We start from the raw sequence: 70,842 nt of genomic DNA, 5'->3' as shown, positions 1-70,842 counted from the left end.
CCAGAACGGGCCTGCATAGTCGACGTGTACCCTAGACCACGGTTTGGAGGGCCAAGACCATAAACTTAGTGGCGCCTCCCTGGGTACATTGCTTAACTGCGAGCACGTATTACATCTGTGAATGCAGGACTCTAAGTCCGCATCAATTCCGGGCCACCACACATGGGATCTGGCTATCGCTTTCATCATTACAATGTCTGGGTGGGTACTGTGGAGGTCATTGATGGAGGTATCTCTGCCCTTCTTGGGGACGACTACTCGATTGCCCCACAGAAGGCAGTCTGCCTGTATAGACATTTCATCTTTGCGCCGCTGGAATGGCTTTATCTCTTCCTGCTTTTCCACTGGGACACTGGACCAGCTCCCGTGAAGCACACAGCTTTTGACTAGGGATAATAAGGGGTCCTGGCTTGTCCAGGTTTTGATCTGCTGGACAATAACGGATGATTGCTCACTCTCAAATGTTTCCCTATCCATGGCTAGATCTACGTGGTGGGCAATGGCAGCCTACTGAGAACATCGGCGCAGTTTTCTGTGACTGGCCTGTGGCGGATGGCGTAGTTGTATGTGGACAACGTGAGCGCCAATCTCTGGATGCGGGCTGATGCGTTGGTATTTATCCCTTTACTCTTGGAGAACAGGGATATAAGTGGCTTATGTTCAGTTTCCAATTCGAATTTTAGCCCAAACAGGTATTGATGCATTTTCTTTACCCCATAGACACACGCTAACGCTTCTTTCTCAATCATGCTGTGGGCTCTCTCAGCCTTAGACAGACTCCTGGATGCATAAGCAACCAGTTGCAGCTTCCTGAAATCATTAGCTTGTTGCAATACACACCCGACGCCATATGACAATGCATCACATGCTAGTACCAAACACATACATGGATCATACAACACAAGCAATTTTTTGAGCATAACAATTTTATTGCTTTTACAAAGGCATTTTCTTGGCTTTTGCCCCAAACCTATTCATCCCTTTTTTGTAGTAAGGCATTCAGTGGTTCTACCAGTGTGCTGAGACCTGGTAAGAGGTTACCAAAGTAGTTCAGGAGTCCCAGAAACTACCGCAGCTCTGTCATGTTCTGTGGCCTCGGTGTGTTTGTCTTCGCGTTGGTGGGCTTGATGCCATCCGCCGCAATCCTCCTTTGCAGCAACTTCACTTCAGGCACCAGAAAACTCACTTCGAGCGTTTTAACCTGAGCCCCATGCGGTTGAGTCGACTAAGAACCTCCTCCAGGTTCTGCAGATGCTCGACTGTGTTCTGACCTGTGACCAAGATGTCGTCCTGGAAGACCACGGTTGCGGGACCGACTTCAGTAAGCTTTCCATGTTTATCTGGAATATCGCCGCCGCCGATCGGATTCCAAACGGGCATCTGTTATAAACAAAAAGACCTTTGTGCGTGTTGATGCAGGTGAGGGCCTTCGATGATTCCTCTAGTTCCTGTGTCATGTAGGCTGAAGTCAGATCCAGCTTCATGAATGTCTTTCCTCCCGCCAGCGTTGCAAAGAGGTAATCGGCCTTTGGTAGTGGGTCTTGGTCCTGCAGGGAGAAATGATTGATAGTTACTTTGTAATCGCCACAGATTCTGATGGTGCCGTCTCCCTTGACGACTGGGACAATAGGACTGGCCAACTCGTGGAACTCGATCGGTGAAATGATGCCCTCTCTTTGCAGCCGATCTAGCTCGATCTCTTTCTCTCATCATGTATGGTACTGCTCTCACCTTGTGATGGATGGGTCATGCCCCCGGAATGAGGTGGATCTGCACTTTTGCTGCTCGGAATTTCCCGATGCCTGGTTCGAACAGCGAAGGAAATTTGTTTAAGACCTGGGCACACGAAGTGTCGTCAGCGGGCGATAGCGCTCTGACGTCATCCCAGTTCCGGGCCAGTTCCTGCCGAGCAGCGTGGGACCATCACCTGGTACCATCCAGAGTGGTAGCTTGTGCATCGCTCCATCGTAGGAGACCTTTACAGTACCACTGCCGATTACAGGAATCCGTTCTTCCATGTAAGTTCTTAGTTTCGTGCGAATTGGAGTTGAGACTGGCCTTGAGGCCTTGTTGCACCACAATCCTTAGTCTTTTTGCCCATGATGGACGGGTTCGCGCCCTTATCCAGCTCCATTGACACCGGGAGTCCATTTAGTTCAACATTCAGCATTATCGGGGGACAATTCGTGGTGAATGTGTGCACCCCCATGTATCTCTGCTTCCTCGATCTGAGGCTCTGCTTTGTCGTGATCCTCTGTGGATCTGTCCTCCTCTGCAACATGGTGGTTTGCAGGTTTAACAGGCTTAGCAGCTCACCTGCACACTTGTTGGAGGTGTCCCATTGTTCCACAGCCCTTGCAAATGTACTCTTTTTAAATCAGCATGAATGGAAACGATGATCACCCCCACAGTGCCAACAAGGTATTAATGGCCTTGCATTCATCACTCTTGATGGTGGACTCGACATCTGCGGACGTGTAGCTGCAGGTATGTGTGACCTGCCATGAACGTTACGATTCAAAAACATCACTTTGTTCAAAGTACTAGTAGTAGGACTTGTGTGCTGAGAGATTTGCTTCGTATTGTCACTGGTGGCAATGAATGCCTGGGCTATCGCTATGGCCTTACTCAAGTTTGGGATCTCTACAGTCAAATGTTTGTGAAGTATGGTTTCGTGGCCAATGCCAAGTATGAAAAAGTCTCTGAGCATGTGCTCCAAATGTCCTTCAAATTCGCAATGTCCTGCAAGGTGTCTTAGCTCGGCGACATAACTCGCTACTTCCTGGCTTTCAGAGCTTTTGTAGATGTAGAACCAGTACTTTGCCATCAGAACGCTTTCCTTCAGGTTCAAATGCTGTCAGACCAGTGTGCACAAATCATTATATGATTTCTCTCTGGGTTTCGCTGGAGTGAGCAGATTCTTCCTGAGGCCATACATTGGTGTCCCACAGACGGTGATGAGGATCGTCCTTCATTTGGCAGCGCTCTCTTCCCCCATCTAGCTCGTTGGCCACGAAGTATTGGTCGAGTCGCTCCACAAAAGTTTCCCAATCATCTCTCTCCAGGATGCCCACTGTTCTCTGCATCTTTTGGTTCACTATCTGTATCTTGTCGCCAGTTGTTGTGCATGGAGAAAGAGTCAGACTGAACACTGAGCTCAAAGTAAAGTGTGACCGTAGTCTTTTATTGCAGGTCTCCAGAGTGCCTTTCCAACCTGTGAAGCCTCCTTAAATATCTGCTCCCAAGGGATTATGGGATCCCTTGGGACTCTAGGGGATGAGCCCTCTGGTGGCTGTACAGAGTAAATGCATGGTTACATCTATCACAACTGATCTCTGCCCTTGCTGAGAATAGGCTCCTGAGGTATGGAAAGTGGTCCACTGTTGATGACTGGGGGGCAGTGCTGTTTGGCGGGGTCAGGTTGGTGGAGGACCTTTGTCTTATGGATGTTTAGTGTAAGGCCCATGCTTTCATACATCTCAGTAAAGATGCTGACTGTGACTTGGAGTTCAGCCTCTGTGCGCAGACGCAAGCGTTGTCCGTGTACTGTAGCTCGATGACAGAGGTTGGGGTGGTCTTGGACCTGGCCTGGAGACAACGAAGGTTGAACAGGTTCCACTGGTTCTGTAGTTTAGTTCCACTCTGGCGGGGAGCTTGTTGAGTGTGAGATGGAGCATTGCAGCGAGGAAGATCGAGAAGAGGGTTGGCGCGATGACGCAGCCCGACTTGACCCCGGTCCAGATGTGGATTGGGTCTGTGGTGGATCCTTTAGTCAGGATCACAGCTTGCATGTCGTCGTGGAGCAGGCGGAGAATGGCGATAAACTTTTGGGGGCATCCGAAACGGAGGAGGATGTTCCATGGTCCCTTGCGGTTTAGTGTCAAAGGCCATGTACAAGGATTGGTGCTGTTCCGTGCATTCTCTTGCAGTTGTGGCGCCGTAAAGATCAAGTCCGTTGTACCCCGTTGTGGACAGAATTCGCAATGTGACTCCAGGATGAGCTCCTCAGCCACAGGGAGAAGACGGTCGAGGAGGATTCTAGCGATAACCTTCCCAATGGCAGATAACCGGGAGATTGCTCTGTAGTTGTCGCAGTCAGACTTGTCCTCTTTTTGTAAAGATGGTCACAATTACTGCATCTCAGATCTCCCGGCATGCTCTCCTCCTTCCAGATTAGAGCGATGAGGTCATGCATTCATGCCAATGGTGCCTCTCCGCCATAGCTGACTGGCCTTTTCGACCTCGTGCAGGGCTGGGGTTTTGCTGAAATGGTGGTGAGTAGCATACTGCGGGATGGAGTCGAGGACACTCGAGTCAAATGCAGAGTCTCGGTTAAGGAGATCTTCGAAGTTTTCCTTCCAGCGAGTTCTGACTGCCTCAGTGTCCTTGATGAGTGTTTCCCTGTTCTTGGCCAGCAGTGGGGTGGGGCCTTGGATGTTTGGGCCATAAGTGGCCTTGACTGTGGTGAAGAATCCTCACACAACATGGTTATCAGCCAGCTGCTGAACCTCCCTGTGCTTTCTCCACTCACCACCTGTTCTTTAGCTCGCGGGTTTTTTTGTTGGACATCGGCCTTAAGCCGTCTGCAATGCTGCTTTGCTGCTTCCGAATTGAGTTGTTTTAGGTTCAGAAATGCCCTGTGCTTGCGATATATTACCTCTTGGATCTCCTGGTCATTCTCATCAAACCACTCCTGGTGTTTCCCAGTTGAGTGACCAAGCGTCTCTTCACAGGCACTGGTTATGGTGGCTTGGAGGGAAGACCAAGCACTGTGGGCATTCTGCATCTCGGGGTCATCAAGGGTCGCCAAGTGAGCAGTGAGGCGCTGGCTGTACAGGGCTCTCTTAGCTGAGTTTTTGAGTGCCCCGGCATTGGCTTTTTTGCAGCATTGCTTCTGCTGCCGTCGCAGCTTTGGGGCTATGTTCATGCCAATGATGAAATGTATTAGGCGGTGGTCTGTCCAACAGTTGTTAGCTCCTGTCATGGCGCGGGTGATGCACACATCTTTGCGATCCCTGGCTCAAACAATGACCGAGTCGAGCAGGTGCCAGTGCTTGGAGCGAGGGTGTTGTCACGATGCCTTGTACTTGTTCCTCTGGCGGAACAAGGTATTGGGGTGATGACAAGGTCGTGTTCTAGGCATTTTGTCAGAAGCAGGATAGAAACCTAGAAAGATAGAAACTAGGGGCAGGAGTAGGACATTCGGCCCTTCGAGCCTGCACCGCCATTCAATAAGATCATGGCAGATCATTCACCTCAGTACCCCTTTCCTGCTTTCTCTCCATACCCCTTGATCCCTTTAGCCGTAAGAGCCATATCTAACTCCCTCTTGAATATATCCAATGAACTGGCATCAACAACTCTCTGTGGTAGGGAATTCCACAGATTAACAACTCTGAGTGAAGAAGTTTCTCCTCATCTCAGTCCTAAATAGCCTACCCCTTATTCTAAGACTGTGTCCCCTGGTTCTGGACTTCCCCAACATCGGGAACATTCTAACCTGTCTAGTCCCGTCAGATTTTTATATGTTTCGATGAGATCCCCTCTCATCCTTCTAAACTCCAGTGAATAAAGGTCCAGTCGATCCAGTCTCTCCTCATATGTCAGTCCAGCCATCCCGGAAATCAGTCTGGTGAACCTTCGCTGCACTCCCTCAATAGCAAGAAAGTCCTTTCTCAGATTAGGAGACCAAAACTGAACACAATATTCCAGGTGAGACCTCACCAAGACCCTGTACAACTGCAGTAAGACTTCCCTGCTCCTATACTCAAAACCATTAGCTATGAAAGACAACATGCCATTTGCCGTCTTCACCGCCTGCTGTACCTGCATGCCAACTTTCAATGATTGATGTACCATGACACCCAGGTCTCGTTCCTAATTTGCCGCCATTCAGATGATATTCTGTCTTTGTGTTTTTGCCCCCAAAGTAGATAACCTCACATTTATCCACATTATACTGCATCTGCCATGCATTTGCCCACTCACCTACTCTGTCCAAGTCACCCTGCAGCCTTTTAGCATCCTCCTCACAGCTCTCACCGCCACCCAATTTCGTGTCATCTGCAAACTTGGAGATATTACACTCAATTTTCATTCATCCAAATCATTAATGTATATTGTAAAGAGCTGGGGTCCCAGCATTGAGCCCTGCAGCACCCTACTGGTCACTGCCTGCCATTCTGAAAAGGACCCATTTATCCCGACTCTCTGCTTCCTGTCTGCCAACCAGTTCTCTATCCACTTCAGTCATTATCCCTGATATCATGTGCTTTAATTTTGCACACCAATCTCTTGTGTGGGACCTTGTCAAAAGCCTTTTGAAAGTCCAAATACACCACATCTACTGGTTCTCCCTTGTCCACTCTACTAGAATTTCTTGATATAACTAGAAGATTTGTTAAGCATGATTTCCCTTTCATAAATCCATGGTGACTTGGACCGATCCTGTCACTGCTTTCCAAATGCGCTGCTATTTCACCTTTAATAATTGCTTCCAACATTTTCCCCATTACTGATGTCAGTCTAACCGGTCTATAATTACCCATTTTCTCTCTCCTTTTTTAAAAAGTGGTATTACATTAGCTACCCTCCAGTCTATAGGAACTGATCCAGAGTCGATAGACTGTTTGCAAATGACCACCAATGCATCCACTATTTCTAGGGCCACTTCCTTAAGTACTCTGGGATGCATCCCATCAGGCCCTGGGGATTTATCTGCCTTCAATCCCATCAATTTCCCTAACACAATTTCCCACCTAATAAGGATATCCTTCAGTTCCTCCTTCACACTAGACCCTCGGTCCCCTAGTACGTCCGGAAGGTTATTTGTGTCTTCCTTCGTGAAGACAGAACCAAAGTATTTGTTCAATTGGTCTGCGATTTCTTTGTTCCCCAATATAAATTCACCTGAATCTGACTGCAAGGGACCTACGTTTGTCTTCACTAATCTTTTCCTCTTCACATATATCTATAGAAGCTTTTGCAGTCAGTTTTTATGTTCCCAGCAAGCTTTCTCTCATACTCTATTTTCCCCCCTCCTAATTAAACCCTTTGTCCTCCTCTGCTGAATTCTAAATTTCTCCCAGTCCTTGGGTTTGCTGCTTTTTCTGGCCAATTTCTATGTCTCTTCCTTGGATTTAACACTATCCTTAATTTCCCTTGTTAGCCACTGTTAAGCTACCTTCCCCATTTTATTTTTACTCCAGACAGGGATGTACAATTGTTGAAGTTCATCCATGTGATCTTTAAATGTTTGCCATTGCCTATCCACCATCAACCCTTTCAATACCATTTGCCAGTCTATTGTAGCCAATTCACGTCTCATACCATCGAAGTTACCTGTCCTTAAGTTCAGGACACTAGTCTCTGAATTAACTGTGTCACTCTCCATCTTAATGAAGAATTCTACCATATTATGGTCACTGTTCCCCAAGGGGCCTCGCACTACAAGATTGCCAATTAGTCCTTTCTCATTACACATCACCCGTTTAGGATGGCCAGCCCTCTAGTTGGTTCCTCGACATAGTGGTCCAGAAAACCATCCCTAATACACTCCAGGAAATCCTCCTCCACCGTATTGCTACCAGTTTGGTTAGCCCAATCTATATGTAGATTAAAGTCACCCTTGATGACTGCTGTACCTTTATTGCATGCATCCCTAATTTCTTGTTTGATGCTGTCCCCAACCTCACTACTACTGTTTGGTGGTCTGTACACAACTCCCACTAGCGTTTTCTGTCCTCTGGTATTCTGCAGCTCCACCCATACCGATTCCACATCATCCAAGCTAATGTCCTTCATTTACTATTGCATTAATTTCCTCTATAACCAGCAACGCTACCCCACCTCCTTTTCCTTTCTATCTATCCTTCCTGAATGTTGAATTCCCAGCCTTAGTCACCCTGGAGCCATGTCTCCGTGATGCCAATTATATCATATTCATTAATTGCTGCCTGTGCAGTTAATTCCTCCACCTTATTACGAATACTGCTCGCATTGAGGCACAGAACCTTCAGGCTTGTCTTTTTAACACGCTTTGCAACAAAATTCTAAAAGGGCAATGTGGCCCTTTTTGATTTTTGCCCTTCACTTTTACTCTTCTTTCTATCTTTTGCTTCTGCCCCCATTCTACTTCCCTCTGTCTCCTTGCATAGGTTCCCATCCCCCTGCCATATTCGTTTAACCCCTCCCCAACAGCACTAGCAAACACTCCCCCCCCCCCCCCCCCCCCAGGACATTTGGTTCCAGTCCTGCCCAGGTGCAGACCGTCTGGTTTGTACTGGTCCCACCTCCCCCAGAACTGGTTCTAATGTCCCAGGAATTTGAATCCCTCCCTTCTGCACCACTCCTCAAGCTACGTATTCATCTGAGCTATCCTGCGATTCCTACTCTGACTAGCACACAGCACTGGTAGCAATCCTGAGATTACCACCTTTTTGAGGTCCTATTTTTAAATTTAACTCCTAGCTCCCTAAATTCAGCTTGTTAGACCTCATCCCATTTTTGACCTATATCATTGGTACCTTTATGCACCACAACAACTGGCTGTTCGCCCTCCCCCTTCAAAATGTCCTGCAACTGCTCCGAGACATCCTTGACCCTTGCACCCGGGAGGCAACATACCATCTTAGAGTCTCTACTGCGGCCACAGAAACTTGTATCTATTCTCCTTACAATCGAATCCCCTACCACTATAGCTCTCCCACTCTTTTTTTTTTTTCCTGCCCTCCTGTGCAGCAGAGCCACCCACAGTGCCATGGACTTGGCTGCTGCTGCCCTGCCCTGATGAATCATCCCCCACCCCCACCCCCGAACAATACCCAAAGTGGTGTATCAGTTTTGGAGGGGGATGACCGCAGGGGTCCTCTGCACTATCTTCGTTTCACTGCTCTTCCTGTTGGTCATTCGTTCACTATCTGTCTGTGTAACTTTTACCTGCGGTAAGACCAACTCACTAGGCGTGCTATTCACGACATCCTCAGCATCGCGCATGCTCCAGCATGAATCCACCCGCAGCTCCAGTGCCGCAATGTGGTCTGTCAGGTGCTGCAGTAGGATACACTTCCCGCACATGTAGTCGTCAGGGACACTGGAAGTGTCCGAGTTCCCACATAGCACAGGAGGAGCATGTCCAAGCTCTCCTGCCATGACTTAACCCTTAGATTAACTTAATTTGGCAACAACAATGATGAAGGTTGCCTACTGATGGGGAAAAGAAAAACTACTCGCCAATCACTTACCCCCTTGACTGTGACATCAGCTTTCGATTTCTTTCTACTTCTTTGTTTATCTTCTGCCCCTGCTGCAGCTGCACCGGCTAGCCGCCTCCGACTCCTGTGCCTTTTTATAGGCCTCTCTGACTCTGCCCGAACTCCCGCTGCTCAATCTCCCGCCTCTTCCGACTCCTGGGCCTTTTATAGGCCTTTCCGGGTACCACTGGAGTTGGCTTTCTCTCCCGTCCCCCCGTCCCCCCGCCAACCGATTACGCCTCCCCAGAGGTCTGCGTCCTTACCGACTCTTGCGTTGAAGTCACCGAGGAGGTTCAGTTTGTCGGCCGTGGGGACGCAGGACAGGGATTGTTCGAGGCTGGAGTAAAAACCCTCTCTGACCACATCAGTTGCATCGAGTGTTGGGGCATATGCACTGATGACTGTGACACATTGGTTCCGGAATAGGGTGAGTTGAAGAATCATGAGGCGTTCATTAACCCCGCAGGGGGAGTCTTTGAGGCAGTCGACCAGCTCGTATTTGATGACGAAGCCGACTCCGTAGAGGCGGCGTTCTGCCTCTGGTTTCTCTTTCCAGAAGAAAGTGTAACCTCCACCTTCCTTGAGCTGGCCTTCTCCGGCCTGCCAGGTCTCGCTTAGGGCGGCGATGTCGAAATCAAAGTTTCTAAGTTCCCGGGCAACAATGGTGGTGCGGTGTTACGGCCTGTCTCTGTTGGAGTTGTCCAGGTCCCGAAATTCATATTGAAGGATAGAAGATGCGTGTGTGTGAGTTCTTTTAACGTGGGGTGGCCATTGCACACCAGCTACCACACGGGCTTAGCTGAGCAAGGTTTTGGTCCAGTGGCAAGGGGTCCGAGACGACTGGAGACCAGCCACTGCTGTATGAGCCTAATTGCCTATGGTGAGATGCGGGCCTTAAGCTCAGTGCTGGGCAACACCCTTTGGTAAGAAAACCGAGGCCTGGATGAGGGCAGGCATTAGGATGGTCAGCAGTCCATTTTGTGGAAAGAGGTGTCCGAGTGACCACAGCCATTGTGCACACCACGTGCTCGACAGAGACCATGCCGTTGAGTGGGGCCAGCGGCCGAGGGGAGGTCAGGACATCGCAGGAGGGCAGGCTCATGCGAGGTAGGCCCAAACCTGTATTTGAAGCTGGTCGGAGGCTCACCACCATTGAGATCTCCGGGGGTCGGTTGGAGCAGCTGAGTCGGCCGTGAGGAGTGAGAAGCGAGGGTCCAGCTGGAGGGACTTGGCAGCGGAGTGGTCGGCCTAGAAGGGAGGTTGGGGGACGGGCAGTGGGCTCTTGCAGCATGAGATTTTAGGGTTTTAGGGGTAGGTAGAGTACTTTGAGGTTCAGAGTTTGGGCCAGAAGGGGCTTAGACAGTGAGGGCGGTGGGGGTGAGGGAGAAAGAGGTGGAAGATGGCGTCAGATGAAGGTTTGTTCGGGGAGAGCTCCCTTGGGAGCTGCTATCCCATCCGCCATCTTGTGTGCATGTATCCCTGCAGTGCTGTATCACTGACACCAGATGGCGATGCTGGCTGCAACCAGTTGACAAACTGAAGTCAGATACTACCTTCGCCTATCAATCACTCAGCCAACTGTGAACCACTCCCTCACCTGTCCAACACTCTGACACCTGTCAATCACTCACAATGTGTCGGCCGTGGCTCAGTCGGTAGCACTCTCTGCAAGTCACAATGTTGTGGGTTCAAGTCCCACTTGAGCACATAAATCTAGGCTGGCATTCCAGTGCAGTGCTGAGGGAGTGCTGCACTGCCTGAGGTGTTTTCTTTTGGATGAGATATTAAACCGAGGCCCCGTCTGCTCCCTCAGGTGGATGTAAAATATCCCCACGGCACTATTTTGAAGAGCAGGTGAGTTATCCCCTGGAGTTATCCTGACCAATATTAATCCCTCTATCAACATCACAAAAACACATTGGCCCTGAATCCCGGTTTCTCCCTCCCACGGGCGTTCGACTGGATTCTAGAAAAATGAAGCGCACTTACCTGAAGCTGCTGTGCCCATGCGAGTTCCCGGTCCTGAGGCCTCCACTGACTGCGCATCGCAGCACGTGCATGTCAGGACATACGGTGGGCTGGAGCTGCAGTCATTGGCTGCCCAGAGCCATATCGGGTAAAGTATGTTCTCATTCCGTAAGTTGGAGCGCCCATTATTATGAATGAGAACCTCCCCCCTCCCCACAAACACACACATTAATTTAAAAAAAAAGAAAAAATACACTACATATTTAACATTAATTTAAATTAAAGTTATGTATGTATTAAAAAATATATTCTGATTTTTTTTTAAAATTCTGCTTTAAAATAAATTAATGTAGTGGGCAGGTTTTCTAAAAATAAAATGTGTTTATTTTAATTTTATTATGTTTTAAGTGTGTTTTAACGCCTGGAAAAGTAGGCTTTGCGCCTGCTTTTATCAGGCACAAGAGTTTTGAGGACATTCTCTGGGCAAGATACGGGTAAATACCGCAATCTTGCCCTTGCGAATGCCCTCACTGTGGAGATGCAGAGGATCTGTCAAGCTCCAGTTTGACAGATCAGAAAAGCGCATGCGCATTGTGCGCTGATAACCGGCTTTTGCGATGCCTTCCCGAATCCGTACGGACCCGGGGAGGACGGGATTTCTGGGCCATTATCTGGTCATTATCACGTTGCTGTCGGTGGGAGCTTGCTGTGCGCATGTTGGCTGTTACATTTCGCACATTACAACAGTGACTACACTCAAAGTACTTCATTAGTTGTAAAGTGCTTTGGGACATCCTGAGGTAGTGTAAGGCGCTATATAAATGCAAGTCTCTTTTTTTTAAATCACAGAACTGTCAATTATTCGTCTCCGCCTGTCAGTCGCTCCCTCCGCCTGTCCGTCACCCCCGGTTGCTATGACTCGCGATTGTTACGCAAGCTCCGCCCCGCCCTCCCGCCCACGTGCCCCGGGCCCCGCCCCATAGGTCACCGAGACGTTGCGGAGGGCCGGTGGTGAGTGCGCGCTGTGCTGGGGCCCGCGGCGACAGTGACAGCAGGCGGAACCTCGCCTGTCTCTCGGGCAAGGGCCGGGGGCAGCATCCTGTCCCTTTAAATAGGAGGGGGGGGCTTCCAGGTGAGGGGGAGTGTCCCGGGGGGAGGGGGTCTCGAGGGGAAATTTCTCCCCTCCCCGGGGGGAGGAGGTCTCGAGGGGCAATTTTCCCCCCTCCCGAGAGGAGGGGGTCTCAAGAGGCAATTTTCCCCCGGTGGGAGGGGGCTGAGCCCCAGGAGAGGGGAGGCCCCAGGGAATTAGATAAATACGTAAAGGGTTCACCCCTGCTGGGCTGTGGGTAAAAGTCAATGGAATGGAATTAATTGTTTACCTTGTTCAAAGAGTTGCGGTAGGAACGATGTACTGTTTCATTGTATGACTCTATCTGTGCCTTCAGCTATAGATTTCCCTGAAGTGCTGTTTTAGTGTCTGCAGATGGCGGATCCTGTACCTCGATCTGGCTGCAATGAGTTGACAAACTAAAGGTAAGAACTGAGTCAGATACTCCCAAACTTGTCAATCGCTCCCAAGGTTGCGGAGGGTGGGGGATGAGGGTAGGATCCCTGTCTGGAGAGAGAAGTGGGACATCCCTACCGGGGGAGAGAGAGGGGACTACCCTAAAGGACATTAGTGAACCAGATGGGTTTTTAAAACAATCTGATAGCTTCGTAGTCACCATTACTGATACTGGCTTTTTATTCCAGATTTATTTAATTAACTGAATTTAAATTCCACGGCTCCCATGGTGGGATGTGAACTCAGGTCTCTGTATTACTAGCTCAGTAACATAACCACTATGCTACTGTTCCAGACAGTTTGCAACCTTTGTGTCCAATTTGACCCTGAAAGGAGCTTTTGACCATAATTAAAACCGCCTATTTCCAACTCCATAACATCGCTCGTCTGCTCCCTTGCCTCAGCTCATCGGCTGCTAAAGCCCTCATCCATGCCTTTGTTACCTTTTAGACTCGACTATTCTAAAGCACTACTGGCTGGCCTCCCACATTCTACCCTATGTAAACTTGAGGTCATCCAAAACACGGCTGCCTGAGTCCTAACTTGCACCAAGTCCCGCTCACCCATCCATCCATCATCATCATCATCATCATCGGCAGTCCCTCAAGAACACCAATACAAGAAATAGGAGCAGGAGTGGGCCATTTGACCCCTCAAGCCTGCTCTGCCATTCAATAAGATCATGGACTCAGGTCCACTTCCCTGCCTGCTTCCCATAGCCCTTTATTCCCTTATCACTCAAAAATCTGACTACCTCCGTCTTAAATATATTCAACGACCCAGCCTCCACAGCTCTCTGGGGCAGAGAATTCCACAGATTTACAACCCAGAGAAGAAATTCCTCCTCATCTCAGTTTTAAATGGGCGGCCCCTTATTCTAAGACTATCTTCCATGGTTTTAGTTTCCACTCTGAGTGGAAATATCCTCTCTGCATCCACCTTGTCCAGCCCTCTCATTATCTTATATGTTTCGATAAGATCACCTCTCATTCTTCTGAACTCCAATAAGTATAGGCCCAACCTACTCAACCTCTCTTCATAAGTCAACGTAGTCAATCTCCGGAATCAACCTAGTGAACCTTCTCTGAACTGCCTCCAATGCAAGTATATCCTTCCTTAAATACGGAGTCCAAAACTGCATGCAGTACTCCAGGTGTGGCCTCACTAATACCCTGTACAGTTGTAGCAGGATCAAAATCGAGGAAGACTTGTTTCCACACTAAAAGTGAGTTCTCAGGTGACCGTACAGTCCAATACAGGAATTACAGTCTCTGTCACAGGTGAGACAGACAGTGGTTGAAGGAAGAGGTGGTTGGGGAGTCTGGTTTGCCGCACGCTCCTTCCGCTGTCTGCGCTTGGTAAACTGCGCGACAACCACAAGAGAAATGCAGGGAACAGCACCAACCCTTCTACATGGCCTTCTTTGACCTCACCAAGGCCTTTGACGCTGTTAACCGTGAGGGAGTATGGAGCGTCCTCCTCCATTTCGGCTGCCCCCATAAGTTTGTCACCATCCTCCACCTGCTCCACGACGACATGCAAGCCTTGATCCTGACCAACGGATCCACCACCGACCCAATCAACGTCCGGACCGGGGTCAAGCAGGGCAGCATCATCGCGCCAACCCTCTTCTCGATCTTCCTCTCTATTTATCCATCACCCCTGTGCTTGGTGAACTACATTGGCTCCCGGTTAAGCAACGCCTCGATTTAAAAATTCTCATCCTTGTTTTTGTCTCTCTCCGTGACTTCGCCCCTCCCTATCTCTGTAATCTCCTCCAGCTCTGCAACCTTCCCCGCCATTCCCCCCCCCCCCCCCCCCGGTGATGTCTGCGCTCCTTTAATTCTGCCCTCTTCAGCATCCCTGATTATAATCACTCAACCATTGGTGGCCGTGCCTTCTGTAGCCTGGGCCCCAAGCTCTGGAATTCGCTCCCTAAACCTCTCCACGTCTCTACCTCCCTTTTGGTCACCTGCCCTAATTTCTCCTTGTGCGGCTCGGCGTCAATTTTTAAAATCTCATAATACTTCTGTGAAGCGCCTTGGAATGTTTCACTACATTAAAGGTGTCTATATAAATACAAGTTGTTCCCTGCAATACATGCAGGAAGACCTGATTTCCTTTGTCATAGTGGTTTGTTACATGCTTCATGGTCACCATTACCGACATTAGCTTTTTATTCCAGACTTGATTAATGGACGTGTTTATTTCTGCTGCCAAAATGGCTGCCATGCTCCACGCATTGTTTGATTAGTCCCCTTGGAGGGTAAGCCACACCCTGAAGTTTCACAGGAATGTATCACTAGAACCGCCCATCCCAAGATCTCACTGACTTTGCAAATTGTAACTCGATCCACTTTGACTTCCTGAAGCGACAGAGGACAGAGCACCCCAGAAAATAGCAAGGGCCAGCCAAAGTCCCATGCCCCAGTAAAAGTACATCCTTCCCAACCCCCCCAACCTCACCATAGATGGCGCATTGTGTACGGATTGTTAATGGGTTTATTGGGTATGAAGTGAATAGTGACAGTGGCGTGCCTTCTGGATATCATCCATTCCAACGATGTCCCGTGTAGGGGGCTGGAAGAACGGACGGCTGTATGTCAAAGAAAAGTGCAGTACAAATAGTTATTTTGTCATTTAATTAACTGTATTGAAACTTCTCAGCTACCATGGTAGGATTTGAACTCGTGTCTCTAGATTATCAGACCAGGCCTCTGGATTTGTGGTCTAGTAAAATGACCGCTATGCTACAGCTCCCTGTAATACACACAGGAAGACCTTAGTCCCGCGAATCAGGAGGCTGCCCTCTGCCTGGACTCCAGATCTGCTCCATCAGCCACACCACGGAGAATGAAGACCCGGCCAGATGCAGCAGGCTTCGGCTCCTGCTGTCTGGATTTATGTGCTCAAACCCCTAGAGTGGGACTTGAACCCACAACCTTCTGACTCCAAGGTGAGTGAGCTACCCACTGAGCCATGGCTGACACCAAATTTCAGCTGACACCTGAGTTTACCCAATTGTGCTCGTTCCACCATCCCTCCCCCCACCCCCAACCCCCCCCCCCGATTCCTGTTTCAGGGGAGTCCGGGGGATGTGCATCAGTTGTAGCTCTGTGGGTAATACGCTCGCCTTCGAGTCAGAAGGTTGTCCAGAAACTTGAGCACAAACATCAAGTGATGAGGGAGTGCTGCACTGCCGGTGGTGCAACCTTTCGATGAGATGTTAAACCCCACTGTCTGGTCTCTCGGGTGGACGTAAAAGATTCCACGGTCACTATTGGAAGAAGAGCAGGGTAATTCTCCGCGGTGTGCTGGGGCCAATATTTAGCCCTCAACTCGGGTGTAGGGAGCAGCATTGCAGAGTTTGCAGGTGATATGAAACTTGGCAAGGTAGCAGATCATTTGAGGATAGTTTTCAGCTTCAGGCTGACACAGGATGGTGAAACAGGCAGAAGCGGGGCAAATGGAGTTCAGTGTGGATAAGCGTGAAGTGATGCACTTTGGGACAACTAATATGGAAAGACACTATACAATAAATGGCAACTGTAGGTGAGCAGAAATACACACATCCTTACAAGGTGACAGGACAAGATGATAAAGTGGTTAAAAAAGAACATGAGTTATTTAGGTTTATAAATAGAGGAATACAATAGAAATGCAAAGTCTTTTTACGTGGGCCAGCAGGCGAGAAACAGCTGTGGGATCTACCTCATCCCACTCCCTTCACCCCTTGGTCAAATAACCAAGCACCAGTCATGGGATGGGCTGAAACAAACAAGACATGGCCACAGGGTGAAGTGCCGGAGGGTGGCCGGTGCCTGTGGAATCCTCACCCCAGCATAGGTCAGTGCCTTCCGGAGGGAAGGGGTAATCCCAGCTGTTAGAGTACTGCGTGCATTTAAGGAGGGATATACTTGCATTGGAGGCTGTTCAGAGAAGGTTCCTGAGGTTGATTCCTGAGATGACGGGGTTGTCTTATGAAAAAAGTTTGGACCTGTACTCGTGGAGTTTAGACAAATGAGAGGTGATCTTATTAAACATATAAGATTCTGAGGGGGCTGACAGGGTAGATGCAGAGAGGATGTTTGCCCTCATGGGGGAATCGAGAACTAGAGGGCCTAGTTTCAGAATAAGTGGTCGCCCTTTTAAGACGGCGATGAGGAGGAATTTCTTCTGAGGGTTGTAAATCTGTGGAATTCTCTGCCTCAGAGCTGTGGGGGCTGGGTCATTGAATGTATTTAAGGTGGAGATGGACAGATTTTTGAATGATAAGTGAGTCAAGGGTTTATGGGGAGCGGGAACAAGAAGAACATAAGAAGTAGGAGCAGGAGTCGGCCATAAGGCCCCTCGAGCCTGCTCCGCCATTCAACAAGATCGTGGCTGATCTGATCATGGACTCAGCTCCACTTCCCCGCCCGCGCAAGTGGCCAGAACTGGAGAAGCGCAGAGATCTCTGGGAGAGGGGGTGCGGGATTGTGGGGCTGAGAGATTAGAGATAGGGAGGGTCGAGGCCATGGAGTGATTGGAAAACAAAGTTGAGAATTTTAAAATGAAGGCGTTGCTTAACTGGGAATCGATGTAGGTCAGCAAGCACAGGGGTGATTGGTGAGTGGGACTTGGTGCGACTTAGGACACTGAGTTTTGAGTGAGCAAGTTTATCAAGGGTTGGAGACCGGCCAGGTGTGCATTGGAATAGTCATGTCTGGATGGGTGCCGGTCTCTAAATTTAAAGGGGCCGCTCCCTACCACCCGTCTGCAGAATGGCGGCAGGTCGCTGGCATGTGGTTGGGTTTTTACTCTGTTATTCGTCTCTTGTCTTCTCAGTGCTCCGAGACTGGTGACCGACAGAGGCAGAATGGAGACCGACAATGGCGGACTGACTCGTCCGACGCCCGGGCACCGCTCCAGACTCGCCAACCTCGGCCTCGCCGAGCCGGCGAGACATCGACTCATCTTCCACAGCCCGGCCCTCTCGACTGGGCAGCTGCTGACCCCGAGCATCAGCTTGGACAACAGGTTCCTGACCACCTCCTCTGGCAGTTGTACCACCTTCCTGGCCGTCTCCTCGACTCTTCCCCTCCACTTCAGCCAGTCCTTGAGCCCCAAGTTGCCCCAGACCCTCTGCCCTTTGACCTCCCTGCAATGGACCCTCTGCCCTTTGACATCCTCTTCCCTGAAGAACAAGGTTGTCTCACCATCACCCTCAGCGGAGAGTGATCGCCAATCCCGGGCACCGACCATGGCCCCTTTCAGCACCGGACAATGGGTAAGAGAGTCATAGCATACATCATCAGGCAGGCTAGAGGGATGATTATAGAGAATAACAGATACCTGGGAGTGAGTTACAGGCTGGAATCTAATCGAGGGGTTCGGGGTGGGGGGAGGGGGGGAGGGTTTATATATAGAATAACAGATACCTAAGAGTGAGTTACAGGCTGGAATCAAATCGGGGGGTTTTCAACATAATTTACCAGCTGCAGTTTTTAATGTGTTTCTCTCTTTCAGGCAGCTGAGGACCTAACCGAGGTGACTGTGCTGATGCCCAGTTACAACCTGTCAGCGCAGGAATATGAGGATCTGGAGCAGGCACGAGGGGCACTGGTCGCTGAGGAGCTCTGTGATGTTCCCGAACCTTCACAGAACCAGGATGTCAAACTGCGAGAAAAGAAGGTAAGGGGAATAGTAATCTGGTCATCCGGAAGCCCACCTACCCTCTCCCCGTATCCTCCAATCCCACCTTCTCCCCATATCCCTCAATCCCTCAATCCCACCCTCTCTCCGTATCCCTCAATTCCACCTTCTCACAGTATCCCTCAACCCTTTGTCTCTCTTAACAAACCCATCTACTTGCCCCTTGACCACGTTTATTATTTTGCCCATTTCAACGTCCTTCCCTGGGACTTATCCTGTGGCCGATGACCCTTTTTAGACCATGGGGCATAGTTTAAAAAAGTTAGAGCCAGACCTTTCAGGAGTGAAGTTAGGAGAAACAAAGGGTGGTAGAAGTTTGGAACTTTCTTCTTCAAAATTGATGCTAGATCAGTTATTAATTTTAAATCTCAGATTGACTGATTTTTGTCAACCAAAGGTATGAAGGGTTTGGGGCACAGGTGGAGTTGGGTCACAGATCAGCCATGACCTCATTGAATGGCAGAACAGGCTCGAGGGGCTAAATGGCCTACTCCTGTTCCTTTGTTCCTCCGATGTCCCTCCTCACTCCTAATGTCCTCCTCTGTAACCGGTGTCCCCTGAGCTTTCAACTGTGCACAGTCCATGACTTGTCTGGATTAGCTCAATCCAAATCCCTTTGTAATCTTCAGCACTTTGATTGTCCGTGTCAGCCGTGGCTCAGTGGGTAGCACACTTGCCTCTTAGTCAGAAGGTTGTAGGTTCAATCCCAATCCAGGGACATGAGTACAAAAATCTTGGCTGGCACTCCAGTGCAATGTTGACGGAGTGCTGCACTGTCAGAGGGGCAGTACTGAGGGAGCGCTGCACTGTCGGAGGGGCAGTACTGAGGGAGCGCTGCACTGTCGGAGGGGCAGTACTGAGGGAGCGCTGCACTGTCGGAGGGGCGGTACTGAGGGAGCGCTGCACTGTCGGAGGGGCGGTACTGAGGGAGCGCTGCACTGTCGGAGGGGCAGTACTGAGGGAGCGCTGCACTGTCGGAGGGGCAGTATTGAGGGAGCGGTGCTGACTTTCGGATGAGACGTTAAACCGAGGCCCTGTCTGCCCCTTCAAGTGGATGTAAAAGATCCCATGGCACTATTTTGAAGAACAGCAGAGGAGTTCTCCCCAGTGTCCTGGCCAATATTTATCCTTCAATCAACAGAACAAAAAAACAGATTATCTGGTCATTATCACAATGCTGTTTATAGGAGCTTGCTTGTGTGCAAATAGGCTGCCACGTTTCCCACATTACAACAGTGACTACACTCCAGAAAGCACTACATTGGCTGTAAAGCACTTGGAGACGTCCGGTGGTCCTGAAAGGTGCTATATAAATCCAAGTCTTTTCTTTTTATTGGGTCACAAAGTTTCTGCTCTTCATAGAATCATACAGCACTGGAGGAGGAGGTCTCTCTGCCCCTGCACTTCTTTAATGTACCATTTAATTTATATTGCCAATCCCTGGATATACTTGCATCAAGGGAGTGCAACAAGGTTCACCAGACTGATTCCTGGGATGGGGGGATTGTCCTGTGGAGAAATTGAGTACACTAGGCCTACATTCTCTGGAGTTTAGAAGAATGAGAGGTGATCTCAATGAAACATACAAAATGCTTACAGGGCTTGACAGGGTAGATGCAGGGAGGATGTTTCCTCTGGCTGAGGAGTCTAGAACCAGGGGTCACAGTCTCAGAATAAGGGGTCAGCCATTTAGGACTGATTAGGAGAAATGTCTTCATTCAGTGTGGTGAAACTCTGGAATTCTCTACCCCAGAGGGTTGTGGAGGCTCAAACATTGAGTATATTCAAGACAGAGGTCAATAGATTTTTGGATATCAAGGGATATGGGGATGGTGCAGGAAAGTGGGGTTGAGGTAGAAGATCAGCCATGATTTTATTGGATGGTGGAGCAGGCTCGAGGGCCCGAATGGCCTACTCCTGCTCCTATTTCTTATGTTCTTATCCCCCACCCTCTAATGCTGATGGCTCTTTTTTACCTTTGTTCCAGGAGACCCTTTTGAACGGGGTCTGCTGCTCCCTGATCGAAGGGGCCAATTTTACAGACACACAGAATCCCACTTGCCTCCACCTGCTGAGCCTGTGCCAGGAGATCGCGGACCAGGACCCCGAGTTCATCCTGAAGGTACAAGAGGAGTAGAATCTGGGAGAGATGAGCTGGAATGTTTAGGCCTTTGAATGTTGGAGGGAGATTTCCTGTGATGTCAGTCTCTGCCCAACTGTCCCACCTGGTGTGGTTTTCCGCACGGAGCAGCAAGTGGCCAAGGTTCCATCCCCACCCACTGCCGGAACCCAGTTAGATGCTAAAGTGTGAGAGAGGGGCCACCCCAAATACAGGAGCATGACCAAGATTGGAGGAATCTCCCCAGATACAGGAGTGTGAGGGGTTAGAGGGACCTCTGCAGATACAGGAGGGCAACAGAGGGACCTGCACAAATACAGAAGTGAGAGAGAGGGGCTAGATACATAAGAACATAAGAAATAGGAGTAGGCCACCTGGCCCCTCAAGCCTGCTCCACCATTTAATAAGATCATGGCTGATCTGATCATGGACTCAGCTCCACTTCCCTGCCCGCTCCCCATAACCCTTTATTCCCTTATTGCTCAAAAATCTGTCTACCTCCGCCTTAAATATATTCAATGACCCAGCCTTCCCAGCTCTCTGGGGCATAGAATTCCATAGATTTACAACCCTCAGAGAAGAAATTCCTCCTCATAGTTTTAAATGGGTGGCCCCTTATGCTTAGATTATGTCCTCTAGTTTTAGTTTCCCTTATGAGTGGAAATATCCTCTCTGCCTCCACCTTGTCAAGCCCACTCATTATCGTATATGTTTCGATAAGATCACCCCTCATTCTTCTGAACTCCAATGAGTATAGGCCCAACCTATTCAACCTACCCTCATAAGTCAACCCTCTCATCTCCAGAATCAATATAGTGAACCTTCACTGAACAGCCTCCAATGCAAGTATATCCTTCCTTTAAATACGGAGACCAAAACTGATCACAGAAACTTAAAAAATAGGAACAGTAGTCGGCCAGGCGGCCCTTTGAGTCTGCACCGCCATTCAAAATGATCATGGCTGATCCTCTATCTCAACACCATAGTCCTGCTTTTTCCCCCATACCCCTTGATGTCTTTCATTTCTAGAAATCTATCCATCTCCCTCATAAATATATTCAGTGACTTGGCCTCCACAGCCTTCTGTGGTGGAGAATTCCACAAGTTCACCAACCGCTGAGTGAAAAGATCTCTCCTCATCTCGGTCCTAAATTTCCTACCCCATATCGTGAGACTGTGACCCCTTGTTCTAGACTTCCCAGCCAGGGGAAACATCCTCCCCGCATCCAAACTATCCAACCCAGTCAGAATTTTATACGTTTCAATGAGATCCCCTCTCATTCTTCTAAACTGTAGTGAACACAGGCCTCGTCGACCCGATCTATCTTCATACGACAATCCAGCCATCCCAGGAATCAGTCTGGTGAACCTTCGCTGCACTCCCTCAATAGCAAGTATATCCTTTCTTGGGTAAGGAGACCAAAACTGCACACAATACTCCAGGTGCGGCCTCACCAAGGCCCTATATAACTGTAGTAAGACATCCTTGCTCCTGTACTCAAATCCTCTTGCAATGAAGGCCAACATACCATTTGCCTTCCTAACTGCTTGCTGCACCTGCATGTTTGCTTTCAATGACTGGTGCATAAGGACACCCAGGTCCCTCTGTACATCGACACTTCCCAAGCCATCACCATTTAAATATACTTTGTTCTTATATTTTTCCTACCAAGTGGATAACTTCACATTTATCCACGTTATACTGCATCTGCTTTGTGTTTGCCCACTCACTCAACCTATCTAAATCACTTTGCAGTGTCTTTGCATCCTCCTCACAACTCACAATCCCACCTAGTTTTGAGTCGTCAGCAAACTTGGAAATATTACATTTGGTTCCCTCATCCAAATCATTTTTACATGCACACATATATACACACACATACACACATATATACACATATACACACACACACACATACACATCATTGTGAATAGCTGTGGCCCAAGCACTGATCCCTGTGGTACTAGTCACTGCCTGCCACCCCGAAAAAGACCCGTTTATTCCTACTCTTTCTTGTCAGTTAACCAATTTCTAATCCATGCCAATACATTACCCCCAATCCTATGTGCTTTAATTTTGCACACTAACCTGTTAAGTGGAATTTTATCAAAGGCCTTCTGAAAATCCAAATACACTACATCCACTGGTTCTCCCTTATCTATTCTATCAGTTACATTCTCAAAAAACTCCAGTAGGTTTGTCAAACATGATTTTCCTTTCATAAATCCATGCTGACTTTGTTTAATCCCGCTGATATTATCTAAGTGTGCAGTTATCACATCCTTTATAATGGACTCCAGCATTTTCCCTACTACTGATGTTAGGCTAACCGGTCTGTAGTTCCCTATTTTCTCTCTCCCTACTTTTTTAAATAGGGTTACATTTGCCACCCTCCAATCTGCAGGAATTGTTCCATAATTTATAGAATTTTGGAAGATGACAACCAATGCATCTACTATTTCCATGGCTACCGCTTTTTTAATACTCTGGGATGCAGATCATCAGGCCCTGGGGATTTATCTGCCTTTAGTCCCAATAGTTTCTCCAGCACTATTTTTTTACTAATAATCATTTCCTTTAATTCCTCTTGCTCACTGGACCCTTGGTTCCCAAGCATTTCTGGATGTTATTTGTGTCCTCTTCCGTGAAGACAGAACCGAAATATGTATTTAATTGTTGTGCCATTTCCTTGTTCCCCATTACAAATTCTCCCATTTCTGTCTGTAAAGGACCTACATTTGTCTTCACTAATCTTTTTTTTCTTTTTACATACTTGTGGAAACTTTTGCAGTCAGTCTTTATGTTCCTTGCAAGTTTACTCTCATACTCTCTCTCTTTTTCCCCTCAATCAATCTCTTGGTTCTTTTTTGCTGAATTCTCAACTGTTCCCAATCCTCAGGCTTGCTACTTTTTCTGGCAACTTTGTATAGCTCCTCTTTGGATCTAATACTATCCTTAATTTCTTTTGTGTAGCCATGGTTGGGCCACTTTTCCTTTGTGTTTTTACGCCAGAAAGGAATGTATAACTGTTGCAATTCATGCATTCGTTCCTTAAATATTAGCCATTGCCTATCCACCGTCATGCCTTTTAATGAATCTTCCCAATCTATCATAGCCAATTCATTCTTCATATATTCGTAGTTTCCTTTGTTTAGATTTAGGACCATAGTTTCAGATTGGACTACTTAATTTTCCATCTTAATAATTCAATCATGTTATGGTCACTCTTCCCTAAAGGACCCCGCACAACAAGACTTAATTAACCCTTTCTCCTTACACAATACCCAATCTAGGATAACCTGTTCCCTAGTAGGCTCCTCAACATACTGGTCTTAAAAAACCATCTCGTACACACTCCAGGAATTCATCTGCCACAGTATTATTACTAATTTGGTTTGGCCAGTCTATATGTAGATTAAAGTCACTTATGTTTACTGTAGTATCCTTGCGATATGCATCTTTAATTCCCTGTTTGATGCCATCCCCTACACTACCACTACTGTTTGGAGGCCTATAGACAACTCCCACCAATGTTTTCTGCCCCTTGGTGCTCCTTAGCTCCACCCAGATTGATTCTACATCTTGACTTTCTGAGCCAATATCCTTTCTCACTATTGCTCTGATTTCATCCTCTGATTTCAATGCCACACTACCCCCTCTTCCTTTTTGCCTGTCCTTCCTAAATATCGAATATCCTTGGATATTCAGTTCCCAACCCTGGTCACCCTGCAACTATGTCTCCGTAATTGCAACTATATCATATCCGTTTACATCTATTTGCGCTGTTAATTACAGATGCTTCATGCATTCAGATACAATGCTTTTAAATTTGTCTCTTTAACATTATTAGTTTGTATTCTTACCTGGACCCTATTTGCTAGTGCATTCTTTTGTTTGTATGCTCTGTCCCTTCCTGATATAACCTGGTTATCCTTACTGCAATCACTTTCCTGCATTGCTTACTTTTCTTTTCTCTTTTAGCATTCTAGATTTCCCTCCACTGGGACCCCCCCCCCCCTATTTAGTTTAAAGCCCTGTCTACTTCCCTAGTTACACCAGTTAGAACTCTGGTCCCCACGGAACAGCTCTCTTTCCTGAGTATTGGTGCCAGTGCCCCACGAATCGAAACCCTCTTCTCCCACACCAACCTCTGAGCCATGCATTCATCTCCCTGGATCTATTGACCTTATGCCAATTTGCTCGTGGCTCAGGTAATAATGCAGGTGGGTCTGCTTTTCAATTTGGTCCCTAGCTGTTCAAACTCTCTCAGCAGAACCTCTTTCTATGTCATTGGTACCTACGTGTACCACGACAATGGGATCCTCCCCCTCCAGCCCAGAGGATATGTCCTTTAACCTGGCACCGTGTAGGCATCACAGCCTTCGGGACACACGCTCTCAGCTGCAGAAAACCTTATCTACCCCTTATCTATACTGTCCCCTACTACAACCACCTGCCTCTTTACTCCCCCCACTTGAATGGCTTTCTGCCTTGGTCAGTCTGCTCATCCACCCCGCAGTCTACAATCACTACCAACCACTTGCCTGCCTTACCTGCGATTTCACACAGCAGAGTTCTCCTCACCCGGAGCTGTGCGATCTCCCTGGGACAGGCAAAAAAAACAGATTTAAAAACCCAGGCCAATTGGGGGAAAAATCTGGGAAAATTCCTCTCTGACCCAACCAGGCAATGGAAACTAGTCCAGGAGATCACACTGGCCATATGCTGTGCTCTGCTGTGGCCTTTATCCCCACTCTCGGGCCTTGGTCTGCTCCCACTCAGGTATGCTGCCAATCTGCGGAAAAAATTAGGAAAAACAAGGCAAAGCAACACCTCCCGCCTCCACTTCACTGAACTCTCCCACTTAGCAAACTCTTGTTATCTCACTCTGAGCTGATGCACTCAGTACTCCAGGTGTGGCCTCACCAATACCCTGTACAGTTATAGCAGGACTTCGCTGCTTTTATACTCTATCCCCCATTAAAGGCCAACATCCCATTTGCCTTCCTGATTACTTGCTGTACCTGCATACCAACTTTTTGTGTTTCAAGCACAAGGACCCCCAGGTCCCTCTGTATTGCAGCACTTTACAATTTTTCTCCATTTAAATTATAATTTGCTTTTCTATTTTTTTTCTGCCATCAGCAAACTTGGCTACATTACACTCTGTCTCTTCATGCAAGTCATTAATATAGACTTGGATGAAGGGACAGAGTGTAATGTAGCCAAGTTTTCTGATCCCTGGGGCACCCCTCTAGTCACTATTTGCCAACCGGAAAATGACCCATTTATCCCGATTCTCTGTTTTCTGTTAGTTAGTCAATCCTCTATCCATGCTAATATATTACCCCCAACCCATGAACTTTTATCTTGTGCAGTAACTTTTTATGTGGCACCTTATTGAATGCCTTCTGGAAATCCAAATATACCATATCCATTGGTCCACCCTGCTCATTACATCCTCAAAGAACTCCAGCAAATTTGTCAAACATGATTTCCCTTTCATGCTGACTCTGCTTGACTGTATTATGCTTTTCCAAATGTCCCGCTATTGCTTCCTTAATAATGGACTCCAACATTTTCCCAACCACAGATGTTAGGCTAACTGTTCTATAGTTTCCTGCTTTCTGTCTGCCTCCTTTTTAAAATAGGGACGTTACATTTGTGGTTTTCCAATCCGCTGGGACCGCCCTAGAATCCAGAGAATTTTGGTAGATTACAACCAATACATCCACTATCTCTGCAGCCACTTCTTTTAAGACCCGAGGATGTAAGCCATCAGGTCCAGGGGACGTGTGGGCCTTTAGTCCCATTATTTTACCGAGTTCTACTTCATTAGTGATCGTGATTGTATTAAGTTCCCCTCTCCCTATAGCCCTTGATTATCCACTGTTGGGATGTTTTTAGTGTCTTTTACCTTGAAGACCGATACAAAATATTTGTTCAACGTCTCTGCCATTTCCCTGTTCTCCATTATTAATTCCCCAGTCTCATCCTCTAGGGGACCAACATTTACTTTAGCCACTCTTTTCCTTTTTATGTACCTGTAGAAACTCTTACTATCTGTTTTAATATTTCGTGCTAATTTACTTTCATAGACTATCTTCCCTCTCGCTCTCATTTTTTTAGTCGTTCTTTGCTGGCTTTTAAAAGTTACCCAATCCTCTGGCCTCCCATTAGTTTTGGCCACCTTTATGCCCTTGTTTTCAATTTGATAACATCCCTTATTTCCTTAGTTAGCCACGAATGGTTATCCCTTCTCTTACAACCTTTCCTTCTCATTGGGATATATTTTTGTTGCAAGTTATGAAATATCCCTTTAAATGTCTGCCGCTGCTCATCAACCGTCCCACTCGTTAATCTATTTTCCCAGTCCACTTTAGCAACTCTGCCTTCATACCTTTGTAGTCTCATTTATTTAAGCTAAGGACACTGGTTTGAGATCCAACTTTCTCACCCTCCAACTGAATTTGAAATTCACCCATGTTATGGTCACTCATTCCTCGAAGATGCTTTACTTCAAGATCTTTTATTAATCCTGTCTCATTACACAGTACCAGATCTAAGATAGCCTGCCCCCTGGTTGGTTCCGCAACGTACTGTTCAAGGAAACTATCCCAGATACACTATATGAACTCTTCCTCAAGGCTACCCTGGCCAATTTACTTTGTCCATTCAATATGAAGGTTAAAATCTCCCAAGATTATTACCGCTCCTTTTTTTTTTACAAGCCTCCATTATTTATTGATTTATACTCCGTCCAACAGTGTAGCTACCATTAGGGGACCTATAGACTATGCCCACCAGCAACTTTTCCCCCTTATTATTCCTTATCTCCACCCAAATTGATTCAACATCTTGATCTTCTGAGCCAATATCGTTTCTCACTAACGCACTGATCCCATCCTTTATTAACAGTGCTACCCCACTTCCTTTTCCTTTCTCTTTGTCCTTCCAAATTGTCAAATACCCCTCTATATTTAATTCCCAGTCCTGGTCACCTTGCAATCACGTCTCTAATGGCTATCAGATCATACCCATTTGTATCTATTTGTGCCGACAGCTCATCTATTTTGTTACGAAAACTACATGCATTCAGATAAAGAACATTTAAATTTATTTTTCCTGCTTTGACCCCACTTTCTGATTCATCTTTATATTTATACATTCTGTCCATTCCTGGCACGCTCTGGTTTTCATTTCCCCCAGTGCTCCCCTGCTCTATTGCCTTCTACTTATTCTTTGACTTTTTAAATTTTCGCTCACCTGAATCCTCTCAGCACCGCGCCCCCCTCCCCCGGCCCACTAATTCATTTAAAGCCCTCTCTACAGCTCTAGTTATTTGCTTCACCAAGACCCTAGTCCCAGCACGGTCTAAGTAGAGTCTGTCTGAACGGAACAGCATCCTTTTGCCCCAGTACTGGTGCCAGTGACCCATGAACCAAAACCCATTTTCCCCACACCAGTCTTTGAGCCACGTGTTTAACTCTCTGATCTTGTTTGCCCCATGCAAATTTGCTCGTGGCTCAGGTAGTAATCCAGAGGTTATTACCTTTTATGGTTCTGCTTTTTAATTTGGTCCTTAGCTGCTCATAATTCCTCAGCAGAACTTCTTTCTTTCTCATAGGAGTGTAAGATGAGTCTATGTGGGTAGAGCTGCGAAATACCAAAAGGCAGAGAATGTACAATAAGGGTTACAGCAGTTATCATGGGTGACTTTAATCTACATATAGATTGGGCTAACCAAACTGGTAGCAGTACTGTGGAGGATTGTTTTCTAGACCAATATGTCGAGGCACCAACTAGAGAGCTGGCCATCCTACACTGGGTGTTGTGTAATGAGAGGGGATTAATTAGCAATCTGGTCATGTGAGGCCCCTTGGGGAAGAGTGACCATATGGTAGAATTCTTCATTAAGATGGAGAGTGACAGTTAATTCAGAGACTAGGGTCCTGAACTTCAAGAAAGGTAACTTCGATGGTATGAGACGTAAATTGGCTAGGATAGACTGGCGAATGATACTTAAAGGGCTGATGGTGGATAGGCAACGGCAGACATTTAAAAATCACATGGATGAACTACAACAATTGTACATCCCTGTCTGGCATAAAAATAAAAAGGGGAAGGTGGCTCAACCATGGCTAACGAGAAATTAGGGATAGTGTTAAATCCAAGGAAGAGACATACAAGTTGGCCAGAAAAAGCAGGAAACCTGAGAACTGGAAGAAATTCAGCAGAAGAGGACTAAGGGTTTAATTAGGAGGGGGGAAATAGAGTACAAGCGGAAGCTTGCAGGGAACATAAGAACTGACTGCAAAAGTTTCTATAGATATGTGAAGAGAAAAAGATTAGTGAAGACTAATGTAGGTTCCTTGCAGTCAGAATCAGGTGAATTCATAATGGGGAACAAGGAAATGGCAGACCAATTGAACAAATACTTTGGTTCTGTCTTCACCAAGGAAGACAAAAATAACCTCCTGAAAATACTAGGGGACCAAGGGTCTAGCGAGAAGGAGGAACTGAAGGGAATCTTTATTAGTCAGGAAATTGTGTTGGGGAAATTGATGGGATTGAAGGCTGATAAATCCCCAGGGCCTGATAGTCTGCATGCCAGAGTACTTAAGGAAGTGGTTCTAGAAATAGTGGATGCATTGATGGTCATTTTCCAACATTCTATAGACTCTGGATCAGTTCCTATGGATTGGAGGATAGCTAATGTAACCCCACTTTTTAAAAAAGGAGGGAGAGAGAAAACAGGGAATTATAGACCGGTTAGCCTGACATCGGTGGTGGGGAAAATGTTGAAATCATTTATTAAAGATGTAATAGTAGCACATTTGGAAAGCAGTGACAGGATCGGTCCAAGTCAGCATGGATTTATGAAGGGGAAATCATGCTTGACAAATCTTCTAGAATTTTTTGAGGATGTAACTAGTAGAGTGGAGAACCAGTGGATGTGGTGTATTTGGATTTTCAAAAGGCTTTTGACAAGGTCCCACAACAAGAGATTAGTGTGCAAAATTAAAGCACATGGTATTGGGGGTAATGTATTGATGTGGATAGAGAACTGGTTGACAGACAGGAAGCAAAGAATAGGAATAAATGGGTCCTTTTCAGACTGGCAGGCAGTGACTAGTGGGGTACCGCAAGGTTCAGTGCTGGAACCCCAGCTATTTACAATATACATTAATGATTTAGAGAAAGGAATTGAATGTAATATCTCCAAGTTTGCAGCTGACACTAAGCTGGATGGCAGTGTGAGCTGTGAGGAGGATGCTAAGAGGCTGCAGGGTGACTTGGACAGGTTAGGTGAGTGGGCAAATGCACGGCAGATGCAGTATAATGTAGATAAATGTGATGTTATCCACTTTGGTGCAAAAACAGGAATGCAGAATATTATCTGTACGGTGACTGATTAGGAAAAGGGGAGGTGCAACGAGACCTGGGTGTCATGGTACTTCAGTCATTGAAAGTTGGCATGCAGGTACAGCAGGCGGTGAAGATGGCAAATGGCATGTTGGCCTTCATAGCAAGAGGATTTGAGTATAGGAGCAGGGAGGTCTTACTGCAGTTGTACAGGGCCTTAGTGAGGCCACACCTTGAATATTGTGTACAGTTTTGACCTCCTAATCTGAGGAAGGACATTCTTGCAATTGAGGGAGTGCAGCGAAGGTTCACCAGACTGATTCCAGGATGGCAGGACTGACATATGAAGAAAGACTGGATCGACTAGGCTTATATTCACTGGAATTTAGAAGAATGAGAGGGGATCTCATAGAAACTTAAAATTCTGATGGGATTGGACAGGTTAGATGCAGGAAGAATGTTCCCGATGTTTGGGAAGTCCAGAACCAGGGGTCACCGTCTAAGGATAAGGGGCAAGCCATTTAGGACCGAGCTGAGGAGAAACTTCTTCACTCAGAATTATGAACCTGTAGAATTCTCTTCCGCAAAAAGTTGTTGAGACCAGTTGGTTAGATATATTCAAAAGGGAATTCGATGTGGCCCTTACGGCTGAAGGGATCAAGGGGTAATGAGAGAAAGCAGGAATGGGGTACTGAAGTTGCATGATCAGCCATAATCATATTGAATGGTGGTGCAGGCTCGAAGGGCCAAATGGCCTACTCCTGCACCTATTTTCTATGTTAGAGGGGTCTCCCTAGGTACAGGAGTGTGTGAGAGTAGTTAGAGTGGAGATTCCAGATACAGGAGTGTGAGAGGGATTGGAGGGTCCTCCTCAGATATAGGAATGTGCGAGACGGGTTAGAGGGGCCTCCCTAGATACAGGAGTGTGAAAGAGGTTGGAAGGACCTCCCTAGATACAGGAGTGTGTATGAGAGGGGTTAGAGGGATCTCTCAGGTACAGGAGTGTGAGAGATGGGTCAGAGGAACCTCCCCAAATATGTCTGAAACAAACTGGAATGTTGAACAATGTTGAGGGGTAAAAGGAGATGAATGGTGGTGAGGTAAATGTGGATGTATTGGTGAGGTGAGAAAATAAATAAAATATCTTGTTTCTTTTGCACCTTTCATGACCTTCAGGTTTTGCAGCCAATGAAGCACTTTTGAAGTATAGTCACTGTGGAACTGTAGGAAACAGCGCCGCCAGTTTCTGTACAGCAAGATCCCACAAACAGCAATGTGATAATGAGCTGTTAATCTCTGTTTTTAGCAATGTTGCTTGGGTCATAAATATTGGGCCCAGGGAGAACTCCCTCCTGCTCTTCTTCCAATAGTGGCTGGGAGACCTTTTACATCCACCTGAGAGGGCAGACTGGGCCTCGGTTTAAAATCTCATCAGAAAGACGGCACCTCCGACAGTGCAGCACTCCTTCAGTACTGGCACCGGGAGTGTCAGCCTAGATTTTTGTGCTCCAGCTCCTGGAGTGGGACTTGAACCCACAACCTTTTGACTCGGACGTGAGTGTGCTACCCACTGAGCCGCAGCTACAGTTGTAACTCGGAGTTTAAAGAATGGCCAAGGGCGGCAGAAGACCACGGTGGCTCGTTTGAAGCATTATAATCCTGCTGCGTGACTGCCCCCTCCCTGCCCCGAAACTCCTGCTGCCAGTACTGATCTGTCGGAGGTGGCATCTTTCTGACGTGACCTTCGAACCAAAGCCCCGTCTGCCCTTTCTGGTACGACACAGAAGGAGGGCATTCGGCACATCGTATCCATGCTGGTCAAAAAAGAGCTCCCAGCCTAATCCCACCTTTCAGCACTAGGTTCTGTAGCCCTGTAGGTTACGGCTCTTTAAATGCACATCTGAGTATTTTTAAATGTGTTGGCCCTGGATTCTGAGGCTCGAGTCCCTGGAGTGGGACTCGAACCCACGACCCTCTGACTCCGAGAAAGTGAGACCGACTGGTGCCGAGCTTTGGTTTTAAATGTCGGTGTCTGTGGGAGGGAGGGGCGCAGCCCACCAAGGGGTCATTCTCTCCCACACAATGTTCGTGGCGGGGGCTTCCCCCAGCCTCTGATACCCGGTACTGACATGTTTCTCTTCTCCCAGGTCGCTCTGTACACCCGGCAGGAGCTGAACATCCGCAGCACCGCCAACTTCCTGCTGGCCCTGAGCGCCCGGCTCCCCCCGTGCCGGCCCCACCTGCGGCGCTACTTCTGCCGGGCCGTGCGGCTGCCCTCCGACTGGACTGAGGTGCCGAGGATATACCAGGTACACTGCGGGAGGGGGGAATATACCAGGTACACTGGGGAGGGGGGGATATACCAGGTACATTGCGGGGGGGGGGGGGGGCCGGGGGAATATGCAAGGTAAATGTTGGAGAGAATCGAGCTGCGATCTGCGTCCCTTATCTCAAGGGCGCAGTGTTTTTGAGGTGGGAGGGATAATGTGCTGAGACAATGTGTAAATATTTAGCCGATGGCTCCGTCCCACCACCTTTTCCCTGAGCGCTCCTTCTAATCTTTTCTTTTCCTTCCTTTGTTCCTGCCCCCCAGAGTCTGATGGAGAGCAGCAGGAAGGTGGCTCCCTACCCCTCCTGCCTGCGCCAGGCGCTGGCCGACAGCTTCAAGCTCTTCGACGAGTACCAGCTGGCCAAGTACAACACCAGAAAGCAGCGCTGCAAGGCTGGCCTGAGGAGGCAGAGAAGGGTGAGTATGTTCCACAGTCCAGAGAAAAACCTCCCGGTTAAACTCAAAGGCTGTGGGGATCCAGGGAAGGAAAAAGTGGGCGTAAGGTTCAAACATAAGGCTGATTTTCCAGACTAGAAACTGTGGAGGAGCAGCGGGATTTGGGTGTCCAGGTACGCACATCATTTATAGCCAGTCGACAGGTATAAAGGGCAATCACTCGGGCTAATGGAGTTGACAGCCTTATCTCGAGGGGGCTGGAATACAAAGGGGAGGAAGTTATGCTTCAGTTGTACAGAGCTCTGGTTAGACTACATCTGGAGCACTGCAGTCAGTTCAGGAAGGAGATATTGGCCTTTTGGAGGGGATGCGCACAGATTCACCAGAATGATATCAGGGCTAAAGGGGTTAAATTATGTGGACAGGTTGCGTAGACTAGGCTTGTATTTGTTTGAGCTTAGAAGGTTGAAGGGAGATCTAATTGAGGTGTTAAAAATGTTGAAAGGGATTCAATAGGATAGACAGAGAGAAACTATTTCCTCTGATGGGTGTTCAGGAGTGGAATCGGGAAGCATTTTTTACCCAAAGGGCAGTGGAAATCTGGAACACTCTTTCCCCCCAAAAGGCTGTGGATGCTGAAGGTCGACTGGAGCTTTCAAGTCTGCAATTGATAGATTTTTGTTGGGCAAGGGTCGAGGGATATGGAGCAAAGGCGGATAAATGGAGTTGGAGTACATATTAGCCATGATCTAATTGAATGAGTAAACAGGCTCAAGGGTCTGAATGGCCTCCTCCTGTTCCTATGGTCCTGTATCACTGTCTGTTCTCTGTCTCTTAGATCCAGAAATTGCCACCTGATTCAGTCATTACCAAGTGGTCTGATTATCTGTCCATCGCAAAGAGTGATACACACCTTGTAAGTACCTCAAAACTGGAATATTAACCCGACTGGAGTAAAGCTTTGCCTGTCCTATAATAAAAACGTTATCACTGATATATCCTCACTGCTTTCCTCTCTCAGCCTCTGCACTGAGTGACTTCTCATCCTCGGTGATTTCAACCTCCATCTCAATTCATCATGCTCTCTCTCCTCTGAGTTCACTATCCTCCTGTCCTCCCTTAATCTCTCCCTCCATGTGAACTCCTCAACCTATACTCACGCCCTCCCCCTTGACCTTGCCATCTCTCGTGGCCTCGATATTCCTACCGTGTCAATTACAGATGAGGCCATCTCTGACCATTTCCTTGTATCGCTCTCCACCCACATCCCCCGTCCCCCACCCAAATCTACTTCCTTCTGCATCCTCCCCTGGAAAAAACTCTCTCCAAACTCTCTCATAGCTGCACTTACCAACTCCAAACTGTCCAGCCTTTGGCCCTCCTTTCACCATGACATTTCTGCAGCCACCGATCTGCTCACCCGCACCCTCACTACCACCTTTGATGCCCTAGTCCCCATTATTACTCTCTCTCACCCTGGCCGTTCCCCTGGTACAGCCCTTATCTGCGCTCCCTCAAGTCCAAGGGGCACAGACTTGAACGGATGTGGCGGACAAGTGGTTTAGTCATTCACCTCCAGATCTGGCTCGACCACATAAAACCTTCTCTGGTCCTACTCTTGTCTGCAAAAACTGCTCACAGTTCCAGGATCATTCTGGAATGCAAAGATAACCCTCAGCTACTATTCTCTACTGCTAACCGTCTCCTTAAACCCCTCTCCCCTGTCTCCATCACACTTGCCTCCAACAACAAGTGTGAGGAGCTCATGGACTTCTTTGTCTCAAAGATTGAGACCATCTGATCGTCTGCCTCTTCCAGTTCCCTTCCTTCCCCAACCCCGTGGGGGCAATGTTCCTCTGAGGTTCACCCTTGCCTTAGTTCTAAACTCACATCTTTCTCTAGTTTCTCTCTGATCTCCCCTTGACCTCTCCATGCTTATCATGTCCATGAGACCCACTTCCTGCTCCCTTGACCCTATTCCCACTAAACTGCTGATCACACAACTTCCTGTTTTGGCTCCCATGTTAGCTGACATTGATGGTTCTCTCTCCTCAGGTACTGCCCCCTCGCCTTCAAATCTGCTGTCATCACCCCTCTGAAAAAAGCAACTCTTGACCTCACTGTGCTTGTTAGCTGCCGCCCCATCTCCAACCTCTCTTTCCTCAAGTCCTTGAATGTGTTGTCGCCTCCCAAATCCGTGACTATCTTTCCCGGAATTCCATGTTTGAATCCCTTCAATCTGGTTTCCGCCCTTGCCACAGTACTGAAACTGCTCTCACAAAAGTCACAAATGACATTCTTTGTAACTGTGACAAAGGTAAACTATCCCTCCTTGACCTGTCTGCAATCTTTGACACCGTTGACTACTCCATCCTCCTCCAAAGCCTCTCCACCATCGTCCAGCTGGGTGGGGCTCCACTCGACTGGTTCCACTCCTATCTATCTAATCATAACCAGAAAATCTCCTGCAATGGCTCCTCTTCCCGCACCCGCATCATTACCTCTGGTGTTCCCCAAGGATCTATCCTTGGTCCCCTCCTATTTCTCATCTATTGCCCCTTGGTGATGTCATCCGAAAACACGGAGTCAGGTTCCACATGTACGCTGACGACACCCAGCTCTACCTCTCGACCACTTCTCTCGACCCCTCCATGGTCTCTAAATTGTGAGACTGCTTGTCTGACATCTAGTACTGGATGTCAGTACTAGAAATGTTATCCAATTAAATATTGGAAAGACCGAAGCCATTGTCTTTGGTCCACGCCACAAACTGTTCCTCAGCCACTGACTCCATACTTCTCCCTAGCATCTATCTGAGGCTAAACCAGACTGTTCGCAACATAGGCATCATATTTGACCCTGAAATGAGCTTCCAGCCACATATCCATGGCATAACTAAAACTGCCTATTTCTGCCTCCGTAACATTGCCCGCCTCTACCCCGCCTTAGCTCTTCTGCTGCTGAAACCCTCATCCATGCCTTTGTTAACTCTAAAATTGACTAATGCAATGCATGTTTGGCTGGGCTCCCATGTTCTACCCTACGTAAACTTGAGGTCATCCAAAAGTCGTCCCATGTCCTAACTTGCACCAAGTCAGGATCACCCATCACCCCTGTGCTTGCTGACCTACATTGGCTCCCTGTTGAGCAACGCCTCGATTTCAAAATCCCAATAACTTGCTCCGGGGACAGTGGTAGGTGGGGAGTTTGACTGGGGCGGTACACCTGTCCCACTGTAACGCAGGTGTCCTAAGGCGAGCTCCGGGAGGACTGAAACCTCCCATGGAGCAGAAGGACTCGGGTACATCAGAGGAACGGGAAGGTTGGGCCGGAGAAGCGGCGAGAGATTGAGACAGAAATGCGGCAAATGATCGGGGCGGAGGAGTGGTGAGAGATCGCGGCTGAGATTCGGCGAGTGATCGTGGCAGAGGCATAGAGAATGTTTGGGGCAGAGGTGCGACAAATGTTTATGATGGAGGAGCGGCGAGATATCGTGGCAGAGGCGTGGCAAATGAGGGTACAGGGCCCAGAAGAGCCAAGGGCCCAGGGGTAGCACTGGCCAGCCCGCACTGCAATGTGTGTGTGCACTAGTTCCGTGCAGCAGAGCAGGTCTCCAGTCGTCCTGGTTAACCCTTGCCGCTGGATAAAGACCTAGCTCTATCAAGCCCGTGTGGTGGCTGATGTGCAATAGTCACCACACGTTAAAACAATCCACACACAGGCATCTTCCACCCCTGGAATTCAGGACTGGAATATTGGGTCCTTCATTGAAACATCTGCGAACTCATCCCTTTTGGTGTGAAAGCAAGTCATCCTCGTCCGAGGGACTACCTATGATGATGATGAATCTCTTTCAGCGCCTCAACCCTGCAAGATGTCTGCGCTCCTCTAATTCTGCCTCTTGTGTATCCCTGATTATAATCATTCATCCATCGGTGGCCGGGCCCTAAGTGCTGGAACTCTCTCTCTCTCTCGCTCTAAACCTCTCTGCCTCACTATCTCTCTTTCTTCCTTTAAGAGGCTCCTTAAAACCTACCTCTTTAACTAAGCTTTTGGTCACCTGCTGTCATTTCTTTTTCTATGGCTCGGTGTCTGATTTGTCTTATAACACTACTGTGAAGCACCTTGGGATGCTTTACTACATTCTAGGTGCTATATAAATAAAAGTTGTTGTCTGTCCTCACTGCTCTGTCCAGTGCACCTCTCTACTCATGATTCCTCCAAATTCCCCATCCCACTCATTCTCTCCTCCCAGAGTCCTCACTCTTTCTTACACTAATTCATTCTTTCTTAGGAACCTGAAAAAGTGCAAGTGGTTGTGTCCATTGGGATTATGTACAAAGGGAAGGGGGATGTTTCATGGGACTGTGTATTGGGAGCAAAAGGGAAGCGGTTGGGTCCATTGGGATTGTGTACAGTGGGAGTGAATTTGAAGGGATTGGGTTATTGGGATTGTACAGTGGGAGTGAATTGGAAGGGATTGGGTTATTGGGATTGTACAGTGGGAGTGAATTGGAAGGGATTGGGTTATTGGGATTGTACAGTGGGAGTGAATGGGAAGGGATTGGGTTATTGGGATTGTGTACAGTGGGAGTGAATGGGAAGGGATTGGGTTATTGGGATTGTACAGTGGGAGTGAATGGGAAGGGATTGGGTTATTGACATTGTGTACAGTGGGAGTGAATGGGAAGGGATTGGGTTATTGGGATTGTGTACAGTGGGAGTGAATGGGAAGGGATTGGGTTATTGGGATTGTGTACAGTGGGAGTGAATGGGAAGGGGTTGGGTTATTGGGATTGTACAGTGGGAGTGAATGGGAAGGGATTGGGTTATTGGGATTGTGTACAGTGGGAGTGAATGGGAAGGGATTGGGATTATGTACAGTGGGAAGGGGTTGGTCCGTGTTAACTTCACATTGGGTTGATTCCTGGCCTCACGTGGAATGTTAGCTGATGCATGACAAAGGTTTGAACTGTTGCTCCTGTCTCAGGTTGCTGAATCTTCTCCGGCTCTGAAGGAGGACAAGGCAAAGGTGATCGACCAATTCTGTCTGAAGAAGCTGATCCGCTGGCTCCATCTGAAGGAGCCGGCCTATCACATCATGTGCCTGTTGGGTCGAAGGTGAGAGTGGATCACAGGCGGGAGAGGGGTGGGTCACACTCCTGACGGCGAAGCCCCTTGGTTGCTAATTGGTTGATGGCTCCACCTTGCGGCAGCCAATCAGTGATGGCGGTTTGAAACCCTTAACCTTTCAGAGACGTGAGTGCAGGTGATGTGTGCCTAGAGTCTACCCTCCGAGAGAGAGGGGAGGTCTTGCGAAGTGAGCTTTGCCAATGGGCATGCCCTGTTTAAGGAGGCTTTCACCATCTGGGCCTGTGCATTGGTTGATCTGATGCTCTTCAAAGATGGAGGATGCCAACGCTGGGAAATTGACGTGCATTTCCCCTTGGCAGGGCAGCCGGAGTCGATGATGGCCAATATGTGGTGATTTGGTTAGCTCAAAATCCGGAGCACTGTGTCCAGTTCTTCCACCCTCACTAAGGAATAAGGCTTATGGTCAGGACGGTTGGAAAAAGCATGACAGCAGTACAAGGAGACAACAACCTGCATTTATACAGAGCATTTAATGTCCTAAAATGTCCCAAGAAGCATCACGTGAGCGATATCAAACAGAAATAGACTCCAAGCCACTTGAGATATTAGGAGAGGTAACTGAAATCTTGGTCAAAGAGGTAGGTGTTAAGGAGGGTCTTAAAGGCGGAGAATCGTTAGGTGGGAATTCCAGAGCTTGGGGTCGAAGCGGCTGCAAATAGTGGAGCAATTAAATTTGGGATTGTGCAAGAGGGAGACCTGGGTATAAGCTGCGAAGAACAATATGTTTAGGTGGGACTGAAGTGAAACATTAGAGAGGGTGATCCGATTCTGAAATAGCTTGTTGGGGAAGATTGGGCTTTGGTCTCTTCAAAGTTAACTTCGTGAAGTATTTTGAACAAAAATAATGAGTTATTGTTGAGCTTTTCTGTTCTTTCCTTCACTACCAACTGTCTCCTTAAACACTAATAAATCTAATGGGGAATTCAGGAGAAACCTCTTTACCCAGAGAGTGGTGAGAATGAGGAGCTCGCTATCACAAAGGAGTAGTTCAGGCGAATAGCATCGATGCATTTAAGAGGAGGCTAGATAAGTACGTGAGGGAGAAAGGAATAGAAGGATATTCTGATGGGGTGAGGTGAAATAAGGTCTTACGAGGCTCCTGTGGAGCAGTAACACCAGCATTGGACCGAATGGCCTGTTTCTGTGCTTACATTCTATGTAAACCTCACTCATCTGTCCCCTGCACACTCTCCAACAACAACTGCTCCCTCTACACTGTCCCATCAAACACTCCAGGGCAGGTTCAGCACGGGTCAGATACAGAGTAAAGCTCCCTCCCTCTACACTGTCCCATCAAACACTCCCAGGGCAGGTACAGCACAGGTTAGAAACACTGTCCCAGGTATCATCTTAGCCCCCACCTTCAAGTTCTCCCTTCTCATCCCCTTGCATTCTAACTGAATTTTCCTGTACCTCCTGCTTCTCCCAGGTACCCGTCCGATCTCCAGTCGTTCGCCCGCAGCCGGTTGCCGGGGCAGTGGGATTCTTGCAGAGCGGGGAAAAGGATGAAGTTGCAAGTGCCGGAGACTTGGGAGAGGCAGCTCTCCCTGTATGGTAGCACCAGGAAAGGCTGGGAAGAGCTGATAGGTACGTCAGTGTGTCTACCGCTGGTCCACTCACAGGCCTGGAATGTGTGTATTACAGTGAACTCCTGGGATCAGCCAGAACATCTCCCCGCACCGCTTGTCCAACTCGGTCAGTCTCGCTCTTAATGAATCAGAAGGTTCCACGATCTGGGCCACGCTCCTGGTGCCTGTACTGAGGGAGAGATGCACTGTCCGAGGATAAGGAACATAGTGATCCTCTCTCTTACTGTCTGCCTTTCATTCTCTGCCTGTCTGTCTCTCTCTCTCTCTCACTCACTCCCCTCTCTCACTCTCTCTCACGCTCTATTTCTCTCCTGTGTGTCTCTCACTCACTCTTTCCCCCCCCCCTCCAGACCCCCCACTCTCTCTTGCTCTATTTCTCACCTGTGAGTCTGTCTCGCTCTGTCTCTCATTCTCTCTCTCTCTCTCTCTCTCTCTCGCTCTCTCTCTCTCTCTCCCCCTCTCTCCCCCACACGAACTCACACTCATTCTTTGTGTCTCTCGCTCTTGTTTTCTCTTTCACTTTTTGTCTTTCTCTCGGTTTCTCTTTCTCTGTATCTTTGTCTCTCTCTCTCTCTCTCTCCTCCTGTCTCTCTGTGACTTGCATCTTTCTGTTCTGCCAGTACTGCTTGAAGCATCATCCTCTTGTCCCTCCGAATCCCCCGTCTCCATCACCCTCCATCCTCATTGTGATCAAATGGAGTCTTATGCAGCATCTCCTGCTCGTTTATTCGTTCTTTCCCGGGAACCTCAACCTTTGGACTTCTCACCTCCCTCAGCCTCACGTTCCCCCTACAACCTTCTAAAACCCAAGTTTGGTGCCAATTATCCACTACTACCCGATCAGTGACCCCCGCCCCCCCCCCCCACTCCGCCCGCCCCTTTCCTGAAAATGTTGGACTTTTGCTGGGTGACCCCATTCCACAGGGCCACAACCGATTCTTATTTAAGTGATAAACTTGTATCGCAATTTGGTTAGACCACAATTGGAGTGATGTGAGCAGTTCTGGTCTCCATATTATAAAAAGGATATTGAGGCACTGGAGAGGGTGCTCAAAAGATTTACAAGAATGATACAGAACTGAGAGATTCTAACAATCAGGTAAGGCTGAATGGACTGGGTCTCTTTCGGCTGAGGGGTGACCTGATAGAGGTCTTTAAGATTATAGGAACAGGAGTAGGCCATTCAACGCCTTGAGCCTGTTCCGCCATTCAGTGAGATCATGGTTGATCTGCAACCTAACTCCATATACCCGCCATTGGCCCATATCCCTTAGCTTTTTGTTAACCAAAGGTATTATCAATCTCCGATTTAAATTTAGCAATTGAGCTAGTATCAATTGCCTTTTGCGAGGGTTCGATCGGGTAACTGTGGACAAGAGGTTTTCACTTGTGGGGGAAACCAAAACTAGGGACCATAAATATAAGGTAGTCATTAATAAATCCAATCGGCATTTCAGGGGAAAGCTTTTTATCCGGAGAGTGGTTAGAATGTAGAACTCTCAGGGAGGAGTTGAGGTGAATAGCGTAGAAGCATTTAAGGGGAAACTAGATAACTATTTGAGGGAGAAATGTATCAAAGGATATATTGATGGGGTGAGATGAAGTAGGGTAAGAGAAGGCTCGTGTGGAGCATAATGTAATAGAAGTGTGACAACAAGAAGTAACGTTTAGTGAGACAGGAAGCGAATGCAGAGATATTTTTAATATTTGTTTTTTCTTCTCCCTCTTGGTTCTCCCCAGATCACCAGAAGCTCCCGTTCATGGCAATGTTACGCAATTTGCGGAACATGATCGTGGCCGGGATGGGCCGCCGGCACCATGAGCAGAATTTGAAAAGATTGACGGACAGGGTAGGTTCCAGCAGAAAGAGCCCATCACACTCCCTCCTGACTGGAGTCCCAGAGCAGGAAGAGCCCAGGTTCCATCTCCCCACCCCCTATCTTCCCAGCCAGAATTGAGTCATAGCAGGGCTACAATAACGTAGGAACCTTATAAGAAATAGGAGCAGGAGTTGGCCATTCGGTCCCTTGAGCCTGCTCCACCATTCAATAAGATCATGGCTGATCATCTACCTCAACCCCACTTTCCTGCACTATCCTCATATCCCGTGATTCCCTTAATATCCAAAAATCTATCAATCTTTGCCTTGAATATACTCAACGACTGAGCATCCACAACCCCCTGGGTAGAGAATTCCAAAGATTCACCACCCTCTGAGTGAAGAAATTTCTACTGATCTCAGTCCTAAATGGCCGACCCCTTATTCTGAGACTGTGACCCCTGGTTCTAGATTCCCCAGCCAGGGAAACAACCTCCCTGCATCTACCCTGTCAAGCCCTGTATTTAAAAAAAAAAAAAATTAAAAATTGAATGTTTGTTTCAATTAGATCATCTCTCATTCTTCTAAACTCTAGAGAATGTAGGCCCAATCTACTCAATCTCTCCTCATAGGACAATCCCCCAGGAATCAGTCTATGAACTTTTGTTGCACTCCCTCTATGTCAAGTATATCCTTCCTCGGGTAATGAGACCAACACTGCACACAATACTGCAGGTACAATTGGTACTGAGCTTCACCGAGCAGGAAGGGCCCGGTCTGCAGTGAGGGAGAAATTAGATCCTGATTGCTATCCTGGGCCCTATGCTCTCTGGCTTTAGAAGAATGAGAGGTGATTTAATTGAAACATGTAAGATTCTGAGAGGGATTGATGGTGGTAGATGGTGAGAGGCTTTGTCAGCCTTGACTAGGTTGGTAGCACCCTTGCCTCTTAGTCAGAAGGTTATGGGTTCAAATCCCACTCCAGAGACTGGAGCACAAAAATCTAGGCTGACACACCATTGCAGTGCTGAGGGAGCGCTGCACTGTCTTTTGGATGAGACATTAAACCGAGGCCCTGTCTGCTCTTCGGTGAATGTAAAAGATCCTATGATACTATTTCGAAGAAGAGCAGGGGAGTTATCCCGGTGTCCTGGCCAATATTTATCTCTCAATCAACATAACAAAAAACGATTATCTGGTGATTATCACATTGCTGTTTGTGGGAGGTTGCTCTGTGCCATTTTGGCTGCCATATTTCCTACATTACAGCTACACTTCAGAAAGTACATCATTGGCTGTAAAGCGCTTTGGGATGTCCAGTAATGGTGAAATGTGCTATATAAATGCACATCTTTCTTTCTGTTACCCCTGATTGGAGAGTCTAGAACTGGGGAGCATAGTCTCAGGATAAGGGGTTGGCCATTTAGGACTGATGAGAAATTTCTTCACTGCAAGACTATTTGGAATTCTCGACCCCAGAGGGCTGTGGATGCTCAGTCTGTGAGTATATTGAAGATAGAGATTGATAGATTTTTGGATATTAAGGCCAGCAAAGGATCTGGAGATGGTACAAGAAAGTGGATTTGAGGTTGAAGAGCAGGTATGATATTGAATGGTGGAGCTGGCTTGAGGGGCCGTTTAGCCCACTCCTACTCCTATATTTTAATGTCCTAATCCAGTGGTACTTGTGTGGTGATCGGGAGAGAACTGGATCGGGTCAAGATGTGTAGATTGCAATAATCCTCCAGGTATCTCAGTCCAAGTCTTCATATGTGAGATTTACTGGAATGGTACCAGGGATAAGGATTTCAATCATGTGGACAAACTGAAGAAGCTGGGATTGTTCTCCTTAGAGAAGAGAAGGTTAAGAGGAGATTTACTAGAAGTATTGAAAATTAGGAGGGCTTTTGGTAGAGTAGATAGGGAGAAACTGTTTTCACTGATCAGCAGGGAGAAGAGGAAGAACGTTTTTAATATGTCCTTAATAAATAGTATAAATGCACATGAGGCCCATACTAGAGAGAAGGTCACTCTGTGACCTGTTACCTTTATTAGCAAGCACTGAAGTGATGAAGGTGGGTGGAGCTTCCCCTTTTATACCTGAAAGTCCAGGTTAGGAGTGTCTCCCACAAGTTCACCACCTAGTGGTTAATGTTCTCACTGTGTACAACTTAGGTCAGTTTATACATGAGTTACAATGACAGTTGAATACATGACAGTTTTTACACAACGAGTTATGATCAGCTGGAAGCAGATTCAATAGTGACTTTCAAAGGGGAGTTGGATAAATACCTGAAAAGAAAATATTTGCAGAGCTAAGGGAAAAGTACAGGGGGTAGGACTAATTGGGCAGCTCTTTCAAAGAGCTGGCACAGGCACAATGGGCCGAATAGCTTCCTTCTGATGGGTCTGATTGCAGGACTGGGTACAGGATGGACCCTGGTCCTCTGACATGGTGCTGTGTTGGAGAGGGGGTGGGGGGAGCAGTGCGGTGCGATGGAAAGATTCTCTAACGTACAAGGCTGATCCCTGGGTAGGGTCCATGTCTGACCAACCTCTGTCTCCCTCTCTCCATAGAACTCGGTGATCCACAGCCGCCAATTCCCATTCCGATTCCTCTCTGCCTACAAAGTTCTCGCTGAGCTGCAGGAAAGGCTGGAGCAGAAAGGTGGGTGGGGGTTTGTACTATCCCATCTGGCCTAGGGGAGGGCAGGGTTTGTTCATCAGATCACCTGTTCTGGGGGCGGGGTGCTTTGATCTATCAGATTGCGGGGGGGGGGGGGAAGAGAATGGGGAGGGGGCGAGGGAATGGGGAAGGGGGCGAGAGAATGGGGTGGGAATGGCGGGGGGGAGGAAATGGGGGCGATGGAATGCAATTGGGGAGGGACGAGGGAATGCGAATGCGGAGGGGCGAGGGAATGCGAATGCGGAGGGACGAGGGAATGCGAATGCGGAGGGGCGAGGGAATGCGGAGGGGCGAGGGAATGCGAATGCGGAGGGGCGAGGGAATGCGAATGGGCGGGGGGGAAGAAATGGGAAGGGGGGAATGGGGGGGAGGGGGAATGGGGGGGAGGGGGAATGGGGAGGAGAGTGGATGGGGAATGGTGGGGGAGTGTGGGTGGGGAATGGGGAGGGAGGGAGTGTGGGTGGGGAATGGGGAGGGAGGGAGTGTGGGTGGGGAATGGGGAGGGAGTGTGGGTGGGGAATGGGGAGGGAGCGAGTGTGGGTGGGGAATGGGGAGGGAGGGAGTGTGGGTGGGGAATGGGGAGGGAGGGAGTATGGGTGGGGAATGGGGAGGGAGGGAGTGTGGGTGGGGAATGGGGAGGGAGGGAGTGTGGGTGGGGAATGGGGAGGGAGGGAGGGAGTGTGGGTGGGGAATGGGGAGGGAGGGAGGGAGTGTGGGTGGGGAATGGGGAGGGAGGGAGGGAGTGTGGGTGGGGAATGGGGAGGGAGGGAGTGAGTGTGGGTGGGGAATGGGGAGGGAGGGAGTGAGTGTGGGTGGGGAATGGTGAGGCAGGGAGGGAGTGTGGGGGCGAAATGGTGAGGGAGGGAGTGTGGGGGCGAAATGGTGAGGGAGGGAGTGTGGGGGCGAAATGGTGAGGGAGGGAGTGTGGGGGCGAAATGGTGAGGGAGGGAGTGTGGGGGCGAAATGGTGAGGGGATGGGGGAGGGAGGGAGAAAGAGAGGGGATGGGGGAGGGAGGGAGAAAGAGAGGGGATGGGGGAGGGGGGAGGGAGGGAGAAAGAGAGGGGATGGGGGAGGGAGGGAGAAAGAGAGGGGATGTGGGAGGGGGGTGGAGGGAGGGAAAGGGGGGGGCGGGCGAAGAGAATGCGAAGTGACTCCGGGGGTGTGGGGGAAGAAGGGGCTGCCGGTTCAATTAGAACTGAGTAGAGCAGGGGGAGGCACATATAACGGTGAATAAACAGGGAAGAAGCATGGAGGACAGAGACTGGGGGGAGATCTCCCCTGGGGTGGAGGACAGAGACTGGGGGAGATCTCCCCTGGGGTGGAGGACAGAGACTGGGGGAGATCTCCCCTAGTGTGGAGGACAGAGACTGGGGTGAGATCTCCCCTGGGGTGGGGGGCAGGGACTTTGGGCGATCCCCCCCTGGGGTGGGGGCAGGGACTGGGGGCGGTTACCAAAATCCAGGGCCGGCACTCCCAGTGCCAGTACTGAGGGAGTGCTGCAGGAGCTGTCTTTTGGATGAGATGTCTCTCCCTCAACCAACGTCTCTCGAACAGATGATCTGGTCATTGATCATGTTGCTGCTTGTGGGATCTTGCTATGCACAAATCATCGAGTGCATTTTCCAACATTCCCACAATGACCACACCTCAAGTAAAGTCCTTCATTGGCTGTAAGGAGTGTTGGGAAGTCCTGAGGTGGCGGAGGGCGCTGTATAAACACGAGTCTTTCTCTGTGTCCCACGGACAGACAACCCCCTTCCGACGAAGCAGGCCCTGGTCCAACAGGCCCTGGAGTCAATCCGCCTGCCCAAAGGGCGCTCACGGTTCCTGAAGGTCCGGGGCTGGTCGCCAGCCCGCCACAACCGTGTCGAATGCGTCTCCTTCATCTACCGGCTGGTGACCAAGAAGCTGGAGGAGCTGGAGAAACGCAGGTAACCCTGCCGGGTACGGTGCTGGGGTGGTTCTGGGGCAGGGATTTTGGTGGGTGGGTCATCGCCCCCTCATCCCGGGGATGCGGTCGGACGTGCCCTGTGGAGCAGCATTGCCGGGACTACAATTGGTACTGAGCCCCACCCAGAGTTCATCCCACTTAAAGCTCGGGTTGAACAGTTGGACTCTGGCCTTGGGAGCAACACATGTCTCTTTCAGCAGCAGAATATTCCGCTCTATATGTAGGGTTTTAAAAAATTCATTCTTGGCATGTGGGCATCACTGGCAAGGCCTGCATTATTGCCCATTTTTAATTGCCCCTAAGAAAATGGCGGGGTGCCACCTTCTTGGACCGCTGCAGTCTGTATGGTGAAGGTGCTCCCACAGTGCTGTTCGGGAGGGAGTTCCAGGATTTTGACCCAGCGTCAATGAAGGAACGGCGATATATTTCCAAGTCAGGATGGTGTGTGACTGGAGGGGAACTTGGAGATGATGCTGCTCCCATGGATCTGCTGCCCTTGTCCTTCTAGTTGGTAGAGGTCGTGGGTTTGGGAGGTGCTGCCGAAGCAGCCTTGGTGAGTTGCTGCAGTGCGTCTTATCGATGGTACACACTGCAGCCGTGGTACGTCGATGGTGGAGGGAGTGGATGTTTAATGGGGTGGCAAACAGCGGGCTGCTTTGTCCTGGATGTTGTTGAGTTTCTTAAGTGTTGTTGGAGCTGCACTCATCCAGGCAAGTGGAGAGTGTTCCCTCACACTCCTGACTTGTGCCTTGTAGATGTCATAGAGGCTTTGTGGAGTCAGGAGGTGGGACACTTCCTGCAGAATACTTGCTGCAGTCCAACACTTGCCTCTATCGGGAGCAGTGCCACGGGGGATCAGCTAATATATATCAGTCAAGGACTGATCCTTAACTTGGGATTTTTCCTTCCTCTGGGACTGACCTTTAATGCTTATCTCTCCCTCTCTCTCCCTCTCCCCCCACCTTAAACAGGGACGTTCTGTACGACCAGGATCTTCTGGAGATGTACCGAGGAGCCCTGGACATGGCCATCGAGATATCGGCCACGCACAATGTGCCCCGTCTGCCGGGCCGCACGGTCGTCCTTTGCTACGTGGATCAGTCAATGAATGAACCCTGCCTCAGTGCTAAGGGCCTGTATGTTCCCAGGGCCGGGACCCAGGGCGGTCAGGGCGAGACCAAGGGCCCGAAGGTAAGGCTTGGTAGGTGGGGGATAGCTGGTGATGTTGGAGGGTGCGAGTGAGTGGCGATTGACTGCTCCGTTAGCTCAATGGGCATCGGGTCACCTTGTGGTGCTCAGCCCCACCCTCAGCAGCAAGGCCCAGGTTCCCTCCCCTCCCGCCCTCAGCAGCAAGGCCCAGGTTCCCTCCCCTCCCGCCCTCAGCAGCAAGGCCCAGGTTCCCTCCCCTCCCGCCCTCAGCAGCAAGGCCCAGGTTCCGTCCTCCCACCCTGTGCTGAGTTAGCTGGTCCCAGCCAGGGGGAAAGTGGGGGGGGGGGGGGCTGATAATTGGCTCTCGGAGGGGCCAGAGGAAAGCAGTCAGGCTTCCTGCTCCTGATCAGTGCCTAGTTAGTCCTGGTGGGGTGTGGGGTCAGCTGGGAACACGACCGTTGCTTGGTCGTGATACCGTCCATGAGCGAATCTCGTCGTGATCCTAGGGTTCACACATGAAATAGCGGAGGCTCTGACCATTTTCCAAACCTTTCTGGCTACAGCTGTTGTTTAGAAAGGGAGAGACCGAGTAAGGCATAGGCTTGTCAGTGTAACCTCGGTGGTGGCCAAATTATTGGGAACAATTCTGCGGTCATCAGATAGTCTTGTTACAAGTCGAGCACCAGTCGCTACATCAGATGTAGTATAAGTAAGTCCGAGAGACAGTCAGAATTGAAGTCCGAGTCAGGCAGACAAACAGTCTGAAGTTGCAGAGATTCAAAATGTAAATCAAAGCTTATCCTTGGGGGACAACTGTCCTCGGGATCAGCCTAGAATGAGTCTAAGTTCAACCCCCTGTTTGGAAAGTTCTGTTTGAGAGCGAAGGTATCCTCTTCGAAACAGAAAACAAGAGGTTAAGTTTGATTTATAAATATGGCAAAATAAGTCCATTCCTTTTGTTCTGTATAACCATGTAAGTTATGTATGATGATTATTTTGTAACATTTCTCCCTCCTTAATGAAGAAGTAATTGTAATATAGCTCCACCTAGTGGACTACTGCGGTAATGCAACCATTGCTGTAAATACAATAAAATCATCATGTGACTAGGTCGCCTGATAAGTTCCTGTAGAGCCATCTTGTATGTGTGTGCTTTACTGATGTCGTAAAGAATATATCTCAAGAGACAGGAAAAATCTTCATTTAGAAAGACATGGGTTAATCAAGGATTTTTTATGGGAAGGTAGTGTCTGACTAACTTGATTGCATTTTTTTCAGGAGGTAACCAGGAAGGTCGATGAGGGCAGTGTATGATGTAGTCAATATGGATGTTAGCAAGGCTTTTGATAAGGTCCCACGTGGCAGACTGGTCACAAAAGTAAAAGCCCTTGGGATCCAGGGCAAAGTGGCAAGTTGGATCCAAAATTGGCTCAGAGGCAGGACGCAAAGGGTAATGGTTGATGGGTGTTTTTGTGACTAGAAGGCTGTTTCCAGTGGGGTTCCGCTGGGCAGTACTTTTTGTGATGTATATCAATGATTTAGACTTGAATGTAGGGGGTATGATTTAAGAAGTTTGCAGATGATACAAAACTTAGCTGTGTGGTTGTTATTGAGGAAGAAAGCTATAGACTGCAGGGAGATATCAATGGACTAGTCAAGTGGGTGGAAAAGTGGCAAATAGGATTAAATCTGGAGAAGTGTGAGGTAATGCATTTGGGAGGGCTAGCAAGGCAAGGGCATAAAGAATAAATGGTAGGATACTGAGAAGTGTAGAGGAACAGAGAGACTTTATAGCGCATGTCCACACATCCCTGATCAGGTTCCACATGTACCCTAACAGCACCCAAGTCTGTGTCTCTCTCTGTCTGTGTCTCTCTCTGTCTGTGTCTCTCTCTGTCTGTGTCTCTCTCTGTCTGTGTCTCTCTCTGTCTGTGTCTCTCTCTGTCTGTGTCTCTCTCTGTCTGTGTCTCTCTCTGTCTGTGTCTCTCTCTGTCTGTGTCTCTCTCTGTCTGTGTCTCTCTCTGTCTGTGTCTCTCTCTGTCTCTCTCTCTGTCTCTCCACTGCCTCTGATTTGTCCTGGATGAGCAGAAATTTCCTCCAACTAAATATTGGGAAGAGTGAAGCCATTGGCCCCGCTACAAACTGCGTTCCCTAGCCACTGACAGATGTCTGAGGCTGCACCAGACTGTTCGCAACCGAGGCATCATATTTGACCCTGAAATGAGCTTCTGACTTCCTATCCGTTCCATCACTAAGACCGCCTACTTCCACCTCTGTAACATCGCCTGACTCTGCCCTTCCTCAGCTCATCCACTGCTGAAAAACCTTATCCATGTCTTTGGTATCTCTAGACATGACTCTTCCAATGTACTCCTGGCTGGCCTCCCATCTTTCACTTGAATTTGTACAAAACTCGGCTGCCCGTGTCCTAACTCGCACCAAGTCCCGTCCACCCATCATCACCCCAGTGCTCGCTGACCTACATTGGCTCCCATTCAGCAAAATATCCATCCTGGTGTTCAAATCGCTCTCTGGTCTCACCCCTCCCTATCTCTGTAGCCACCTCAAGCCCGACAACCTTCTGAGATCTCTGGGCTCCTCCAATTCTGGCCTCTTGTGCATCCCCAGTTTTCGTTGCTCTACCTTTGGTGGCTGTGCCTTCAGCAGCCCAGGCCCAAAGCACTTGAATTCACCCCAACCTCTCCTCCTCTCTGTGCCTCTCTCTTCCTTTTGAGGCGCTCCTTAAAACATACCTCTTTGACCAAGCTTTTAGTGACATGTTGTAATATCATCTTTTGTGACTCGGTGTCAAAACTTTGTTTTATAACGCTCCTGTGAAGTACCCCCTTGGGGCATTTTACTAATTAAAGGCGCAATATAACTGCATCATGTTGTCTCATTTCCCATCTTTGTGTTCCTTCGCTTATGCCTCAGATGCTGGAGGTGGCCGTTCTCCTGGGACTGATGGTGAAACATGTCAGCGAGCACTACCGTCTCGTCCTCTACACCAACACCTCCCACCTCGAGCTTGACGTTGGGTCGGGGTCAATTCTGGGCAACGTGGGTCAGGTGCTGCAAGAGGCTAAGGTAGGGAGCAGCGTTGGTAATGGATGGGGGCAGCGTGGAAGGTCAGACACTGACCTTTCACCCTCTGTGATCAGGGCTCAAATCCAGCCCCAGACACGGGGGATGAATGTTCCCTCTCTCATAGGTGGGGGTGGGGGACTTTCTCTTTAAGCTGGGAGGGAACAGGGGGAGATGGTCTCTCTGAGGCTAATTGTTGGAATTCAGACAGTGGATGGAGAGGGGAGGGGGAGCGGAGGGGAAAGAAGAGAGTCTCTCTCTCTCTGTGGGGGGGGGGGTCTCTGTGGAGAGAGGGTCTCTTGGGGGGGGGGGGGAAGAGGGAGTCTCTCTGGGGGGAGGGGGTCTCTGGGGAGTCTCTTTGGGGGGGGAGCAGAGAGGAGAGGGAGTCTCTCGCTGGGGGGGGAGGTGCAGAATCGAGAAGAGAGAGAGTCTCTCTGGGAGGAGGGGGGGAGCGGAGAGGAGAGGGAGTCTCTCTGAGGAGTGGGCGGTGGTGGGGGGGGAGGCGGGGCGGGGAGAGTGTGTGAGAGAGAGCTCTGGGTGAGGGGTGTCTTCCCCCGGGCTGGAGGTGTGGTGTGGATGGGAGCTGGGATGAGCTGATTTTACCCCAGTCTCACTCTGTAACTCGCTGCCTGCTCTCTTGCTGCAGAAACTCCAAGACGCTGCGAGGAGCAAGGCCCTGGGAGGGTGTGGCATGAGCAGCTTCCTGCTGGACTGTGTGCAAGACAACGTGCAGGTACGGGCTGGACCACCGCCAACACTGTGGTGTCACACCGAGTGTGGAGAGTCGACAGAGGCCGGTGTGTGGGGGGCGAGGGAGCACGGTGTCTGCAGGGGGGGGGGGGGGGGGGCGGGAGCGGGGGGCCGGGGGCGAGGGAGCACGGTGTCTGCAGGGGGCGGGGGGAGCGGTGTCTGCGGGGGCCGAGGATGGGAGATGGCTGGGGTGACTCATTTGAAGCTTTTCCATTCTCCTCCCTCCCGCTCCCCTCCCCTCCGCCTCTCTCTCTGTCTGTCTTTCTCTCTGTCTCTTCTCTTTCTGACCCCCCCCCCCCTCACGCTGCTCTCCCTGATCCCCTATCCCCCTGTTACTATTGAATCTTTCCACCACCCTTTCAGACAGAGTGTTAACAACTCTTTCCTTATGTTCTTTTGGTGTGACTGGGAGAGGTTGGGGGATATGTGGTGGTAGGGTACGGGGAGGTGCAATGCAGTAAGGATTATGGGAGAAGGTGGGATATATTTCTATATCTCCACTTCCTGGACTCAGTGCCCACCTTTCTGTTCCTAGATCGACACCATCCTCCTGCTGGGCTACTATTACCTCTACACATTCAGCAACGCTCTCCAACTCTACCGCTACCACGTCAACCTCGAGCTACTGTTCGTTCACGTGGACCTCTCCGCGACCCGCCCGAGGTACGTGAGGGCATTGGGTCTCTGCAGGCCTGCTTTAGAGTGCAGACACCGCGCTCCAGCTCCCGCCCCCCCCCCCCACCCCTACCCCACAGACACCGCTCTCCCTGGCCCCTCCACAGACTTGAGCCTATAATCCAAGGCCGACACTCCCAGTGCCAGTGCTGAGGGAGCGCTGCACTGTCGGAGCAGCCATCTTTCCAGATAGGGTGTTAAAGCGAGGGCCCCCTTGTCCTCTCCAGTGGATGTAAAAGATCCCACAGGAACTAATTGGAAGAAGAGCAGATGGGAGTTCTCCTCGGTGCCCTGGGACCCAATATTTATCCCTCAACCAAAGTCACTGAAAAACAGATCATCTGGTCATTGATCACGTTGCTGTCTGTGGGATCTTGCTGTGTGCAAATTTGTTGCCGTTTTCTACATTACAACAGTGATGTTTTAAATTATTTATTCATTCTGGGGATGTGGACATTGCCCTTACCTAACTGCCCTTGAGAAGGTGGTGGTGAGCCGCCGCCTTGAACCGCTGCAGTCCGTGTGGTGAAGGTGCTCCCATAGTGCTGCTCGGGAGGGAGTTCCAGGATTTTGACCCAGCGGCAATGAAAGAACAGCGATTATATTTCCAAATCAGAATGATGTGTGACTTGGAGGGGAACATGGAGGTGGTGGTGTTCCCATGCGCCTGCTGCCTTTGTCATTCTGGCTGGCAGAGGTCGCGGGTTTGGGAGGTGCTGCCGAAGAAGCCTTGGCGAGTTGCTGCAGTGCATCTTGTGGGTGGTACACACTGCAGCCACGGTACGCCACGAGGGAGCATTGACTAAATGTCAATAAACATACTTTGTTGGCTGCGAAGTGCTTTGGGATGCCCCGGCAGTCTTGGGAGTAGAGCGAGCTGCTTCTCTAACCAACCCGATCTGCCTGTGACAGCTCAGGGTGCCAGTACCGATGGGCACCAGCTCATGTGTTGCCGAGGGGCAACGTCTCCAAATCCTGTAAGTTAAATCTACACAGCCGGCCCAAACCCTCACCTCCGAGCCCAGACAGCGAGGGTCAGTGGGCTATTCGTCCATGGGCGATGTCTCTGCTCGACCTGCGCCCACTTTCCAGCAGCTGACACTGGATGGTGATCAGGAGCAGGCACCCTGGCTCAGTTATTGCACCTATCCTTCCCTGTGCTCGCTGACCTACACTGGGTCCCAGTCTAGCAACAGCACAATTGGAAAATTCTCATCCATGTTTACAAATCGCTCTGTGGCCCTCGCCCCTCCCGATCTCTAATCTCCTTCAGCCACACAAACGCCCATCCCCCGCGATGTCTGCCCTCCAGACCATCGCTGATTATAATCGCTCCACCATCAGTGGCCGGGCCTTCAGCTGCCAGGGCCCTGAGCTCTGGAACTCGCTCCCTCAACCTCTCCACCTCTACTTTTAAAACGCTTCTTGAAATCTATTTCTTTGATCGAGCTTTTGTTCACCTGCACCACTTTCTCCTTATGTGGCTCGGTGTCGGATTTTGTTTGATTCGCTTCTGTGATGTGCCTTTGGATGTTTCACTACATAAATACATTGGCCGAGGAATTCATCTCGGGCTGTGACGCAAAGGGGGCGGTATTGGATCGGCCCAATGTTCAGTTCCAGTACATTCGATCAGTGCTGAGTACAACGGGACCGATCCGATACCGCCCGTTATACACAGTGTCCTGTGTTCAGTACATTCGATCAGTGCTGAGTATAACAGGACCGATCCGATACCGCCCATTATACACAGTGTCCTGTGTTCAGTACATTCAATCAGTGCTGAGTATAACAGGACCGATCCGATACTGCCCGTTATACACAGTGTCCTGTGTTCAGTGCATTCGATCAGTGCTGAGTATAACAGGACCGATCCAATACTGCCCGTTATACACAGTGTCCCGTGTTCAGTACATTCGATCAGTGCTGAGTATAATGGGACCGATCCGATACCGCCCGTTATACAGTGTCCTGTGTTCAGTGCATTCGATCAGTGCTGAGTATAACAGGACCGATCCGATACCGCCTGTTATACAGTGTCCCGTGTTCAGTACATTCGATCAGTGCTGAGTATAACGGGATCGATCCGATACTGCCCGTTATACACACTGTCCCGTGTTCAGTACATTCGATCAGTGCTGAGTATAACAGGACCGATCCGATACCGCCTGTTATACAGTGTCCCGTGTTCAGTACATTCGATCAGTGCTGAGTATAACAGGACCGATCCGATACCGCCCGTTATACACAGTGTCCCGTGTTCAGTACATTCGATCAGTGCTGAGTATAATGGGACCGATCCGATACCGCCTGTTATACACACTGTCCTGTGTTCAGTACATTCGATCAGTGCTGAGTATAACAGGACCGATCCGATACCGCCCGTTATACACAGTGTCCCGTGTTCAGTACATTCGATCAGTGCTGAGTATAATGGGACCGATCCGATACCGCCCGTTATACACACTGTCCTGTGTTCAGTACATTCGATCAGTGCTGAGTATAACGACACCGATCCGATACCGCCCGTTATACACAGTGCGGGGTGTTCAGTACATTCGATCAGCGCTGAGTATAATGACACCGATCCGATACCGCCCGTTATGCACAGTGTCCCATGTTCAGTACATTCGATCAGTGCTGAGTATAACGGGACCGATCCGATACCGCATGTTATACACAGTGTCTCGTGTTCAGTACATTCGATCAGTGCTGAGTATAACAGGACCGATCCGATACCGCCCGTTATACACAGTGCGGGGTGTTCAATACATTCGATCAGTGCTGAGTATAACGGGACCGATCCGATACCGCCCGTTATACACACTGTCCTGTGTTCAGTACATTCGATCAGTGCTGAGTATAACGGGACCGATCCGATAGCAAGAGAGGTAGATAAGGCATACGGGATACTTGCCTTTATTAGCCGATGCATAGAATGTAAGAGTAGGGAGGTTATACTTGAACTGTATAAAGCACCAGTTAGGCCACAGCTAGAGCACTGCGTGCAGTTCTGGTCACCACATTACAGGAAAGATGTGCTTGCACCAGAGAGGGTACAGAGGAGATTTACGAGGACGTTGTCTGGACTGAATAATTTTAGCTATGAGGAAAGATTGGATAGGCTGGGGTTGTTTTCTTTGGAACAGAGGAGGCTGAGGGGAGACCTAATTGAGGTGTATAAAATTATGAGGGGCCTAGAGAGAGTGGATAGGAATCCCTAATTTCCTTCGCAGAGGGGTCAATAACCAGGGGTCATAGATGTAAAGTAAGTGGTAGGAGGTTTAGAGGGGATTTGAGGAGAAATGTTTTCACCCACGGGGTGGTTGGGGTCTGGAACTCACTGCCTGAAAGGGTGGTAGAGGCAGAAACCCTCCATAGCATTTAAAAATTATTTGGATAAGCTCGAAGTGTCTTAACCTACAAGGCTATGGCCCCAGAGCTGGAAAATGGGATTAGCCTGGATAGCTCTTTATTAGCCGGCACGGACACGATGGGCCGAATGGCCTCCTTCTGTGCTATAAATTTCTATGATTCTATGATACCGCCCGTTATACACAGTATCCTGTGTTCAGTACATTCGATCAGTGCTGAGTATAACGGGACCGATCCGATACCGCCCGTTATACACAGTGTCCCGTGTTCAGTACATTCGATCAGTGCTGAGTATAACAGGACCGATCCGATACCGCCCGTTATACAGTGTCCCGTGTTCAGTACATTCGATCAGTGCTGAGTATAACAGGACCGATCCGATACCGCCCGTTATACAGTGTCCCGTGTTCAGTGCATTCGATCAGTGCTGAGTATAACAGGACCGATCCGATACCGCCCGTTATACACACTGTCCTGTGTTCAGTACATTCGATCAGTGCTGAGTATAACGACACCGATCCGATACCGCCCGTTATACACAGTGCGGGGTGTTCAATACATTCGATCAGTGCTGAGTATAACGGGACCGATCCGATACCGCCCGTTATACACACTGTCCTCTGTTCAGTACATTCGATCAGTGCTGAGTATAACGGGACCGATCCGATAGCAAGAGAGGTAGATAAGGCATACGGGATACTTGCCTTTATTAGCCGATGCATAGAATGTAAGAGTAGGGAGGTTATACTTGAACTGTATAAAGCACCAGTTAGGCCACAGCTAGAGCACTGCGTGCAGTTCTGGTCACCACATTACAGGAAAGATGTGCTTGCACCAGAGAGGGTACAGAGGAGATTTACGAGGACGTTGTCTGGACTGAATAATTTTAGCTATGAGGAAAGATTGGATAGGCTGGGGTTGTTTTCTTTGGAACAGAGGAGGCTGAGGGGAGACCTAATTGAGGTGTATAAAATTATGAGGGGCCTAGAGAGAGTGGATAGGAATCCCTAATTTCCTTCGCAGAGGGGTCAATAACCAGGGGTCATAGATGTAAAGTAAGTGGTAGGAGGTTTAGAGGGGATTTGAGGAGAAATGTTTTCACCCACGGGGTGGTTGGGGTCTGGAACTCACTGCCTGAAAGGGTGGTAGAGGCAGAAACCCTCCATAGCATTTAAAAAGTATTTGGATAAGCTCGAAGTGTCTTAACCTACAAGGCTATGGCCCAAGAGCTGGAAAATGGGATTAGCCTGGATAGCTCTTTATTAGCCGGCACGGACACGATGGGCCGAATGGCCTCCTTCTGTGCTGTAAATTTCTATGATTCTATGATACCGCCCGTTATACACAGTATCCTGTGTTCAGTACATTCGATCAGTGCTGAGTATAACGGGACCGATCCGATACTGCCCGTTATACACAGTGTCCCGTGTTCAGTACATTCGATCAGTGCTGAGTATAACAGGACCGATCCGATACCGCCCGTTATACACAGTGTCCCGTGTTCAGTACATTCGATCAGTGCTGAGTATAACAGGACCGATCCGATACCGCCCGTTATACACAGTGTCCCGTGTTCAGTACATTCGATCAGTGCTGAGTATAACGGGACCGATCCGATACCGCCCGTTATACACAGTGCGGGGTGTTCAGTACATTCGATCAGTGCTGAGTATAACAGGACCGATCCGATACCGCCAGTTATACACAGTGTCCCGTGTTCAGTACATTCGATCAGTGCTGAGTATAACAGGACCGATCCGATACTGCCCGTTATACACACTGTCCCGTGTTCAGTACATTCGATCAGTGCTGAGTATAACGGGACCGATCCGATACTGCCCGTTATACAGTGTCCCGTGTTCAGTACATTCAATCAGTGCTGAGTATAACGGGATCGATCCGATACCGCCCGTTATACAGTGTCCTGTGTTCAGTACATTCGATCAGTGCTGAGTATAACGGGACCGATCCGATACCGCCCGTTATATAGTGTCCCGTGTTCAGTACATTCAATCAGTGCTGAGTATAACGACACCGATCCGATACTGCCCGTTATACACAGTGTCCCGTGTTCAGTACATTCAATCAGTGCTGAGTATAACGACACCGATCCGATACCGCCCGTTATATAGTGTCCCGTGTTCAGTACATTCAATCAGTGCTGAGTATAACGACACCGATCCGATACCGCCCGTTATACACAGTGCGGGGTGTTCAGTACATTCAATCAGTGCTGAGTATAACGGGACCGATCCGATACTGCCCGTGTTCAGTCCATGGCCTGAGACGACTTGCTCGGACTAGTTCGTGTTATACCAGGGCTCAATTGTACCCCTGTACCACTAGCACCGTCTGGGATCAGCTCACTAGCACAGAGGGGGAGACTTGTCTCTCCTTCAATTGAAGTGTTTTGTCCAACTGTTGCACCCAGTAAATCCCATCTTTCCTCTTTCAGTGCCCGAAGCAGTACCTTTGGATGCAAGAATGATGTCCTCCTGTCCGGATACAGCGACCAGATCTTGCGGTGAGGAGAGGGGTAGAGAGGGAGCTGCTCTTCATCCATCTTTTATATCCACCTGTGAGGGCAGACATGGCCTCAGTTTAATATCTCATCCAAACTGACAGCTCCTCTGACAGTGCAGCACTCTCTCAGTACTGCACTTGGAGAGTGCCTAGATTATGGAGTGGGACTTGATGTCTCAGCTGTTTGACTGTGGGGCATGAGAGGCATTGAACCAAGGCTATCACCTAACGTGCTGTACCTGCCCTGGGATTGATGGACAGTGTAGGGGGAGCTCTACTCTGTATCTAACCCGTGCTGTACCTGCCCTGGGATTGATGGACAGTGTAGGGGGAGCTCTACTCTATCTAACCCGTACTGTACCTGCCCTGGGAGTGTTTGATGGGACAGTATAGAGGGAGCTCTACTCTGTATCTAACTCGTGCTGTACCTGCCCTGGGAGTGTTTGATGGGGGACTCGGTCTGTTTTGTATAAAGCCCATGTACATGAGATGATCTGATGCTCCTTACAGGTTTTTGTGTGAACGAGGGGCCTCTCGACTCCTGGATCACGTGGACAGGATCGACGATGTCTTTCACCTGCCGAGAGCCAGTGAGAGCAGGCGGAGACAGAGGGTGGTGGAGCCCACAGTCCTGAGCCCACTGCTTCAGACTCCGAAACTCAGGTACTGCCACGCTCTCACTTCACCTGCCTGACCTGAATGGTGCTGAACCCCACCCACCAAGCAGGAAGAGCCCAGGATCCATCGACACCTGCTCACACCCCCCCCTGCAGCGGCTCAGTATGGAGTGAGCTGATCCCAGCCCAGGATAGTCGCTGGGGGGGGGGCTGCAACTGCCTTGGCTCGCGCGCGCTCTCTCTCTCGCGCTCTCTCTCTCTCTCTCTCTCTCTCTCTCTCGCGCGCTCGCTCTTTCGCGCTCGCGCTCTCTCTCTCTCTCTCGCGCTCTATGGTGCTCTTTCTGTCTTTCACCCCCACCACTTCTCTGTCTCTCGTTCTCCCCACCCCCCCCCCTCCCCAGTCGTGCCCTCGTTTCCTCTCTGTCTCGCTCTGGCACTTGCTGTCTGTCTGTCTCTGTGCTGATCCAAGCCAGTGGCCAAAGGTCTGGTAGGCAGGGCTACAATTGGCCAAAGTGCATCCTTGGGTGAGGGAGGGGCTGGAAGATCAGCCATCATTCCCCTATCTGATCACCATCCAGTGTGTGAGTGGAGGGCTGGTGCGTGGGGACTTGGCTCAGCTTCACTGCCTGTGTTGGTAGAGGAAGGACTGGGCCCATCCCCAGCGACATCGTGATGGTCGGATAGTGCCTGTGGGACCCGTGGCCCAGGGTGTGAGGACGGGAATGCTGGGACTGTGCCATGGAGGGTGGAGCCAAGTACCTGGCCTCACAGTTCACCTTTCGCACCTCCTGTCCTCCCCTGGTCCTCCCCCCACTGTTTCCCCACCCACCCTCCTCTGGTCCCCCTCCCCTGCCCCCCCCTTTCTCCCCCTCTCTCTCCCTCCCTGACGTGTCTCCTCCCACCCCCACAGGTGGCGGACTGTGCGAGTCTTCGTGTCCTCGACGTTCCGGGACATGCAGGCGGAGCGTGACCTCCTGACCCGCTGCGTCTTCCCCGAGCTGCGGGCCCGGGCTGCCCGCCATTTTGTGTGGGTGCAGGAGGTGGACCTGCGATGGGGCATCACCGAGGAGGAGTCCCGCGGGAACAGGTGGGTATCAGTCGCGCCGGGGTATCAGATTTCACAGGGGTTGTCATCATCCATCTGACCCCCTCGTCTATCTGACCCTCGCCCCATGGGCACAGTGTTCCTCCCCCTGACCCTCTAACCCCTGGGCACAGTGTCCCTCAGACTCCCTGACCCTCGCCCCCTGGGCATGGTGTCCCTCGCCCCTCCCCCCCCCCCCCCCCCCCCCCGCCACCACAGCCTAAGAGAGCCTCCTCCTAACTCATCACTGCAACACCGCACATCGCACACCCAGTCATACAAGAAACTCGGGATATGAAACACTCTCTCTGTCCCTCCAATGATGGTGCTGCCCCACACCGTCCCTGCCCACTCCTGCACTGATTCTCAGTCTGTCCCTCCAAGTATGGCCCTGCCCCGGTCCCGCTCCTGCCCCTGCACCGGCCCCGCCCCCGCACTGCCCCTGCCCCTGCACTGATTCTCTGCTTGTATCCACTCGCAGGCAGTTGGAGCTTTGCCTGTCCGAGGTTTCCCGCTGCCAGCTCTTTGTGGGCATTCTGGGGGAGAGATATGGCCAGATCCTGCAGGAATACTCGTTACCCAACCTGCCTCAGTTTGAGTGGGTAAGGATGCCAGCTCACATACTCCGGTAGCACTTCTGTTCCCGCGGTTTCCGGAATCAGCTCGGGATGATTTCACCATGTGACCGATGGGATCCGGCACCTTGTTCCAGTTACACTGGTGTCCCAGCTCGTTTTAAAGCAAAGACTTGCATTTAGATAGTGCCTTTCACATCCTCGGGACGTCCCAAAGTGCTTTACATCCAATAAAGTATCTTTGAAGTGCAGTGACTGTTGTAATGTAGGAAATGTGATAGCCAATTTTTGCACAGCAAGCTCCCACAAATAGCAATCTGTTTTAGTGAAGTCGGTCGAGAGGAGAACTAGTGTCTTGGGATCTTTTGTGCCCACCTAAAGAGGGGCCCTCGGTTTAACGTCTCATGCAAATTGATGGCACCTCTGACAGCGCAGCGCTCCATCGGTACTGCACCGGGAGAATTGGTCCTCAATTGTGGGGCTCGAATCTCTGAAGTTGGGACTTGAATCCACAACCTTCTGACTCCAAGGCGAGAGTATTAGCACTAAGCCAGGGCTGACACCGAACCCATGCTGTACTTGGCCTAGTAGTGTTTGATGGGAGAGTGTAGATGGAGCTTTACTCTGTATCTAACCCGTGCTGTACCTGCCCTGGGAGTGCTTGATGCGAATATGCATGTGTGAAATAGCACTATGAATGGGCTCCTTGTTACAGATCTTGCAGGGCTCAGCACTGTGGGAGTCTGACTGACTGAAATCTCCAACTTTCTCCCACTGTATCTCGCAGGTTAAGTCCTATCCACGAGGACGTTCCATCACCGAGTTGGAAATTGTGCAGTTTTTGCAACAGAAGAATGACTGCTCAAGTGAAACGTCTTTCTTCTACACCAGAGACCCTGCCATACTGAGGTAGGAGAGAGTGAGGAGGATCAATTAATGTGATTTTATTGAACTACTGGTCAACCTTGCGTATGAGTGGCTACAGTTATTTGTAGGAGATTGGCGTGTTTGTTTAGCTTTGTTTGTTGTAACAGGCCAGGGGAGGTTACAGCGCCACCTCTGGAGGATGAAAGAACAACAGGAAAAGAATGCTGCCGATGCTGGAATTAGAAATGAAAACAGAGAATGCTGGAAATACTCAGCAGGTCAGGCAGCCTCTGAGAGAAACAGCGTTAACCATGGCCTTTCATCAGAACTGGGAGATGTCCAAGTTGTTCAGCAAGCACAGAGGCAGGGAGAAGGAAGTGGAAGGATACAAAGGGGAAGGTCTGTGATTGGGTGGAGGGCAGGTAGGTGGACCAAACGCTCAAACCTTCCATATGGCAGCACTCGCCCTGGTGTACTCTACAGCGGAGGGAGCACTGCTCCTCCGGCATGGCCATCAGGTCGGTATGTCAAATCCGTTGATGTCCAGCTGAATTCTACGATGAGAATTATCACTGGTACGCTTTTATCAACACCAACACCTTGGCTGCCCATGCTTGCAAACATCGCACCAGCACACATATGCCGTCTCCAGAGCATACAACCACTACACAAACAAAGACATGCCGATTCAGGCTGACTGGAACAACCTACCACCAACCCGTCTCAAATCTCGATGGCCATTTTGGACCATCGCCAAAGCCCTTCAGCGATTCCCCATGGACTCGATGACTGATGGTGAAATGCTTGGAAGAACTGCGACATACGGAATGGATTCCTTCTAGAGGACCCCACAGTACAACCTATAGGATCAAATATTCCTCGCAAACACTGGACAACCATCAACCGCCTCCGAACCAGTCATGGTAGATGCTGCCACCTTCTCCATAGGTGGAAGATTAGAATATCCCCATCATGCGATTGTGGAGCTCCTAATCAGACCCTGGAGCACATCATTGAGCACTGCCCTCAGAGGGAATTCGCAGGCAGCCTATAAGATATCCACGCTGTTACACCTGAAGCTTTGGCCTGGATATCTGACTTGGATATTGACATTTGATTTGCTTTGCTACTACCATACGGATGGAGAAGGGTGGAGGACAGGTTAGATTAAATGACGAAAGGGACGATGGTGCAAGGCAAAAGGGGGTGCTAACGGGACAAGTAAAGAAACACAAGATGGATCTCGAGGTGACGTAAATGGCAACAGCCGAACCATGACCAGCACCTCCTGTCCGAGATAATGGGAGCGGTGGTTATGATGGGGGATCTGGGTGAGGGAAATAGTGGGTCGCACATTAACCTTTGACCCTCTGGGATCTTGGGGTCAAATCCAGACCCAGACATGGGCGACAAAGCTCTCCTCTGTTGGATGGGGTTAAGAATCCAAGATGTTCTTGTCAATTAAGTTTATTTACAAAACTTAGACAGTCCAACTACCTCTACCACTAGTGAGGACTAAGAGGGGAAACAGCAAGAGAACAGCAACACCTCCAGGATCCGCTCCAACGCACACCTCTCTGCCATGTATCGGTGTTTCTTCCCTTCATTGTTGCAGGATCACTATCCCAGAGCTCCTCACCAATACCGTTGTGGGAGCACTGTCGCCCCAAGGACTGTACCGCTTACACTCTCTGATGGACTCAGTGGGGCAGGGGGACAGACACTGACCTTTAAAGGGGTTTGGGTCCATTGGCGTTGTGTACAGTGGGAGTGAATGGGAAGGGGTTGGGTCCATCATCATCATAGGCAGACCCTCGGAATCGAGGAAGACTTGCTTCCACTCTAAAAGAGTCCTTAGGTGGCTGAACAGTCCAATACGAGAGCCACAGTCCCTGTCACAGGTGGGACAGATAGTTGTTGAGGGAAGGGGTGGGTGGGACTGGTTTGCCGCACGCTCTTTCCGCTGCCTGCGCTTGATTTCTGCATGCTCTCGGCGATGAGGCTCGAGGTGCTCAGCGCCCTCCCGGATGCACTTCCTCCACTTAGGGCGGTCTTTGGCCAGGGACTCCCAGGTGTCAGTGGGGATGTTGCACTTTATCAGGGAGGCTTTGAGGGTGTCCTTGTAACGTTTCCTCTGCCCATCTTTGGCTCGTTTGCTGCGAAGGAGTTCCGAGTAGAGCGCTTGCTTTGGGAGTCTCGTGTCTGGCATGCAGACAATGTGGCCTGCCCAGCGGATCTGATCAAGTGTGGTCAGTGCTTCGATGCTGGGGATGTCGGCCTGATTGAGGACGCGAATGTTGGTGGGTCTGTCTTCCCAGGGGATTTGTAGGATCTTGCGGAGACATCGTTGGTGATATTTCTCCAGCAACTTGAGGTGTCTACTGTACATCGTCAATGCCTCTGAGCCATACAGGAGGGTGGGTATTACTACAGTCGTGTAGCTTATGAGCTTGGTTGAAGTTTTGAGGGCCTATCTTCACACACTCTTTTCCTCAGGCGGCTGAAGGCTTCACTGGCGCACTGGAGGCGGTGTTGAATCTCGTCGTCAATGTCTGCTCTTGTTGATAAGAAGCTCCCGAGGTATGGAAAATGGTCCACGTTGTCCAGGGCCACAACGTGGATCTTGATGACTGGGGGGCAGTGCTATGCGGCAAGGATAGGCTGGTGGAAGACCTTTGTCTTACAGATGTTTAGCGTAAGGCCCATACTTTCGTACGCCTCAGTAACTACGTCGACTAGGTCCTGGAATTCAGCCTCTGTGCACAGATGCAGGCGTCGTCCGCATATTGTAGCTCAACGACAGAGGTTGGGGTGGTCTTGGACCTGACCTGGAGACGGCTGTCATGTATCCTACATGTTTACTGCTTGTACTATTACAAGGTGTGCCACCAGAGGGCACGGCAGTGGGAGACTTGTAGGTTACCTGTACAAGTGTGCCAGGCCTAGTATAAAAGGCAGGCCACCGTGTGTGATCCTCACTCTGGAGTTGCATTAAATGGAGTAAGGTCACTGCAGTTCAAGTACAACACATTGTCTCATGGAGTCATGATCAGAGCATCTGAAGACATAACAATTGGCGACGAGATTACGGACTTTCATGCGAAAATGGCTAACTTTGGACGTTGCAGCAGTTCGCCGATGGTGATGATTGGGATGCCTTTGTGGAGAGGCTTGACCATTTCTTCATAGCAAGCGACCTGGCAGGCCACAATCCAGCCACACTGGCTGATAAGCGCAGAGCTATCCTGCTAACCAGTTGTGGGCCCACCGTCTATGGCCTCGTCAGGGACTTGCTGGCACCAGCGAAGACAATGACCAAGACGAGCTTGTAACGCTGATTCAAGAACAACTCAAGCCCAAAGAGAGTATCCTCACAGCCAGACACTGGTTTTATACCCACCGACGGCCCGAAGGCCAGGAGATCACAAAATATGCTGCAGACCTCAGGAGACAGGCTGCACCATGTGACTTCGCCAACCACCTCACCGAAGCACTGCGGGATATCTTTGTCATCGGAATCGGCAACGAGGGCCTTCTTCACAGGCTACTGTCTTCTGCGGATACCACGGTCACACTGCAGAAGGCCATCGCCGTGAGCCAGGCATTCATGACTTCGACCTGCGGCTCTAGGCGGATGACTCATCCTCAGGACTCAAACCCGGCAAGTACTGTACACACAATGGCGCCTTTTAGAGGCTGGACTGTAGAATGTGACTCTCCTCAGGGGAGAGTGAACAGGCCCCCAAGTCCCTTAACTCAGTCCGCCGAGGGGGATAATCGAGTAGCACCATGCTGGCATTGCGGAGGAAATCACTAGGTTCACCAGTGCCGTTTTAAAGATTGTGTGTAAAGGCTGCAGCACAAAGGGCCACCTCCAGCGAATGTGTAAAAGAAATACGACTCACTGTGTTGAAGAGTCTGCAGATGGCCATGAATCCAGCGTGGATTATGAAGCGATAGAGAGGTAGCTCAGCCCCACGATGAGGTGTATGGCATGTTTACCTGCACTACAGAATGTTCCCTATTGAGGATGGAAGTCGAAATAAATGGCGTTCCAGTCTTCATGGAAGTGGACATGGGGGCGAGATAGTCAGTAATGAATCAAGAAGCCTTTGAGAGGCTATGGGACAATCAGGCTGAACGACTCAAGTTGGTCCTAGTTCAGGCAAAGTTACGCACCTACACCAATGAACTTATCCCAGTCGTTGGTAGTGCGGATGTAAAGGTACTCCATGATGGCGCGGTGCACAAGTTATCCCTGTGGATTGTTGCAGGTGATGCACCAACGCTACTCAGAAGAAGGTGGATGGAAAAGATCCATTGGAGCTGGGAGGATTTCATCCCTCCAGCAATCGACATCCCTCGTGCTCCGAGGCAGGGCAGGCCCTCACCTGAGGTTGGGTCCGGTGTCGGGGAGCAGACCAGCGTGGTGCCCAGGGCACGCACCTCTCGGCGCGACTGCTTGGAAAGGATCCAGCTGAGACGACCCGAACGCACCTTCCAGGCTCCAATGGAAGGACTCCGGAGGAAGAAAATCAGATCCAAAGGCGACTTCCCAGCCTCGGTGGCAGAACCCAGGGAGAAGAGGATCACGGCAGTCGACATCGTGGATGGAAGAAAGATGGCGCCCAAACCACGAGGTGATGCGCTGAAGAAAAAGATGGCGGCGGCCAGACCACGAGGTGCAGCGCTGATGGAGCAACACCTGGCACCCAGCAAAGAGGATTGGAGTAAAGATAGCAAGGCTCCCTTCAAGGAGGCCAGCAACACACCACACTTAAAGGGACAGTTCCACATTCTCAATCAATGTAATAGCAACTGAGTTAGATGTAAAATGAGTAATTGACGATCAGAGTTGTGTACATGCAATAAGCAAGGAAATGTACGATTGCGATCGGAGCTACAGTTTATTTACAATGAGTAATGAAACGTTGTGTGATGTAGGATTTCAACTACATTTAGTTAATGCAGTAGGCAAACCCCCATCGGGAGCACATGGCTCCAGCGAGCTTACCCAATGCTGTAGCCTGTGTCCCTGGGACCAGAGTAATGCACCGTGGAGTGTGGCCACAAGTAGCTAATATAGACCAGCAGAGCAAGTGATCTCGGGAGATCAACAGCACCGGTATAGATACCCTGCCCCTGATCGGCTCTACCTCTCAGGCATCCGATGGCACCAACTGCCACGGGCCTCAGGCGCAGCCCCCAGACCCTATAGCCACCAAGGCCATACCCGGGAACGAAGAGTCACCCGTAACGGTTCTCCCAAATGGGACCGGGACCAGCCAAGATCCCAAACCAAATAACGCCAGGCAAGCGAGTCAGCAGTTCCCTGTGCACTGCTAGACGACTGCTCCTCAGGGAGCAGCAGCGACCCGGGGTGCAAGGAGAGGACAGGGAGGTCACAGGCACCTGTGAACCTGCCCGACGCTAGGAGCAATGGCAAAAGCCCCGAGAGCAAGCAACTTGAGCCAACTCACTGCCAGCACTGGGCAGTGCACAGTCACCAGACTTCCTGGACACCAGCCAGCAGTTCTGGCACTAGTTTGTCCTCGCGCACCGGTGCTGATCCCTTGTACTTATTCCAAGTATATATCAAGTATGTATCTCACCAGTCAGATGTGCTTACCTCACAACTGTACCACAAATGTAATCATGTAAATGCAGTTTTTTTTTCTGGATTTGAATGTATATGAATGTAATGAGCCACTGGCACAACCTGTATGTGGGGGGTGGGTGGGGGGGAAGAGAATGGAGTGGGCATGGACACACAAACACAAACCACCTCTACTGCCAACGAAACACCAACCACTCACCCGAGATAGAAAAACCTGCCAAGGGTCAACCAGATGGAGCTAAGCCCAGAGCACAGTCAATGCAAAGGCAATTTGCACTAAGGTCCTGGGGAGAGTGATGTATCCTACATGGTTATTGCTTGTACTATTACAAGGTGTACCACCAGAGGGCACTGCAGTGGGAGACTTGTAGGTTATCTATTCAGGTGTGCCAAGCCTAGTATAAAAGGCAGGCCACCATGTGTGATCCTCACTCTGGAGTTACATGAAATGGACTAAGGTCACTACAGTTCAAGTGCAATACATTGTCTCATGGAGTCTTTATTGGAGCATCTGAAGACATAACAACGACGAAGGTTAAACTGGTTCTGTAGTTTAGTTCCACTCCAGCGGGGAGCTTGTTGGCTTTGAGGTGGAGCATGTCAGCGAGGAAGATTGAGAAGAGAGTTGGGGCGATGACGCAGCCTTGCTCGACCCCGGATTAGGTCTGTAATGGATCCGTTGGTAAGGATCACGGCCTTCCTGTCGTTGTGGAGCAGGCGGAGGATGGTGCCGAACTTTTAGGGGCATCCGAAACGGAGGAGGACAGTTGGGTCCACTGACTCTCGCGGTTGGATCCATTGGGATTGTGCACAGTGACTGGGAAGGGTTTGGTCCATTGGGATTTGATCTGGAGAATGGGTTGTACCTTCAATCCCAGTTTGATACATGGGCCCCATTCCTGACAGACTCCACTTCTCTTTGGTCAGGTCACTGCCAGAGCAATGGATGTCAGACTTCGCAGCAGAGTCAGAGGAAGGGAAAACAAGGATGGCAGATCTGAAGAATCAAGTGAAGGAAGCAGGGTTACTGGCCCTGGAAAAGTAAGCACGAGTGTTTATTGTCCCTCCGAATCCCTGCCTGCTCCCTCTTACTCCTGTATCTGCACTGTAGAAATTGAGACCGATCGAGCTGTCTCCCACACTAACCCATTTTGCCACAGAAACCTCAGCACTGTGGGATACCTCCCCTCCCTCAGTACTTTGGGACTTCTACTCACTCTGTCTCCGCCACCACCGCCCCCCCCCCCCCCCCCCCCCCAATAGCGCTTGGTTCCCCCCCACCCTCCTATCTCTGTGACAAATTACATCCTTTGTGACTGTGACAAAGGTAAACTATCCCTCCTCTTGGACCTGTCTGCAGCCTTTGACACAGTTGACCACTCCATCCTCCTCCAACGCCTCTCCACCAATGTCCAGCTGGGTGGGACTGCACTCGCCTGGTTCCATTCCTATCTATGTAATCATAAGCAGAAAATCTCCAGCAATGGCTTCTCTTCCCATCCCTGTATCATTACCTCTGGTGTCCCCCAAGGATCTATCCTTGGCCCCCTCCTATTTCTCATGTTGCCCCTTGGCGATGTCATCTGAAAACGCAGGATCAGTTTCCACATGTGTGTTGATGACACCCAGCGCTACCTCACTGCCACTTCTCACAACCCCTCCTCAGTCTCTAAATTGTCAGTCTGCTTGTCCAACATCCAGTTCTGGATGAGCAGAAATTTTCTCCAATTGAATATCGGGAAGACTGAAGCCATTGTCTTTGGTCCACGCCACAAACTCCGTTCCCCAGCCACTGACTCCATCCCTCTCTCCAATTTCTGCCTGAGGCTAAACCAGACTGTTCGTAACCTTGGTGTCATATTTGACCCTGAAATGAGCTTCTGACCATGTGTGACATAACTAAGACCGCCTATTTCCACCTCCATCACATCGCCCGTCTCTGCCCCTGCCTCAGCTCATCTGCTGCTGAAACCCTCATCCATGCCTTTGTTATCTCTAGACTTGACTATTCCAGTGCTCTCCTGGCTGGCCTCCCACATTCCTACATAAACTAGAGGTCATCCAAAACTCGGCAGCCTGTGTCCTAACTTGCACCAAGTCCCGGTCACCCATCACCCCTTTGCTCGCTGACCTATATTGGCTCCCGGTTAAGAGCAACGCCTTTATTTCAAAATGTTCATATTTTCCAATCTCGCCATGGCCTTGCCCCTCCCTATCTCTGTAATCTCCTCCAGCCCCCCCCCCCCCCCCCCCCCGAGTTGTCTGCGCTCCTCTAATTCTGCCCTCCTGACCATCCCTGATTATAATCGCTCCAATCGGTGGCCATGCCTTCTGTTGCCTGGGCCCCAAGCTCTGGAACACCCTCCCTAAACCTCTTCGCCTCTCTATTCTTTTAAGGTGCTCCTTAAAACCTACCTCTTTGACCCAGATTTTGCTCACCTGTCCTAATTTATCCTTATGTGGCTCAGTGTCATTTTGTGTCTTATAACACTCCTGTGAAGCGCCTTGGGATGTTTCACTATATTAAAGGCGCTATATAAATGCAAGTTGTTCTCTGCGCTTCTGCTATTCTGCCCTCTTGCACATCCATGATTTTAATTGCTCCACCATTGGTGGCCGTGCCTTCAACTGCCAAGACCCGAAGCTCTGGAAGTCCCTCCCTAAACCTCTCCACCTCTCTCGCCTCCTTTCTCCTCTGTGTTTCTTGCTCAGCCACCTCCCCGCCTTTGTCTCTCGCGAGGACTCTCTCACTCCGTCTCTCTCTGTTGTTTCCTCTTCCACCACCGGCTGGGTTCAGCTAACACAGCACCAGTGCAAGAGTCCATTTTTTCCATTTTATATATTTCTGAATTTCTTTCAACCAGTTTCTGGTCTGTTTGTTTTCAGCTACGGCAGCGAGTGGGGAGGGGAGGCCCACGGGCGACCGTGCCTGAAGGGATTGGAGGAGTTTGGGACCAGCATCTTCAGCAGTCTCTGGAAGGCCATTGTCAGTCAGCACTGTCAGGTCAGTGCACCCAGCTCAGACCCAGCTCTGCCCAATCTACAAGGGGCAGCCGTTCCTATCGGAGGAGATTTACCCACTGACCCGCCTCTTCGAGGGCGGGAGACTGGGACTACCTGAAGTACTCCTGAAGGTGGCCTGTTACCCGGGCTGCAGTCAGACACGGGGCAGCCTGTTCCCCAGGCTACAGTCAGACACGGTGCGGCCTGTTCCCCGGGCTACAGTCAGACACGGGGCAGCCTGTTCCCCGGGCTACAGTCAGACACGGGGCAGCCTATTGTTTAAATAAGAACATAAACATAAGAAATAGGAGCAAGAGTAGGCCATTTGGCCCGTCGAGCCTACTCCGCCATTCAATAAGAAAATGGCTGACCTGATAATGGACTCAGCTCCATTTCCCTGCCCGCTCCCCATAACCCTTTACTCCCTTATCGCTCAAAAATCTGTCTATCTCCACCTTAAATATATTTAATGACCCAACCTCCACAGCTCTCTGGGTCAGAGAATTCCACAGATTTACAACCATCTGTGAAGAAATTCCTCCTCATCTCAGTTTTAAATGGGCGGCCCTTTATTCTGAGACTATGTCCCCTAGTTTTAGATTTCTCCATGAGGGGAAACATCCTCTCTGTATCTACCCTGTCAATTCCCCTCAGAGTCTTATACGTTTCAATAAGATCACCTCTCATTCTTCTGAACACCAAAGAGTTTAGGCTCAACCTGACCTCATAAGACAACCCTCCCATCTCTGGAATCAACCTAGTGAACCTTCTCCTGAGCTCCCTCCAATGCAAGTTATATCCTTCCTTTAAATGTGGAGACCAAAACTGTGTGCAGGGAATGTCTCGGATTGAAAAGATTGACCAAGTCTCTTGCGATGTAGTCCCACCCTCCATCCAGTATTACACCAGGCTGCCCTGCAGCGAGGCTGAGATTGGATTTTCAGCGGGACATGGAGCTGGGATAACTCCCATCTTCCCAACCCCAGAGTGGGGAGAAGCGGGAACAGGTCAATCGCAAATGTGGCAGCGTTACCGAATGGGCGGGGAGGGGCTCTGAACGGCTCTCGGGGCCCTTTTGCAAACATGGCACCTCAAGAGTGTGCCGCGGCATCAGATCAGACGTTAAACCGAGGGCCCTGTGTGCTCTCGAGTGAACGTAAAAGATCTCACGGCCACTATTTTGAAGAAGAGCTAGGGGGAGTTCTGCCCGGTATCCTGGATGCAATATTTATCCCTCAACCAAACCTAAAAACGGGTGATCTGGTCGTTATCGCACTGCTGTTCTGTGGGATCTTGCTGTGCGCACATTTGCCTGTCACGTTTCCTACATTACAACAGTGACCACACTTCATTAGATGGGAATCCCTTTGGGGCGTGTCGAGGTGATGGAAGGTGGCTGTGTAAATGCAAGGTTCCCGTGCTCTATCTAACGCGCTGGAATTGTTTTCTGTGTCTGACCGACAGGCGGAGTGCGGCCTAGAGGCGAGATTGGCGGCTGATGAAGACGCCCTTCAGGACGGCTTCCTGGAGGCCCAGAGCTGTCGGCAGTACGGCCGTGTCCAGCAGCTGGCCGCGGCCACCTCCGCCATCCGAGAGCGGCGGCAGGGAGGCATCTTTATCGTCCACGGCAGGCCC

At 49.7% G+C, this 70,842-nt stretch overlaps 3 protein-coding genes across 3 annotated transcripts in view; all 3 read left to right on the top strand.

Annotated features, from left to right (window-relative positions):
- The first annotated feature begins 12,739 nt into the window (after nucleotides 1-12,739).
- On the top strand, nucleotides 12,740-40,797 carry LOC139274133 (telomerase protein component 1-like). Its single transcript, XM_070891176.1, has 10 exons — nucleotides 12,740-12,752; nucleotides 17,611-18,052; nucleotides 18,292-18,456; nucleotides 20,465-20,599; nucleotides 32,111-32,272; nucleotides 32,557-32,709; nucleotides 33,527-33,604; nucleotides 37,679-37,809; nucleotides 39,272-39,429; nucleotides 40,751-40,797. Exons 2-10 carry the CDS (start codon nucleotides 17,642-17,644, stop codon nucleotides 40,795-40,797), a joined length of 1,440 nt encoding a protein of 479 aa, XP_070747277.1. The 5' UTR covers nucleotides 12,740-12,752; nucleotides 17,611-17,641.
- A 4,712-nt stretch (nucleotides 40,798-45,509) lies between these two features.
- On the top strand, nucleotides 45,510-58,138 carry LOC139274132 (telomerase protein component 1-like). The gene is made up of 8 exons (XM_070891175.1): nucleotides 45,510-45,588; nucleotides 45,685-45,868; nucleotides 46,860-47,079; nucleotides 49,972-50,124; nucleotides 50,768-50,854; nucleotides 51,407-51,534; nucleotides 57,377-57,445; nucleotides 57,955-58,138. Exons 1-8 carry the CDS (start codon nucleotides 45,510-45,512, stop codon nucleotides 58,136-58,138), a joined length of 1,104 nt encoding a protein of 367 aa, XP_070747276.1.
- An 876-nt stretch (nucleotides 58,139-59,014) lies between these two features.
- Nucleotides 59,015-70,842, top strand: part of LOC139274131 (telomerase protein component 1-like) — a 64,869-nt gene continuing 53,041 nt past the window's right edge. The window contains exons 1-5 of the mRNA XM_070891174.1: nucleotides 59,015-59,148; nucleotides 60,508-60,629; nucleotides 67,132-67,245; nucleotides 69,091-69,208; nucleotides 70,672-70,842. The exon at nucleotides 70,672-70,842 is cut by the window's right edge and continues 24 nt beyond it. Of these exons, the coding sequence (XP_070747275.1) occupies nucleotides 59,113-59,148; nucleotides 60,508-60,629; nucleotides 67,132-67,245; nucleotides 69,091-69,208; nucleotides 70,672-70,842 (561 nt within the window). The 5' untranslated portion in view covers nucleotides 59,015-59,112. The remainder of the gene's footprint in view (nucleotides 59,149-60,507; nucleotides 60,630-67,131; nucleotides 67,246-69,090; nucleotides 69,209-70,671) is intronic.

This window comes from Pristiophorus japonicus, chromosome 9 (genome assembly GCF_044704955.1).
Source record: "Pristiophorus japonicus isolate sPriJap1 chromosome 9, sPriJap1.hap1, whole genome shotgun sequence".
In the NCBI taxonomy this organism is placed as follows: domain Eukaryota; kingdom Metazoa; phylum Chordata; class Chondrichthyes; family Pristiophoridae; genus Pristiophorus; species Pristiophorus japonicus.
The sequence above is the reverse complement of the archived record's forward strand: the minus strand, read 5'-3'. Positions and strand labels throughout refer to the sequence as shown.

Coding starts and splice junctions, on each gene's coding strand:
- LOC139274133 (XM_070891176.1), top strand. CDS start 17,642: ATGGAGACCGACAATGGCGGACTGACTCGTCCGACGCCCGGGCACCGC. Junction 32,273..32,556: donor AGGTGCCGAGGATATACCAG/GTACACTGCGGG, acceptor CCTGCCCCCCAG/AGTCTGATGGAGAGCAGCAG. Junction 33,605..37,678: donor CAAAGAGTGATACACACCTT/GTAAGTACCTCA, acceptor CTCCTGTCTCAG/GTTGCTGAATCTTCTCCGGC.
- LOC139274132 (XM_070891175.1), top strand. CDS start 45,510: ATGTTGCTGCTTGTGGGATCTTGCTATGCACAAATCATCGAGTGCATT. Junction 50,125..50,767: donor AGGTGCTGCAAGAGGCTAAG/GTAGGGAGCAGC, acceptor CTCTTGCTGCAG/AAACTCCAAGACGCTGCGAG. Junction 51,535..57,376: donor CTCTCCGCGACCCGCCCGAG/GTACGTGAGGGC, acceptor TTCCTCTTTCAG/TGCCCGAAGCAGTACCTTTG.